This window comes from Salvelinus alpinus, chromosome 4 (assembly GCF_045679555.1).
Source record: "Salvelinus alpinus chromosome 4, SLU_Salpinus.1, whole genome shotgun sequence".
Lineage (NCBI taxonomy): Eukaryota > Metazoa > Chordata > Actinopteri > Salmoniformes > Salmonidae > Salvelinus > Salvelinus alpinus.
The window spans coordinates 63,918,517-63,990,605 of NC_092089.1; the positions used below are offsets into that span (position 1 = coordinate 63,918,517).

Genomic DNA, 72,089 nt, shown 5'->3' on the forward strand with positions numbered 1-72,089 from the left:
AGTGACCAATTGCTAAATTATGGTTTTCTCCTTTCTTCTCGTTTGCCAACGAGCCATACAGACCGCAACCACTTTTAAGGGGTAGTCTCCGTGGGGTGTGTGCATGCTTTTTGTGTTCCTGTCTGCACGTGTGTGTCCACACACACACGTTCAAAGACAAACTCACACACGCAAGACCACCGGGCAGGAAAGGAACAGACGTTTCAACCTGACACACACACACACAAGCAGCACACATGAGTGCGTTCACGCTTGCAGACAGACACACACACTCATGCCACAGCGTGGTACAGTAACCACAAGAGGAGGTCCACAGGCAGCACATCTCTGTATGGTGTGGTGTACAGTAGGCCAGAAATAGAGAGCGGATCAGTGAGTCCACCTCCCCCTTTAATAGTCCTGTCTGTTATTATCACAGCTATCCCTCTCTTTAACCAGGGAGGAGGAGAGAGGAAGTCAACCCTCCTTAACTCGTAAAAGAGGAGAGAGGGTGGTGAAATGAAACAGGGAGACAAACTGAGAGTTCTGAAATGTGAAATATAGGTACAAACTGTAAGGATACAAACAATACTGTAGATAGAATACAGTATATGTTCAGTATAGAAAAATATCTTACAAATAGCTATTTACCATGTAACTTTCTACATGTTGGGGTATAATTATATTGTTTTGGCACAGAAAGACTCATAGTTATCAGTGTGGTCCTTTGTTAACATGTGAGTGTGTTTGTGTACACGTGTGTTCCTGCCCGTGCATGCGTATGTGCACGTGTGTGTGTGTGCATGCGTGTGTGTGTGTACGGATATGTGTGCGTGCATGTGTGTGTGGGGTGTCTGGGGTTATGGGGCTCAGGTCTAATAACGGCCTTGATAGCCTCTTCACGGAGCCCTCTGAAGTTGCCTCCACTCCATCAATTCAGTGTGCTGTTGCTCAGCAACCAGGGGTCCGGTGTTCCCGAGCGACGCTGTTTGTTCCCGCCGAACAAGTCAGTGGAGAGGGGGAAGATGGGAGGAGAGAGAGGGAGAGAGTCAGGGAGCGAGGGGAAGACACAAATTGGTAAATGGAAGGCGTGGACCCAGGGGTCGTGGATCAATGCCTGAGCAAACAAGCTCTCTCACTCACCCCTCTGTCTGTCTCTCTCGCTCTGCCTCTATCCCTGTCTTGCTTTGTCTCTCACACAGTGTTTCTCTGTATTTCTCTGTCGCTCTCAATCTTCATTCTATTTCTCTTATTTTTGTTCCTCTATTTTTACTCTCCTTTCCCTCCCTTCTCTCGCTCTATTTTTTGTCCTCCTCGGTCTTTCAGCTCTCTTTTTCCCACATCCACCTCTTTCCTCTCTCTCTTTCTCCCTGTCCTGTGTCAATATGCATCAGTGGAAAGTGTTCCTCTCTAATTATATAACCCATTTCTCCTCTCCCATCATCTCTATTGACTGATGAACACGGGCTACAGGCACGAACCTCATTACATGGCAAACGAGATCAACTCAGGGCTTTCCTGTGCATGCATTATGCTTTCTGCTATTATATTACTCAGATCTTCTATTATGGTGTGTGTGTGTGTGTGTGTGTGTGTGTGTGTGTGCGTGCGTGCGTGCGTGCGTGCGTGCGTGCGTGCGTGCGTGCGTGCGTGTGCGTGTGAAGATGGCTCTCTGTTCAGTCAGGGCAGTCAGGTTGAGGCTCTGTAAATTTAACTCAATACAAATGACCTGTAATAATTGAGTTAGGGGTGCGGTGTTATCCAGATGACAGGCACATTAATATCTAGTTACAGCTGCATAAGATGAGGAAAGGGTGGTCAACAAACAAAACACATGAGACTGATATTCAACCAAGTTGATAGAAACATGTATTACGCACCAAGTAAACTTTTGGAGTCTGAACCACCAAGTAAACTTTTGAAGTAATACAAGATTGCAGAGACCATAAGATGTCAGGTTATTGTCCACTAGAGACAGAATGCTGGGTGTGGCCCTCTTGGTCACTAGTACCCACACTTATGTGGACTGTGACCCACATAAAGCCACTTACAATTCCCTTGTGACCTGCCGGACACACAAAACCAATGATTCTAACCACAACCTAGTCTTAGCCACTGTCCACAGTGTCCAGGAAAAACTATTTGGGGTCTGGATGTATCAGTGGCAGTCATAGTGGTTCAGCGACTGTGTCCACCATTACGGTTCTACCATCTGTGTCTGTGGCTTTTCAGTCTATAATAATCAAACAGACAGTGATAAAACGATTTTACAGGCACCAACGTTTGTCAATGTTGAAAGCAGAGTTTGGTTCTGGTGATGTCTTTCATAAGGGTGACTGAAATGACTGAATGTGGCAACCAGGGTCAATCTGATGGCAAGACTATGACAGTCTATGACAGGCTATGACAGGTTCTGACAACAACAACCAAAATAGAGTGAGGGAAAATCTGTCTGGGTTGGTTCTCAGAACTCAGGAACTTCTGAGTAGATTGTATTACCAGAGTAAGACGATTCCATTTCAATTCAACGCTGGTTCTTGTTTCTTTGTAATATAGCATTCCTGTTCAATACCACATCATTGCTTTGATACGTACATAAGAACATTGCCATTTCAAAATGTATTCTGACTCTTTTTACAGTTGATGATGTAAATGGAATTTGCGCACTTGTTACACCCAGAGGGTCAGCCTGAACTTAATTGACCAAAAGCATATTTTAATAACTTATAGTCCCCATAGAGCCTGAACAAAACAAACCCTAAACACACGTTCAAGCGTGAGAATGTCTGCTCGTCGGTCTGCCAAGTATACGGCTTGCATCACCACAGAGAAACCCAAGCAGGGGCCAGAGCACTGAGAACTCACGAGGACACAGTGTCCTGCACAGCAACACACCACCCTTCTCTTTCTCTCTCATATACATTCCTTCCTCCTTTCTTTCTTAACCTAATTATATCTCTCCTCATCCCTTTGTTCCCTCCTCCTCTTCGTGGCTTCTGGCTGTCTCTCTCCCACTAATGACATGGTGTGGTAGCTAGTGCTGTCTGTCTGTCTGTCTGTCTGTCTGTCTGTCTGTCTGTCTGTGTGTGTGCCACGGACACAAAGCCTGAGCCTGGATAACATATGGTCCATATCAGCTCCTGAGCACTTCCATATGTGTGGGAGTCCACGCCAAGCAACGACACAAACACACTTCATGGCTGGAGAGAGAGAGAGAGAGAGAGAGAGAGAGAGAGGGGGGGGAGAGAAAAAGAGAGATGGAGAGAGGGATAAAGAGAGAGAGTAACAGAGAGAAAGAGCTAGAGAGACATAAATAGAGGGAGAGACAGGGTGCAATGGAGAGAGAACGCCAAGCTTCCTCTGTCTGTTGACAAAAGCAGCCATAAGCAGTTATAAACAGTAAAGCTTCCAGAGTGTGTCTGTGTGAGCATGAGTCCATATACAGTAGGGTTCAGAATTATTGGATCCCTTGATAATGAAGAGCAAAAAAAGACTGTATAAAAGAAATAACATAAATACTGAGCTAAATTGTAAGCTAAAAACATTATTTTTTTTACATTATTATTTTATGCTAATACAATTGCTCAGAGAAAGAGATGTTGTTTAACAAGCAATAACAAACACATCTAAAAGAGGTAGGTGTCAAAATGATTGGATCCCCTGTTTCAATACTCTAGCATCCTCCCCTTACGAGGACAACAACACTGATCCTTTTTCTAAAATGTTTTATGAGATTGGAGAACATGGCCATAGCACCGGTTCCAATCCAAGTGCTAATGCCGTTTAGCAAACTCCAGGCTGTGCTATGGTCAGATGACAGGAAAATAGAGCTCTTTGGCCACGCACATCAATGATGGGTTTGGCTTTCGAAATGAACAAAGCATACCTCATCCCTCTGTAGAATATGGTTGTGGATCTTTGATGTTGTGGTGCTATTTCGCTTCCACTGGTCCTGGGGCCCTTCTTAAGGTCAAAGGCATCATGTACTTTACCAAGTACCAGGACATTTGAGCCCAAAACCTGGTTGCCTCTGCCAGCAAGACAATAACCCCAAGCCCACATCAAAATCCACAAAAAAATGGTTAATTGACCACAAAATCAACATTTTATTTATTTAATATATTTTTTTGCCCATTATCAAGTGATCTAATAATTGGCTCCTGAGTGGTGCAGCACTCTAAGGCACTGCATCTCAGTGCAAGAGGTGTCACTACAGTCCCTGGGTCGAATCCAGGCTGTATCACATCTGGCTGTGATTGGGAGTCCCATAGGGTGGTGCACAATTGGCCCAGCGTCGTCTGGGTTTGGCCCGGGGTAGGCCGTCATTGTAAATAATAATTTGTTCTTTACTGACTTGCCTAATTAAATAAAGGTTAAGTTAAAAAAAATATCCAGACCCCACTCTATATATGTCAGGGAGTGAGAGAGAGACAGACAGAGAAAAAGAGAGTGAACGAGGGAGGGAGAGAGAGAGAAAGAAAGGAAAGAGAGAGTGAGAACATGGTACTGTAGTTCACAGGCCAGTCTAGAACACTGGCATTTTGACAATGAATCCATGTTTGCACACAGTAGGGGAGGCATTAGACACGACACAGACAGACAGACATACACACACAGTAGACAGAGACACACAGGGACGTAATCACCTGCTTGTTATGACCACTGAGAAGCTGTGAGTAGACAGAGTGAAAAAATAACGACTAAAAAGAGGTGGGGAGAGGAGAGAGAAGACAAACAGGTCAGCGGTTTGCCGTGTAGATGTCTCTTTTTAAGTGTCTCAGACTGATTAAGTGTGTCTGAGAAGTAGAGAACACACCAATATTCGACGAATCACTATCACTAAATCAACACCTAGTCTGTGAACGATCAATTCCAACTAACGTTGAGGAGAAAACCTAACAAATCTCCCCATGACAGATAACGTGTTAAAAACATAAACAAATTAATTTAGTTGTTTTCCTTTCTGTTGATATTGTTTTTTTTTTCTGGGGGGAGGGGGCGGGGGGGGGGGGGGGGGGGGGCTGCCAAGGGGGACTTGGGAATTTGCTCCGTGTGGCTTCACTTAAGGTGTGGAATGTATGTTTTTTTAAATTATAAGAATAACTAATTTACAGCGAGTCTTTCTGACTGTGCTAAGGGACATGGAGGAGACTCCTACCCGACACGGGTACCAGACATATTGTGTATGAAGAGCTAAATCTCAGCTGCAGCCATGTTAAGCTTGTGGTTCACTTTTAATTGGTAGATGGGGTGTTTGGGTTTATGCACAGCACACTAACATTATGGCACATACTGTAAATACATCTTACCTGTATGGTGTGCTTCGGTTGCTGGTGGTGCACCAGGATAGGGAAAAGGTACAGGGTGTACACAATACGTGTCTTTACGTGTGAGTGTTCTTGAGGCAGCGACCTTCAGACTCAAGATTCATGTTCTAGATAAATCTTTCTCAAATGTTGACCATGCCGGTTACTTACAAATCTGTATCAGGTGTTTTGTAACACGAACGAGGTGATCTCATCACTACCGTTCCATATTGTTTCGCCATTTGAAAGTGTTGTCAACAATTCCTTCACCCTAGCTTTAGGACTCGCCACAACACCATCCAATATGCACTAACTGTTGTGAGTTGTTTGAGTTATTCTTAGTTATTATTCTTAGTTATTCTGAGTTGTTTGAGTTGTTGTGAGTTGTTTGAGTTATTCTTAGTTATTATTCTTAGTTATTCTTATTCTTGAGTTATTGTTCATACTTACGGTTGGAGTGAAGTCTGTCTTCGTCAGTCTGGCCTGTTAAACGACCTGATTGGATTATGTCTGTGTGTTTGTGTCACTGTCTGTGTCTGCAGCAAAACACGTGGCCAAAACACGCAGCACATATACCAGCAGACATGGACTGCACATGTCCCAGACACACAGACAAACAAATATGATCGATATGAGTACATGTGCGTTATATAAGCCTAAGATTAAAGGGGTAATCTGCAGTTGTTACATCCATTTTTGGATTTATAAATTAACGATATGTATTGTTTGTTTTTTTACCTTTATTTAACCAGGAAAAGCCCATTGAGACCCAGAGTCTCTTTTTCAAGGGAGACCTGGCCAAGAAGGCAGCAACAATCAATACATTACATAATTAAAACATACAACAATACAATACAACAACATGATCCAGCTTAAAAAAAACATTTACACTCCTCTGTAACAGTCTCCCACCAATATTTTAAATTTATTCAGTGGCACTAACATATCTAGATGAAGCACGGACTGTAGATTATTCCATGTGTCTGGTGCACAAGAAGAGAAGGCAGTCTTGCCTAATACTGTGAATGTCCTGGGGACTTTAAGTAGCAACCACCTAGCAGACCGGGTTTGGTAACTGCTGGTGGTGAAGGAGACCGGACTACAGAGGTAAAGAGGGAGTTTACCCAAAAGGGCTTGTAACCATTGATTCTTGAAGAATAGAACGTATAAATGTCTCATGAGCTTAGTTCAACTGTCGTACCCCATCAAAATCTAAATAAACACTGAGTGTACAAAACATTACACTTTCCATGACATAGACTGACCAGGTGAATCAAGGTGAAAGTTATGATCCCTTATTGATGTCACCTGTTAAATCCACTTCAATCAGTGTAGATGAAAGTTAGGACACAGGTTAAAGAAGGATTTTTAAGCCTTGAGACAAGGATTGTGTATATGTGCCATTCAAAGGGTGAATGGGCAAGAGAAAAGATTTAAGTGTCTTTGAACGGAGTATGGTAGTAGATGCCAGGCGCACCGGTTTGAATGTGTCAAGAACTGCAATGCTGCAGGGTTTTTCATGCTCAACAGCTTCCTGTGTGTATCAAGAATGGTCCACCATCCTAAGGACATCCAGCTAACTTAACACAACTGTGGGAAGCATTGGAGTCAACATGGGCAAGCATCCCTCTGAAATGCTTTTGACACCTTGTAGCGTCCATTCCCCAATGGATTTAGGCTGTTCTGAGGGTAAAAGGGGGTGCAACTCAATATTAGGAAGGTGTTCTTAATGTTTTGTGCACTCAGTGTATAAACTTGTTTTACTCCAATGTCTGAAAACAAAGTAAATGTAAACAAACACTTCATAGCCTCAAAACATTGTTAAAACTATAATGTTGATATCATGGATGGTCAGTCCTTGCATCCATAGCTCTGTCTATGAATTTGAGTGGTTACATTTCTCCAGCCCCATCCTTCAGCTTTTTACTGAAACAGTGACTGTGGACTGCCCCTTTTAAACCGCCAACCTTGATCTAGTACTGTGCAGTTCTTGAATAGTATGTGTGTGTTTCGTAAGATACATAGCTGATCCAAGGATCTCTCGTTTACAAACATACCTGTCCTTGAACAGTATCGTATGTTCACTTTCTGTATGCATGTTTCCATAGGAACTGGCGGGAAGCAGCAAAGCCATGTGTGTGTGTGTGTTGCAGGTCAGACAGTGCTAGCACCTTAAAGATCCTACATTTTAATGCCACATTCTCCCCAATTTTATTTGATCAGATTTATCGCCGCAGGTTCAATGTATTCACACAAATAAACGGTTAGCAAGGTCTGAGAAAACGTCAGGCTTTTGTTATTGACAAAGTCGTTACAGCACGACAAACCTAGCTACATTTTTAGGCAACATTGTTAAGTTAAGAATCCGGATGGTTCTCTCAAGGATAAAAAAATGTCTCTGTTCAGCCAGTAGAGGCTAGAATAACTCATATTCAAACCTCTTACCACGTCAGCACAGATTAACACGGCAGCTTTTTATAATTAAATATCCTGTGCAGACATTCTGTCCTATATTAAAATTAAATTTGACAACACTGTTGGCCTGGCCAGATACTTAACTAAGCTATACTCTCAGGAGAGTGCTACCAAACTTTTAGAAAACACGGAGCTGAGCTAGCTACAGCACTTCATCACTCTTCGGAGAGTGGAATTGGATGGAGATTTAGACTGGAAATACCAGCCTCTCTCTAAGGGATGATAACTTCCTTATGTTATGGAAGTGTACCCTAAAATGGAAAAAATGACTTGATAGCTTTGTAATTATTCCAAAGAGCCGTGGAACATGGCTCCAAGTGAGCAAAATGAGGTGATGTCATTCTACCAGGGTGCTCTAGTAAATTTCTGTAGGAGTTACTGATACAAAATGAAGGACTTTTATTAAAATATTAATTATATTGTAAAATATAAATATTTATGGGCAGTTTGCATGGTGTGTGTGTGTGTGTGTGTGTGTGTGTGTGTGTGTGTGTGTGTGTGTGTGTGTGTGTGTGTGTGTGTGTGCGTGTGCGTGTGTGTGCATTAGTGTGTGGAAAGAGACTTTTTCAGAGAATGTGGGGGAGATTATGTTTTTACTTTAGCACAGAAAATGATGTTCTACCTATTAAATGTCTGGGGAAACCAACAACACAATGGAAATTCTAAGGAATCAGAATAGTTTCCAGAAAAACATGTCACAACAACAAGTTTTCCAAAAGTCCAAAACATTGGTCGGAGGATGAGAGTAGATAAAAGAGCTAACATAAAAACATGACAATCTGAAACAGGTGTTTTTTTATTAAAGCATTATAAAGGGCTTATGAAGGTGATATGTACGTCTCCTGTAGTTGCGACTGTTACAGTGAGCTTGACTCTGTCCAGTGGGGCAAAATCATGATGATTATAATAATAAAGTACAGTGGCAAGAAAAAGTATATGAACCCTTTGGAATTACCTGGATTTCTGCATAAATTTGACATAACATTTGATCTGAACTTCATCTAAGTAAAAACACCACACAAACACAGTGTGCTTAAACTAATAACACACAAATTGTTGTATTTTTCTTGTCTATATTGAATACATAATTTAAACATTCACAGTGTAGGTTGGAAAAAGTATGTGAGCCCCTAGGCTAATGCCTTCTCCAAAAGCTAATTGGAGTCAGGAGTTAACTAACCTGGAGTCGAATCAATGAGACGAGGTTGGAGATTTTGGTTAGAGCTGCCCTGCCCCATTAAAAACACACAACATTTGAGTTTGCTATTCACAAGAAGCTTTGCCTGATGTGAACCATGCCTCGAACAAAAGAGATCTCAGAAAAGTCAGTTCACCGTAAGACAAATTGTCTATAAATGGAGAAATTTCAGCCCTGTTGCTACTCTCCCTAGGAGTGGCCGTCCTGCAAAGATGACTGCAAGAGCACAGCGCAGAATGCTCAATGAGGTTAAGAAGAATCCTAGAGTGTCAGCTAAAGACTTAGAGAAATCTCTGGAACATGCTAACAACTCTATTGACGAGTCTACAATACGTAAAACACTAACAAGAATGGTGTTCATGGGAGGACACCATGGAAGAAGCCACTGCTGTCCAAAAAAAAAACATTGCTGCACGTCTGAAGTTCACAAAAGAGCACCTGAATGTTCCACAGCGCTACTGGAAAAATATTCTGTGGACAGATAAAACTAAAGTTGTGTTGTTTGGAAGGAACACTATATGTGGAGAAAAAAAGGCACAGCACAACCAACATCAACACCTCATCCCAACTGTAAAGTGTGGTGGAAGGAGCATCATGGTTTGGGGCTGCTTGCCGCCTCAGAGCCTGGACAGCTTGCTATCATTGATGGAAAAATGTATTACCAGGCTTATCATTTTGCGGGAGAATGTAAGGCTATCTGCCAATTGAAGCTCAACAGAAGTTAGGTGATGCAACAGGACAACAACCCAAAAGACAGAAGTAAATCAACAACAGAATGACTTGAACAGAAGAAAATATGCCTTCTGTAGTGGCCCAGTCAGTCCTCACCTCAACCCTGGATTGCGATGCTGTGGCATGACCTCAAGAGAGTGCTTCCCGCCAGACATCCCAAGAATATCGTGGATCCGAACAGTGTGCAGGTCTGATCCGCAACTACAGAAAACATTTGGTTGAGGTTATTGCTGCCAAAGGAGGGTCAACCTGTTATTAAATCCAATGGTTCACATACTTTTTCCAACCTGCACTGTGAATGTTTACACGGTGTGTTCAATAAAGACATGAAAATTATAATTGTTTGTGTGTTATTAGTTTAAACAGACTGTGTTTGTCTATTGTTGTGACTTAGATGAAGATCAGATCAAAAATGTATGACCGATTTATGCAGAAATCCAGGTAATTCTAAAAGGTTGACATACTTTTCCTTCCCACTGTACTTCTCCAGTTGCTCAAATCAGTTGAAGGGGTTAAGTCATCTAATGAAGGCTTAAGTCACCACATGATGGGTTAAGTAACCTCATCCAGCATCGATGTGTTTCAAAAAACCCATTTAAACTCCATTAAACAGAACCATGTTACTGCTACATAGAGGTACCCAGGTGTCCACCAGCTACCCTCTTCCATTCACACTGGATTTATATTACAGGTGTAAAGCAGATCTCCTCCCAGGTGTAAAAGGTCTCCTCCCAAACCTTCAGGTCCGCGGCTCAACCCTGCACAGCACAGCGTCACGCGATCATTTATTTACAAAGTTGCTGTGGATTTTACGAGACAAGAGTACCAAGTTTCTAAACGCTCTCTCTATTCTGGACACAGAGTCTAACAGGCCTGAAATATATATCAAAGATCGTGGCCGGGGTATAGATCAAGAGTGGGTGGGGATGGAGAGACACATGCATACTTAGAGCCTTTTGTGTAAATGGAAGACTATAGGAGAGTATAGCTTTGTTTTTGTGTTTTAAATCCATACTATACTGTATAGACGGTTATTTTGCACCGAAAGCCAGTATGTAGAACCTGTGACTACAGAGAGTTAATGGCACAGGTGTGGAGATGGTGTTACGTGTATTCAGAGGAGTAGTTCAGTCATTCCGTAGTGCAGCATTATGGAGATATATGTTTACAATGATCATTATCAGAGCTGGGGAAATGAGACAGGCATGTCTGTCTGACAGAAGAACTTGACACAGCCGAGGTGAATTGTCAACCAGTAAATGTAACTCTCCTCTATTTCCCCCTTTCCCTCTCCCTCCCTCCCTCTCTCAGGGAAACCCACATCAGAACAGTACACTCGCTGCGTGATGGACACAGAGGCCACAAACATCAGTCAGACAGCTGATTGTAGCGCAGAAACACTATTAGGGCTGCTTTAAGCCATCCATCACCCGCTCCGCGCCGGGGCACTCGCTCCATGTCTCCCTTTCAACTTTTTGGAGGTCATAATATGAGAGGAGTGAGTGATTGCAATGCTCGCTGACATTTCTGCTGGGGGCCCGGTGGCCAGCGAGCCTAAGATTGGAAGGGGTGACACACTCGGGTCAAACCATTAGAATGGGTTCTAACAGCCAACGCTGCTCAGGTGTCAGCCGGTCTGGTTAGCGAGAGCCGTACAGGTGTAGCCCTTTCTCAGTTGTGTAACAGTGGGAGGCAGTTCAAAGATTGCTGGGTGGTTACGCAACCCACATTTACTGTCCTCTTTCATCAGTTGGAACATCATAGAGTACACTGTCCATAACATGGTTCTCTTTAGGAAGTGAGAAAGAATGCTGTATGAATTCCATAGTTTGCTTTGGTGCCTACGGTTTTCCTCTGTTACAGGTGGTCATTCACGTTACACACGTGTAAAAAGAGGTTTCACCAGAGCAGCGGTGTAGTCCCACTGATGATCTGTGTGTCTGTGTGTGCAGGGTTCACATTTGTCACACACAGACACATGGGTCTGAGGGCCACAACTGACGCCAAACTTACCACACTACAAAGACATGATCAGGCGGCAGACAGATGGATAGACAGACAGACGAACACACAGACACAGACAAACATATACACTGGCAAATAGACGGGCAGATAGCAGACAGACGGACAGACCAGGGTTGCCATAAGAAAATGGCCAAACAACGTGACCAGAAAGATTTTAATTTACTCGCTATTTGAGAAATACATCGGACAAATACACTACAATTTGGGGTGACTTAGAAATGCCCTTGTTTTTGAAAGAAAAGCAAATATTTTTGTCCATTAACAAAACCAGAAATACAGTTGATCAGAAATACAGTGCAGACATTGTTAATGTTGTAAATGACTATTGTATCTACATAGGCGTACAGAGGCCCATTATCAGCAACCATCACTCCTGTGTTCCAATGGCACGTTGTGTTAGCTAATCCAAGTTTATCATTTTAAAAGGCTAATTGATCATTATAAAACACTTTTGCAATTATGTAAGCACAGCTGAAAACTGTTGTTCTGATTAAAGAACTGGTCCCGTGTGGCTCAGTTGGTAGAGCATGGCGCTTGCAACGCCAGGGTTGTGGGTTCATTCCCCACGGGGGGACCAGGATGAATATGTATGAACTTTCCAATTTGTAAGTCGCTCTGGATAAGAGCGTCTGCTAAATGACTTAAATGTAAATGTAAATAAAACTGGCCTTCTTTAGACTAGTTGAGTATCTGGAGCATCAGCATTTGTGGGTTTGATTACAGGCTCAAAACGGCCAGAAACAAATAACTTTCTCCTGAAACTCGTCAATCTATTCTTGTTCAGAGAAATTAAGACTATTCCATGTGAGAAATTGCCAAGAAACTGAAAATCTCGTACAACGCTGTGTACTACTCCCTTCACAGAACAACGCAAACTGTCTCTAACCAGAATTGCAAGAGGAGTGCGAAGCCTCGGTGCACATCTGAGCAAGAGGACAAGTACATTAGAGTGTCTAGTTTGAGAAACAGATGCCTCACAAGTCCTCAACTGGCAGCTTCATTAAATAGTACCCGCAAAACACCAGTCTCAACGTCAACAGTGAAGAGGCGACTCCGGGATGCTGGCCTTCTGTCCAGTGTCTGTGTTCTTCTGCCCATCTTAATCTTTTATTTTATTTGGCAAGTCTGAGATCTGGCTTTTTCTTTGTAACTCTGCCTAGAAGGCCAGCATCCCGGAGGCCATCGAACCCACAAATGCTGATGCTCCAGATACTCAACTAGTCTAAAGAAGGCCAGTTTTATTGCTTCTTTAAATCAGAACAACAGTTTTCAGCTGTGCTAATTTAATTGGAAAAGGGTTTTCTAATGATCAATTTTAAAATGAGAAACTTAGATTAGCTAACACAACGTGCCATTGGAACACAGGAGTGATGGTTGCTGATAATGGGCCTCTGCACGCCTATGTAGATATTCCATAACAAATCTGCAGTTTCCAGCTACAATAGTCATTTACAACATTAACAATGTCGACACTGTATTTCCGATCAATTTCATGTTATTTTAATGGACAAAAAAATAGATTTTCTTTCTAACAAGGACATTTCTAAGTGACCCCAACATTTGGAACGGTAGTGTATATGCAATGGGTGTGTAAGCCATTAAGGCGTCCACCCACGGTGCTCAAAATAAAATAAATCACAATTTGATTATGGTAATTCAGCTTAACAAAACATGCAACTCCTGTAATGAAGCAGCCAATAATACATCATTTTCAAACATTTGCCAAAATGCAATTCGTGTGAAAAAGGGAGAACACTATTCTAAACTGTGCACCTGATTCGAGCGGGAGGCTTTATGACAGAGATGAAAATCTCTGTTAGAAACTTAGAAAGAGGGTGTATCTAAAGATGCAACAACTTGGATGGGTTGCTAATATGACTAGGATTGTGCATTTGGCTTCTGGAACAATGAAAGGAAGTCGATATGAAAACCAATAGAACAGGAGAGAAATGGCATATGAGGAAGTCTTATAAAGGCAGCGCTGCGCGTTTGGCAAAAGTCCTAGCTGATTATTGAGTTGCGGCTGTCAGTGAAAAGCATCTAAAATATGTGTGAAGATAATGTGTCTTAGGTATAACTTAAAATGTTGAGACAAGAAGGGGAGGTGTATGTGGCGAAGATAGCCTATAGTGGTGTGTGGCGAAGATAGCCTATAAGCAGCTTGTCTCTATCCAATTCTTGCTCATTCAATGCTTCATATTAATTGTTTGCACTTTGATTGTTTGTTCTGATCAATTCCCCGTTACATATGTCACCAGTAGTAAATGTACCGACAATCTTTTAATTGTCTTTTGTTTGGAGTGCTCCATGGGAGCAATGAGCATGGGTCTGGTTTCTCTGTCTTGTTAATGTTGAGGGAGTGCAAGAGCCTGAGCACGCATGGAAGTAGCCTACCTGGCCCGCTGCGCGGAAATGTAGTAAAGCCCACTTGGAGATGCTTGACTTCTGAGTGTCTTAGTCACCACATTCGCCACTAATAAGCTGAGCTTCGAGGTCCTTTTTTGTTCACTTCACACACACTAAGTCAACTAAGTCTGTTTTTCTTGCAAATGATAGCCTAATAATTCCTCACGGTAGGCCTGTTTGAAAAAGCTTTCCAACAATCACCCCCTCGATAGTCGCCAAGCCTCTGTGTGAAAGAGCAAAACATCATCATCTGACGATCCCATAAATCCAGTGGAAACATCATAAAAGACCTTTCCCTTGCGCAAAAACAGCTGTCTGTCCAGAGCTCACTGGTGCTGGAAACTCTGATGGCCTGGAAAAGGCTAGTTGATACAATATTGCAAGTTCGCTAGAGACAGCTTCCTGTATGATCCAGTTGATTGATTTGATACAATGTTGCACTGCACTAGCTATAGCTCAAGTCAAGACAGGCTGAGTAGAGAGATGTGATTGAAAGAACCAGAATTTATCAGTAGGTTATATTTTCTGCAGTTTTTGTTTGTTGGATTTATGTATTTTTACTATAGTTGGCAGTGGAAGTTATAGGCCAACGACTGCATTGGCCATCTCTGAATTCCATGAGCTTATTTAGGCTATTTAGCCACCAATGATCACAGTGTCCATCTGGCAGAGGCTGGTGCTCTAGCATAACTAGAATTTTTGCTTTTATATTTGTATCATTTTAATTCAGATTTGTATGATTTAACCACGTGACAATGACTTTGAGAAACAAAAAGGTTATTATTGATTGAAATGAAACCGTTCCACAAAAAAGCACATATGAAAATCATAACTGACACCCAAATCAGTAGAAATGGTAGGATAAATTGTATGCTTCCACAAACTTGGAAATAATTGCCTCCACCCTTCTATTGTCGGATTTTCAAGCAAGATAAGACATGCCTCATAATATGAAGTAAAACATTCAGGTTTCAAACAATTAAGTATGTTTTCAAAATGCATACTGCCTCCAGATCACATTCAGGTTTCAAACAATTAAGTATGTTTTCAAAATGCATACTGCCTCCAGATCACATTGCAAAGTGGTGGGTGACGCGCTGATAGCCTGCCTACCATTGTTTTTCTCCCGGTCAAATTGGCAGGCAACAAATTTATTTATCTGCTTTTAATTTTTGGGGGTGGGTCAAAAGCCGGCAATTACCGGCTAATGGAAACCCTGGGACAGACAGACAATGCACATGAGAGTGAAGAAGACAGAATCACCCTAATCGAAACAGTGTGAGCTTCTGTTACCAGAACGCATGACCTCGGTCGCCATGACAATAGAATATACGTGATCTCCACCTCGGGACACGAAAGCGCTTTCCCAGCATCCTTGCGGGCTCACATGCCAGCTGCATCATTATCTTTCTTCCTCAGCTATCTCTTTCTCGCTCGTTTCTCAATGCAATGTTGATGCATTCTTTAACCAACTATTTTGTCAGGGGATGCTTAACCAAAAAAGCGGAGCCCTTTAACTCTGAATGGAAGAATCAATGTGAATAAGATGATGGAATCTGCATGGCTGCCTATAACAACTTTCCATATTATCTTTGGTTGTTTTTGGTTGTCTTTATTTATGGTGATTGGTTCGGCTCTTTGTCACGCAAGGCCTTATCAATGTTGCCTTGTCGGTATTGTATGGGTCATAATGTTATTATGTCCTTATCGTCACCTACAGCGCCTTCTGAAAGTACTCAGGCCCTTTGACTTTTTACCCATTTTGTTACGTTACAACCTTATTCTAAAATGGCTACACACAAAACCCCATAATGACAAAACAAAAACAGGTTTTTGAATTTGTTGCAAATGTATAACAAAATATATAAAAATGAAATAACACTATCATACAATTCAACCTTTAAACTAAGTACTTTGCTGAAGCACCTTTGGCACCGTTGGCAGCGATTACAGCCTTGAGTCTTCTTGGGTAGGACGCTACAAGCTTGGCACACCTGTATTTGGGGAGTTTCTCCCATTCTTTTCTGCAGATCATTTCAAGCTCTGTCAGGTTGGATGGGGAGCGTCACTGCAACACTATTTTCAGGTCTCTCAAGAGATGTTTGATCGGGTTCAAGTCCGGGCTCTGGCTGGGCCACTCGAGGACATTCAGAGACTTGTCACCAAGCTACTCCTGCGTTGTCTTGGCTGTGTGCTCAGGGTCTTTGTCCTGTTGGAAGGTGAATCTTCGCCCCAAGTCTGAGGTCCTAAGTGCTCTGGAGCAGGTTTTCATCAAGGATCTCTCTGTACTTTGCTCCGTTCATCTTTCCCTCAATCCTGACTAGTCTCCCAGTCCTTGCCGATGAAAAACATCCTCACAGCATGATGCTGCCACCACCATGCTTCACCGTAGGGCTGGTGCCAGGTTTCCTCAAGACGTGACGCTTGGCATTCAGGCCATAGAGTCCAATCTTGGTTTCATCATACCAGAGAATCTTGTTTCTCATGGTCTGAGAATCCTTTAGGTGCCTTTTGGCAAACTCCAAACGGGCTGGCATGTGCCTTTTACTGAGGAGTGGCTTCTGTCTGGCCACTCTACCATAAAGGCCTGATTGTTGGAGTGCTGCAGAGATGGTTATCCTTCTGGAAGATTCTCCCATCTCCACAGAGGAACTCTGGAGCTCTGTCAGAGTGACCATTAGTTTCTTGGTCTCCTCCCTGGGTTCTTCTTCCCCGATTGCTCAGTTTGGCTGGGCAGCCAGCTCTAGGAAGAGTCTTGGTGGTTCCAAACTTCTTTCATTTAACTTCTACCGAGTCAGAAACCCGGATCCGGGAGCACCCCCCACCCCCCACCAGTAAAAAAGCTGAATAGCATAGCTAGCATAGCGTCACAAGTAAATAGTAGCATCTAAATATCATTCAATCACAAGTCCAAGATACCAGATGAAAGATCCACTTCTTGTGAATCCAGCAATCATTTCTGATTTTTAAAATGTTTTACAGGGAAGACACAATATGTAAATCTATTAGCTAACCACGTTAGCAAAAGACACAATTTTTCTTTGTCCACCATTTTTTCTCTCCACCAGTAGCTATCACCAATTCGGCCAAATAAAGATATTGATAGCCACTAACCAAGAAAAAACCTCATCAGATGACAGTCTGATAACATATTTATTGTATAGGATAGTTTTTGTTAGAAAAATGTGCATATTTCAGGTAGAAATCGTAGTTTACAATTGCACCCACCATCACAACTCGACTAGAATAAATACAGAGAGCAACGTGTATTACCAATTTACTCATCATAAAACATTTCATAAAAATAGACAAAGCATAGCAATGGAAAGACACAGATCTTGTGAATTCAGACAATATTTCAGATTTTCTAAGCGTTTTACAGCGAAAACACAATAAATCGTTATATTAGCATACCACATGTGCAAACGTTACCCCAGCATGAATCCAAGGCAACGGGAGCGATAACGTTATGATCACCAAAATATATTAATTTTTTCACTAACCTTCTCAGAATTCTTCCGATGACACTCCTGTAACATCATATTACAACATACATATAGAGTTTGTTCGAAAATGTGCATATTTAGCCACAAAAAAACGTGGTTATACAATGAGTATAGTAGCAAAACTGGCCTGAAAATGTCGGGCGCTATCTTTGAGAGTGATCTAGTCTAATCGATAGCTAATCATAAACTTGACAAAAAAATACAGGGTTGACAGGAATCGAAAGACAAATTAGTTCTTAATGCAATCGCTGACTTACATTTCAAAAATTATCCTTACTGTGCAATACCGGGTCCGCCAAAGCGAAGCTACACATAACAAAATGGCGATATATGCGTTTAAAAATTTTCAACAAAACAGCGATTTATCATCATAAATAGTTCTTACTGTGAGCTGTTCTTCCATCAGAATCTTGGGCAATGTATCCTTTCTCCGGTCTAATCGTCTTTTGGTCGAAAGATGTCCTCTTGTCCCGTCGAAATGGCCAATAACATTCGGTATGTACAGGAAACGTGCCCAGATCATGGAAGAGCGTCACAAATAAATGCCTCAAAATCGCACTAAACGGATATAAATTGCTATAAAACGGTTTAAATTAACTACCTTATGATGTTTTTAACACCTATAACAAGTAAAAACATGACCGGCGATATATTACTGGCTAAACCAAGGCTTGGAAAGGGGTCGGTCCGACGCCCTTCATGCGTCCAGCGCAGGATCCAAAAGAAAGCTACTTCCGGTCTTTTCTGTTTTATACAGGCCCTGATTGCACAATCGACTCCATTCAAATTGTCACCACTTACTGACATCTAGAGGAAGGTGTAGGCAGTGTTTGTATCCTCATAGCATTCACAGGGACATTAAAACTGACCTGGGACCAGAGGCCAAGATTTCTGAAATCTCACTCCCTGTCAGGAAAAGTGCTGTAGATAGAGTTCTGTTCCACTCAGAGACATAATTCAAACGGTTATAGAAACTAGAGAGTGTTTTCTATCCAATAATAACAATAATATGCATATTGTACGAGCAAGAATTTACTACTAGGCAGTTTAATTTGGCAATGTCAAAAAAATAAAAGTGCTAACAGCACCCCCTATTGACAAAAGGTTAAAAAAATAAGTGCTAACAGCACCCCCTATTGACAAAAGGTTAAGAGGCCACTGTGTTCTCAGGGACCTTCAATGCTGCAGACATTTTTTGGTACCCTTCCCCAGATCTGTGCCTTGACACAATCCTGTCTCAGAGCTCTACGGACAATTCTTTCGACCTCATGGCTCATGGAATTTACCATAGGTGGATTACAATCAAGTTGTAGAAACATCTCAAGGATGATCAATGGAAACAGGATGCACCTGAGCTCCATTTCGAGTCTCATAGCAAAGGGTCTGAATACTTACGTAAATATATATATATATATTTTTAATATATGTATTTTTTAAATTCCAAACCTGTTTTTGCTTTGCCATTATGTGGTTCTGTGTGTAGATTGATGAGGATACATTTGTATTATTTCATCAATTTTAGAATAAGGCTGTAACCAAACAAAATGTGGAAAAGGTCAAGGGGTAGGTGACGATAATAACATAATACCCATACAATACCGACAAGGCAACATTGATAAGGCCTTGCGTGACAAAGAGCCTAATAAAGACAATGAAAGACAAACAAAGATAATATGGAAAGTTATTATAGGCAGCCATGCAGATTCCATAATCTTATTCACGTTGATTCTTCCATTCAGGGTTAAAGGGCCCAGCCTTTTTGTTTAGCATCCCCTAATAAAATAGTTAGTTGTTGAGAACCACACATGTCTTGTCAGTCACAAAACTGGCAGCGATGCCCAGGATTGTCAACTGGCCTTAAATAACCTCTGTCAATCAACGAGAAAGGATGTAAGCTCTTTGCTTTCAGCTCACGCTCGTTGTGAAGAGACTTGGGGAAAACAACAGAGGGATGTGATGGTGTTGTGAGTTTCATTTGACCCCAACCAGGTGTGTCAGCGTCTGTGTGACGCACACAGAACACGCATGAGTGCACATGAGTGCACATATGCACCTCAACAAGTTTCCCCTTCCACACACACACATTCAGATACAAACAACGAGGAGTCTGTACAGCCATCTGCCCTTTCACACACTTGCCTTGATATATTGGAGTTATAGTAATGAGAATTGAATGGAATGTAAAGGCAAAAAAATTAATTATGAACTGGGTGGTTTGAGCCCTGAATGCTGATTGGCTGACAGCCGTGGTATATCAGACCATATACCATGGGTAGGACAAAAGTTATTTTTACTGCTCTAATTACGTTGGTAAGTTTATAAGTTTATAATATCAATAAAGCACCCCAGGAGCCATATACCAAGTCTCCTCGGGTATTACTGCTTAATTATAAAAATGGTTGTTTGGATCCTGGATGCTGATTGGACGAGCAGCGTTCCAAGCCATACTGTTTTGGCACCCACAGACACACCTATGCCTGCTAACAGTTCCATCTGAAAATTTGAATTTTCATAAGAATCCATAAGAACTTCATGTTTATGTTGCTGTCTGAATCTCTTGCATTTATCGCACATTATTTCCCCTTGCTTCCAGCCATTTCGTTTGGTACAGCGGGGGTTAATATAAGTCTCGCTGTCTGCCTGTCCGAATATTTCGGTGGCCCTTTGCTAATTCCGTCGGGCCGAACAACGCCATTTACCTGTGACTGTATTCATTATACAGCACTGTCTCTTGTGCCTTATTGCTTAAATAAGTGAGCACAGAAGCAGCTGTCAGTAACCCTGTTTCCAGTCTCAGCCCATTACTGGTCGATACCCTCAGAGACAGACAGACACCCCCTCACTCTCAGACACTCGCACACACATTATACAACACAGACCGTCAAACACACACACACACACACACACACACACACACACACACACACACACACACACTTACTCAAACCCACCTCATTCCCCTCCAAAAGCTCTTTACTTCCCGTCAAAACTGTTATGTTCTGAGGAGAACATGCCGCCTGCCTCTGCATGGCTTCAGTGAATTCCAGCCTATGACTGATTGTTTAAACTGGAAAAACATCCTCCTATCCATCCACTGCAGACTAACACAGAGGAACATCTCAGTATCGTCACTTCTAGTGTTGTTATTCTACTGTCAGAGTCCCCACTGACCCACACGCTACCCCATCCCCAGCCCCAATAACCCCAGAATGAAGTCAGGACATGGTGTTCTGATAATGTGTCTTCACGCGTTACTACGAAGGTATGCTGATAACATCCGCCATGCACATATGGTGTCGTCCCTCCCTCCATCTTCACCTCCTCTGTCCATCCTGACGAAGGATCTGTAGTGAGTTAGTGCTGCAGCTGATTGACTCGAGTGTTCTGTGTTCCTGCTCGAGGCCAGATTGGGAATACACTGTTGTTTACACGTGATCACAGACGCTCACTCCCACGCAAGCACACAATTCACATCGTGGTGTGTGTTCATGCACAACCAACGGAAGACAGACGCAACTAGACCAATGTTCAAAAAGTTCATTACCACACACTATTAACCAAATCACGACCCTACTAGTTTCACTGACACATTGATGTGTCGCCTACGGTTGTACAGAGAGACAGAAGAGCAGCCAGGAATCTAACTTACAGTGGCGCATTAGACACTTTCAAATCACATTTTATTGGTCACATACCCATATTTAGCCGATGTAGCGAAATGCTTATGTTCCTAGCTCCAACAGTGCAGTAATATCTAACACTTCACAACAATACACACACCTCCAAGAGTAAAATAATGGAATGAAGAAATATGTAAATATTAAGACGATCAATGTCGGAGTGGCACAGGAGGAAGAGGACAAGGTAATACGTTCAGGACAGGTGGCCTTAATACAACCCAAAGGACACCCCTATTGCCTATACTGTATAGTCCACTACTTTTGATCAGGGTCTATAGGGCTCTGGGCAAAAGTAGCGCACTATAAGGGTAATAGGGTGCCATTTGGGTTATATGATACTGTCTGAGCGTCAGGCTGAACTTGTGAACCTCACAGAAGGATAAACAACTGACCTGGGAGCAGCTCTGACTGGATCCATAATTAAGGCAGATTATTGGGTTGTGTCACTGAATGAAGTAGAGTGCGTGGGGTCACGGAGGCCTTGGCAGACACGAGTAAGGTTTCAATGCGATTTGTGGTCCTTAAATCATGGTAATAGTAATAGGAGCTGCTGTCGCTCCAAATATACACGTAAACAAATGCACACAGTATGTACTACACACGCGCAAAAACACAGTGTGGGTGCACACAAACACACACCAAGGTGGCAGCAGAACGCCCCTCCGCTCAGTGTGGTGTATCCTAGCAGAGCGAGAGGAGAAACATCTCTGAATGCTTTAGAAACCCAAACAGGCCATACGTGAACTTTGGCTTAGACCATTGGTCTAGAAAGGCTAGATGCTTAGCTTTTCTCATAGGCCAACCTGTCCAAATTATTCACGATGCTGAGGACGGCCAGCTGAAATAACGAATCAACCTATCAGAGACCTTAAACAGTAGAGCCACCATCCAATCGCATTTGTTCAACAGTTTGGCCACCAGAGGCAGATTGTTAAACCATCCAACTGCTTGGTTTAATTTGATACCCATGGTCTAAGTGGAGTGTGCCAATATAGTTTTGCATGATGCTTCCTTGGCTAGGCTACTGACGTCATACACAATTCATAAGGGTTTTTGCTCATCTATTTAACACATATCCATGTACTTTCACTGAAAAAAGCAGGAGGATTATATAACATAACATGTAACTTTGTACTCAGACATTGTAAAAGTCAAAGGCGATGACTTCCGTGGCGTTATCAAGTAGCAGTAATTGACCCACTACTGCTAGCCCGGAGTGGTTGTGTGATCCACTAAAGTGATCTACTCCACAGTGTGGGCATATGGTGGCTGTGAGTTCAAATCCCAATCCCATTTGCAATAGGTTATAGCAAGGAGGACACTATCTGGTGTTAAAGCAAGGAGGACACTATCTGGTGTTAAAGCAAGGAGGACACTATCTGGTGTTAAAGCAAGGAGTACACTATCTGGTGTTATAGCAAGGAGGACACTATCTGGTGTTATAGCAAGGAGGACACTATCTGGTGTTATAGCAAGGAGGACACTATCTGGTGTTAAAGCAAGGAGGACACTATCTGGTGTTAAAGCAAGGAGGACACTATCTGGTGTTAAAGCAAGGAGGACACTATCTGGTGTTAAAGCAAGGAGGACACTATCTGGTGTTAAAGCAAGGAGGACACTATCTGGTGTTATAGCAAGGAGGACACTATCTGGTGTTATAGCAAGGAGGACACTATCTGGTGTTATAGCAAGGAGGACACTATCTGGTGTTATAGCAAGGAGGACACTATCTGGTGTTAAAGCAAGGAGGACACTATCTGGTGTTATAGCAAGGAGGACACTATCTGGTGTTATAGCAAGGAGGACACTATCTGGTGTTAAAGCAAGGAGGACACTATCTGGTGCAAATGCGTGCAACGTTCAACCTATCGTAGGCATGCCTATATCAACACCATTTTTTGGACACGATAGCCTAACAGCTAATAACATGTCCATGACAATACCTCTATTGTTGATCTGAATGTCTTACAAAATTGCCAGGAAAGCACGATCCGATTAAGTGTCTTCTACTGCATCGGCTTCATAAATTGTGAAGCCAGGATGAGGCTCGGCTGCACCTCAGTGGATTCCTGGAGTAGCTGCGCCCTCTACTGGACACTTGGTGAACCTAGCCAGACCAGTCAATTTACACTTTGTTACACGTGTGACAAGGTAGGCTAAGATAATGATTATAAAAACGCATGTAAAACGTTGTAGGCATAACTACATATTGGCAAGTGTACACGTTCACGCAGCCTCATATTCTGAACCATTATTAGGCCATAGCAGGGTGTTCTCGAAGATGGCTGAAGAAAGTCATAGGCCTAGTACCTTATTATCCTTGTTAAATTCATTCTTAATCTTCATTTTTAAGGCGATGACTGCACTTTCATTCTCAACACAATACAACAACGAGGTCCACGTGTCAAAGGGAAAATGATGACCCCATTTGTCCTTTGAGTATCAATGTGCCAGTGGACTTCTGGGTAAGGTTTCTTTAGCGAAAAAGTGTTGGATCACCTCCATCTACATGCACAATTTTATTTGGCTGAGACTGCTCAGCTGACCGTCTTCAACATTGTGGCTTATTGTGCCAGGTTGGCCTATGGGGGGAAAAAAGCTAGCAACTAGCCATTTTAGACCAATCGTTTAAACCACGGTTTAAGCAAAAGTAGGACCCCAACCAATTACTACAGCAATCTCCATGGCTGCTGTATAATACATCTGCCTTAGACTGCTTCATACCTTTATAAATACTACAGAATAAAAACAGGCGTAAACAAAGGCTCACCCCAGCCAACAGCCTATTGAACTGAAGTGAGTGGAGTGTAGCCTAACCCGCTCCCATACTTACCACATAGCTAGCTCCCAGAACAACAACCTAGGCCAGAGAGAGTGGCCACAGTTTTACCTCTCTCTCTCTCTCTCTCCCAGTCATATGGCTGTATGGTAGAGTCAAAAAGAGTCTCTGGTGGGAAGATTGGGAGCAGGGCCCAGGAGGTAAAGTATGTTGTGTTGTGTTGTGTTGTGTGTGTGTGTGTGTGAGAGAGAAACCAACAGCTTAACATGTGGCCAAAGGGCTTTCTCTTCTGAATCTTCCAGTCACTCTCTACCATTTCCCCTAAACTCTAGGTCTCTGTGTCTCTCTCCCTCTCCGTTTTGGCTCTATCCGTCTACCCTCACACTCATTAGTGTGTGAGGAATGTAGGACCTGTCATCCGCCCGCCCAGGCGACTCTGGAGCCTGTGACCCACGGACACGCCGCCCGGCCGTCCGCTCCCAGACCCAACTACAATTAGCACGGCCATCGCTTAGATAGAAGAGAGAGAGGGACTATCACTTGGCTGTCATGGTGAGGCGCAGTGAGGCGACAGCTCCCTGAGGAGAGACGAGGGCTGTGAACCCAGTCGTCTCGGTAGCGTTAGGTTACCCCTCCAAATGCAACCCTCCGCTCCTACTCTCCTCTCCTCTTGTAGTTCAGGGGAAATCTAGACAGCTAAGCCCGCACTTCATGTCTAATTTCACGTTTTCTGTGAAGAGCGATTATTCTCTCCTCCCCGTTGACAACGAGTAATCCCTGTGCGTCCATGCCTAGGTGCGTGCGTATGTCTGGCTGTGCGCATGTGTTTGTGTGTACGTGTGTGTGTGTGCTTGCACATAAATGTGCATGTACAGTATGTTTACGTGTGTGTGTGGCTGTAGGTAGAGGATTAGGCTGGTACAGTATGAGGTGAGCAGTGTGGCTGATGATGACTTATCATTTAATACACAGACCTTTAGATCAGCCTGACACTCATTAGTTCCTCTGATAAATAGAGAAGGATGCCCTCTGAGACCTGCTCCATTACCTAACAGAAAATATATAGATACAGACACACGTCCGTCCGTCCGTCCGTCCGTCCGTCCGTTAAACAGTGGACCTGATGCGAGTGGTTCTGTACGTGACAGAGATGAAAATCTCTGTTAGAAACTTAGAAAGACGGGGAATCTAAAGATGCAACAACTAGGATGGGTTGCTAACATGACTAGGATTGTGCATTTGGCTTCTGGACAACGAAAGGAAGTTGATATGAAGTCCAATAGAACAGGAAAGAAATGCTGATTTCAATGGCATATGAGGAAGTCTTTATAAAATAATTGCCTTCACGTTTCTATAGTCAGATTTTGCAGAGGATACTTTGAAGAAAAGTACGATGTTTCATAACATGAAGTAAAATGTTCAAGTTTCAAACAAATAAGTATATGTTTTCAAAATGCATAATGTAAATGAACTTATAGACCGTCAAATGTATTTACATCGACTGATATTTCCAACAATGAATGAAAAGCCTTATTTTGAAATTTGATATTTTTTTCTCCCGGTCAATTTGGCCGGCAGCAATTTTATTAATCGGCTTTAAATTATTTCTTTATTTGCCAAAAGCTGGCAATTAGCGGCTACTGGAAACCCTGGTATGTGTGTACATGTGTGATTTTATCACGGCTCTACTTAATTTTATGTGTTTCATGTGGAAATATGGAGTTTGGATTATGTGCCTTGCGCACGGCACACACACTCACAAAAATATGTGCGCATGTGTGTTCACACCCACAGGCATGCACACACACACAAACACACGTAAACAGAATCAGACTTCAGGGTTAGAACCTGGGTGGTTCGAGTCCTGAATGGTGATTGGCTGACACCCGTAGTATATCAGACTGTATACCACGGGTATGACAAAACATAATTTTTTATGTTTCTAATTATTTTAGTAAGCAGTTTAAAATAGCAATAAGGCAACTCGGGGGGTTGTGGTATATGGCCAATAAACCAAGCTACGGGTTGTATCAAATCAAAACAAATTGTAATTGTCACATGCGCCGAATATAATTTGTAGTGTAGGCCAAATAATTGTACTAATATCATATACTAACTATGTTCTGGCCCGTCTGACTATTAGCTCAAAAAAATGTTTGTCCCGAGGCCAAACCTAGTTGACGAATCCTGAACTAGGGTGTAAACATGTTTTGATTCAACTCCTGTATTATGGTGAATCTAGGCCTGTTCTCAAATCAAATCAAATGTTATTTGTCACATGCGCCAAATACAACAGGTGTTGACCTTACAGTGAAATGCTTACTTACAAGCCCTTAACCAACAATGCAGTTTTAAGAAGATACCTAAAAAAAGTAAGAGATAAGAATAACAAATGATTAAAGAGCAGCAGTAAATAACAATAGCAGGGCTATATACAAGGGGTACCGGTACAGAGTCAATGTGCGGGGTAATTGTCGAGGTAATATGTACATGTAGGTAGTCTGCGTAGCCATTTGATTAGCTGTTTAGGAGTCTTATGGCTTGGGGGTAGAAGCTATTTAGGAGCCTCTAGGACCTAGACTTGGCGCTTCGGTACCGCAGAGAGAATAGTCTATGACTAGGGCAGCTGGAGTCTTTGACAATTTTTAGGGCCTTCCTCTGACACCGCCTGGAATAGAGGTCCTGGATGGACTTGGCCCCGGTGATGTACTGGGCCGCACGCACTACCGTCAGTTGCCATACCAGGCAGTGATGCTCTCGATTGTGCAGCTGTAAAACCTTCTGAGGATCTGAGGACCCATACCAAATCTTTTCAGTCTCCTGAGGGGGAATAGGTTTTGTCATGCCCTCTTCACGACTGTCTTGTTGTGCTTGGACCATGTTAGTTTTTTGGTGATGTGGACGCCAAGGAACTTGAAGCTCTCAACCTGCTCCACTACAGCCCCGTCAATGAGAATGGGCGCATGCTCGGTCCTCCTTTTCCTGTAGTCGACAATCATCTCCTTTGTCTTGATCACGTTCAGGGAGAGGTTGTTGTCCTTGCACCACATGGTCAGGTCTCTGACCTCCTCCATATAGGCTGTCTCATCAGGCCTACTTCTGTTGTGTCATCAACAAACTTTATGGTGGTGTTGGAGTCATGCCTGGCCGTGCAGTCATGAGTGAACAGGAGTACAGGAGGGCACCGAGCACACACCCCTAAGGGGCCTCCATGTTGAGGATCTGTCTGGCCCTGCTGCCTTGTGAATGTTGACCTTATTGCTTAAGTATTGCTTGAATGTGCCTTATTGCTTCAGTAAGCTAGCTAGCTAGCTAGCTAGCATACAGACATTTGCTTACATACATTGCTTTGGATTACACAGTACCACAAGCTGCCAGAAGCAGTCTGTCTCTCAAAATAGACCAAAAAGTACATTTTCTAGACAAATAATTTCCATACTTACATACGAAATGTCTTCCCACATCACTTGAATTGGTGCTGGCTGCATATGCCGCGCATCGTGGCATTGTTGACAAGAGATGGCCGCCTCGCTTCGCGTTCCTTGGAAAATATGCAGTATTTTGTTTTTTTATGTGTTATTTCTTACATCGGTACCCCAGGTAATCTTAGGTTTCATTACATACAGTCGGGAGGAACTACTGAATATACGATTAACGTCAACTCATCATCGTTCCTACCAGGAATATGACTTTCCCGAAACGGATCCAGTGTTTTGCCTTCCACCCAATACAATGGATCTGATCCCAGCCGGCGACCCTGTGCGACGCCGTAAAAGGGGCAAACGAGGCGGTCTCGTGGTCAGGCTTCGGAGACGGGCACATCGCGCTCCACTCCCTAGCATACTACTCGCCAATGTCCAGTCTCTTGACAATAAGGTTGATGAAATCCGAGCACGGGTAGCATTCCAGAGAGACATCAGGGATTGCAACGTGCTCTGCTTCACGGAAACATGGCTAACTCAAGAGACGCTAACGGAGTCGGTGCAGCCAGCTGGTTTCTTCATGCATCGCGCCGACAGAAACAAACATCTTTCTGGTAAGAAGAGGGGCGGGGGGGTATGCCTTATGATTAACGAGACGTGGTGTGATCATCATAACAACACACAGGAACTCAAGTCATTCTGTTCACCTGATCTAGAACTCCTCACAATCAAATGTCGACCGCATTATCTACCAAGGGAATTCTCTTCAATCATAATCACAGCCGTATATATTCCCCCCCAAGCAGACACATCGATGGCCCTGAACGAACTTTATCTGAATCTTTGTAAACTGGAAACCACACACCCTGAGGCTGCATTCATCGTAGCTGGGGATTTTAACAAGGCTAATCTAAAAACAAAACTCCCTAAATTCTATCAGCATATCGATTGTGCTACCAGGGCTGGAAAAACCCTAGATCATTGTTATACTAATTTCCGTGACGCATATAAGGCCCTCCCCCGCCCCCCTTTCGGAAAAGCTGACCACGGCTCCATTTTGTTGATTCCAGCCTACAAACAGAAACTAAAACAACAAGCTCCCGCGCTCAGGTCTGTTCAACGCTGGTCCGACCAATCTGAATCCACGCTTCAAGACTGCTTCGATCACGCGGATTGGAATATGTTCCGCATTGCGTCCAACAACAATATTGACGAATATGCTGATTCGGTGAGCGAGTTCATTAGGAAGTGCATTGACGATGTCGTACCCACAGCAACGATTAAAACATTCCCAAACCAGAAACCGTGGATTGACGGCAGCATTCGCGTGAAACTGAAAGCGCGAACCACTGCTTTTAACCAGGGCAAGGTGACCGGAAGCATGACCGAATACAAACAGTGTAGCTATTCTCTCCGCAAGGCAATCAAACAGGCTAAGTCCCAGTACAGAGACAAAATCGAGTCGCAATTCAACAGCTCAGACACAAGAGGTATGTGGCAGGGTCTACAGTCAATCACGGATTACAAAAAGAAAACCAGCCCCGTCGCGGACCAGGATGTCTTGCTCCCAGACAGGCTAAACAACTTTTTTGCCCGCTTTGAGGACAATACAGTGCCACTGACACGGCCCCCTACCAAAACCAGCGGGCTCTCCTTCACTGCAGCCGAGGTGAGTAAAACATTTAAACGTGTTAACCCTCGCAAGGCTGCAGGCCCAGACGGCATTCCCAGCCGCGTCCTCAGAGCATGCGCAGACCAGCTGGCTGGTGTGTTTACGGACATATTCAATCAATCCTTATCCCAGTCTGCTGTTCCCACATGCTTCAAGAGGGCCACCATTGTTCCTGTTCCCAAGAAAGCTAAGGTAACTGAGCTAAACGACTACCGCCCCGTAGCACTCACTTCCGTCATCATGAAGTGCTTTGAGAGACTAGTCAAGGACCATATCACCTCCACCCTACCGGACACCCTAGACCCACTCCAATTTGCTTACCGACCCAATAGGTCCACAGACGACGCAATCGCAACCACACTGCACACTGCCCTAACCCATCTGGACAAGAGGAATACCCATGTGAGAATGCTGTTCATCGATTACAGCTCAGCATTTAACACCATAGTACCCTCCAAACTCGTCATCAAGCTCGAGACCCTGGGTCTCGACCCCGCCCTGTGCAACTGGGTCCTGGACTTCCTGACGGGCCGCCCCCAGGTGGTGAGGGTAGGTAACAACATCTCCACCCCGCTGATCCTCAACACTGGGGCCCCACAAGGGTGCGTTCTGAGCCCTCTCCTGTACTCCCTGTTCACCCACGACTGCGTGGCCATGCACGCCTCCAACTCAATCATCAAGTTTGCGGATGACACTACAGTGGTAGGCTTGATTACCAACAACGACGAGACGGCCTACAGGGAGGAGGTGAGGGCCCTCGGAGTGTGGTGTCAGGAAAATAACCTCACACTCAACGTCAACAAAACAAAGGAGATGATTGTGGACTTCAGGAAACAGCAGAGGGAGCACCCCCCTATCCACATCGACGGGTCAGTAGTGGAGAAGGTGGAAAGTTTTAAGTTCCTCGGTGTACACATCACGGACAAACTGAATTGGTCCACCCACACAGACAGCGTTGTGAAGAAGGCGCAGCAGCGCCTCTTCAACCTCAGGAGGCTGAAGAAATTCGGCTTGTCACCAAAAGCACTCACAAACTTCTACAGATGCACAATCGAGAGCATCCTGTCGGGCTGTATCACCGCCTGGTACGGCAACTGCTCCGCCCACAACCGTAAGGCTCTCCAGAGGGTAGTGAGGTCTGCAGAACGCACCACCGGGGGCAAACTACCTGCCCTCCAGGACACCTACACCACCCGATGTCACAGGAAGGCCATAAAGATCATCAAGGACAACAACCACCCAAGCCACTGCCTGTTCACCCCGCTATCATCCAGAAGGCGAGGTCAGTACAGGTGCATCAAAGCAGGGACCGAGAGACTGAAAAACAGCTTCTATCTCAAGGCCATCAGACTGTTAAACAGCCACCACTAACATTTAGCGGCCGCTGCCAACATACTGACTCAACTCCAGCCACTTTAAAAATGGGAATTGATGGAAATTATGTAAAAATGTACCACTAGCCACTTTAAACAATGCCACTTAATACAATGTTTACATACCCTACATTACCCATCTCATATGTATATACTGTACTCTATATCATCTACTGCATCTTGCCATCTTTATGTAATACATGTACCACTAGCCACTTTAAACTATGCCACTTTATGTTTACATACCCTACAGTACTCATCTCATATGTATATACCGTACTCTATACCATCTACTGCATCTTGCCATGCCGTTCTGTACCACCACTCATTCATATATCTTTATGTACATATTCTTTATCCCTTTACACTTGTGTGTGTGTATAAGGTAGTAGTTGTGGAATTGTTAGGTTAGATTACTTGTTGGTTATTACTGCATTGTCGGAACTAGAAGCACAAGCATTTCGCTACACTCGCATTAACATCTGCTAACCATGTGTATGTGACTAATAAAATTTGATTTGAAGTTGGCTATTCTAATGTAGGAATATCGTTTTATCTCTGATTCACTTCCATTACTCAAAGCCCCGAAGGAGGTGTATGATAATGGAGGCCTAGTGGCTTCAAGGCTCTTATTGGCCAAGACATAGTGTCAACTATGTAGGGTTTATATACGTCGTTGGTCATAACTCATGCGTCTCACCTTTCTCTGTAATAAATGGTATAACAGGTGTTGACACACCACACGTTTGATAGTTCACAGGCCTACAAAGGTGCAGGTGTCACTCCTTCTACATACCTCTTTAAAACACGTGCAAAAGCCGTTGTAAAGTTAGAATTTGGCGACAGCAAGTCGAAACATTACACAGCAGTTATGCTAACTTCTGAGGTCAGAAATCTACTCATCAACAATGGGCTCATATTTCTTCTGTGAATTCCACATTACTACATGGGAAGTTGGGAACTATGATTCCATACGCACACAGGCACTTAGTCAGGCTTCCTCTCCTCTCCTCTGTGTAGAGACGCTACATTAGGACCCAAACATATACAAGCACGCACATGCAAGAACACACACACATGCAAGAATGAACACACTCCCTACAGGGAGGAGGCGAGGGCCCTCGGAGTGTGGTGTCAGGAAAATAACCTCACACTCAACGTCAACAAAACAAAGGAGATGATTGTGGACTTCAGGAAACAGCTGAGGGAGCACCCCCGTATCCACATCGACGGGACAGTAGTGGAGGGTAGTAAGTTTTAAGTTCCTCGGCGTACACATCACGGACAAACTGAATCGGTCCACCCACACAGACGGCGTTGTGAAGAAGGCGCAGCAGCGCCTCTTCAACCTCAGGAGGCTGAAGAAATTCGGCTTGTCGCCGAAAGCACTCACAAACTTCTACAGATGCACAATCGAGAGCATCCCGTCGGGCTGTATCACCGCCCTGGTACGGCAACTGCTCCGCCCACAACCGTAAGGCTCTCCAAAGGGTAGTGAGGTCTGCACAACGCATCACTGGGGGCAAACTACACTCGCATTAACATCTGCTAACCATGTGTATGTGACAAATAAAATTTGATTTGATTTGACATGCAGCCAAGAACACACACATGCAAGCAAGAACACGTACGCACACAGTGAAATGGCACAAAAAAACAGAATGCACGAGGCAGGCATGTTTACTGATCCCCCATGTGAACTGTCGGTCATGTAGAGTTTATTTTGTAAAGAGGGGAAAAAGGGAGGTGGAGGAGTAGAGAAGCGACATCTGCAAGCGCTTTACAGGCTTCTGGACTGCCACGTCAACACAACACTGACAGACAGCCAGCACTGGAGTCAACCGGGGAGGATCACATACACACAGATACAAACACACACACAGGCAGCCAGACACACACACACTCCCACCCATCCCCTCACACACACACACACACATCCAACATCAAATTTCACATGAACGAAAAAAGGTTCATGACCTAAAACAAGAAAAAAATGCTTTTTTGATATCCTGACCCAACCCTCTCAACAGCCTCATTTTCAACACATTAACTCCATTGAATCAGAAAACATGAGAACGAGAGCAGTCTAACACAAGTGAAAAAGGTGTTCTTTCACAGGTAATTTGAGCAGAATAATTGACGAAGTCTTGCTGCTACACTCAAAGTGAGAATAACCTCACAGCTATGTAAGCTGGAGCTTAGTAAATACACCAGAACTCAATAAACTGCTCAAATATAAGAATGACTCAGTGTGATCCAGCTTGAGAGGAGTTACCATTTTTACCAGATGTGTGGTACTGAGTAACAAACTATATATTGTACCTGTGATGTCGCTGAATGTATTTCCATCCTAATGTCCACTGTGTTTTAACACCTTCTTATGGTGCCATGCAGGTAGGCTCTTTGGCTGAAAGAGCAGTGTGTTTCAAAAACTTAAAATCCCGAGGGCCATAGTTTGTGTGTGTGTTGCTCAAAATGCCTTTTGAAAGTCCAGTGTTTCCAGATTCCTATGAAATATTGTATATAATCAATTACAATATGAGTGAAATACTGCAGTTTTCCTTAAAATGTTTTTTTCTTTTTTAAATTATGTTAAAAATAGCTTTTCTGTGTTTGAATGGTCAAAATCAATCAAATCCATTTATTTGTCACATGCTTCGTAAACAACAGGTGCAGACCAACAGTAAAACGCTTACTCATGGGTCCTTTTCCAACAATATAGAGATAGAGAAAACAATTGTGACACGAGGAATACATACACAGCGAATAATGAATAACGAGTAACAATAACATGGCTATATACAGGGAGTACCAGTACCGAGTCCAAGTGCAGTGACAAGAGGAAATTAGCTATGTACATATAGGTAAGAGCAAAATGACTAGGCAACAGGATAGATAATAGAAACTAGCAGTGGCGTTTGTGATGAGTGTGAAATGGTGTGGGTGGGTGTGTGGTGTCAGTATGCATGTGTGTATGTTGTGTGTGTATACCACCTGGTATAGAGGCCCTGGATGGCAGGGATGTACTGTGCCATACTAACCTCCCTCTATAGCCCCTTGCAGCCGGGTGCCTTGCAGTTGTCGTATCAAGCGGTGATGCAGCTAGTCAAGATGCTCTCAATGGTGCAGCTGTATAACTTTGAGGATCTGAGGGCTCATACCAAATCTTTTCAGCCGCCTGAGGGGGAAGAGGCGCTGTCGTGCCCTCTTCACAACTGTGTTGGGGTGTGTGGACCATGTTAATTCCTTAGTGATGTGGACACTGAGGAACTTGAAGCTCTCGACCCGCTCCACTACAGTCCCATTTATGTAGTGGAGCACACCCCTGAGGGGCCACCGTGTTGGTCTGCGTGGCTGATGTGTTGTTGCCTACCCTCACGGCCTGGGGGACGGCCTGTCAGGAAGTCAAGGATCCAGTTGCAGGGGGAGGTGTTTAGTCACAGGATCCCGACCTTGGTGAAGAGCTATGGTGTTGAATGCTGAGCTGTAGTCACTGAACACCATTCTTACATAGGTATTCCTTTTGTCCAGGTGGGTGAGGGCAGTGTGGAGTGCAATCGAGATTGTGTCATCTGTGGATCTGTTGGGGTGGTATGTGAATTGGAGTGGGTCCAGGGTGTCTGGGATGATGGTGTTGATGTTAGGCATGACCAGCCTTTCAAAACATTTCATGGCTATAGATGTGAGTACTACGGGGCGCTAGTCATATAGGCGGTTACCTTGTTAACCTGTTTTCCTCACATTTTCCTCACATTGGCTTCGGAGATCGAGATCACGCAAAAAAATGATAAAAGAGGTAAAAAAACATTTCAGTTTCCCTGCATTAAAATCACAGGCCACGAAAAACACTGCCTCTGAATACGCATGATCTTTTTTTCCTTTTTTATGCCCTATACAGCTCGTTGAGTGCGGTCTTACTGCCAGCATCGGTTTGTGGTGGTAAATAGACAGCTATGAAAAATATAGATAAACTCTCTTGGTAAATAGTATGGTCTGCAGCTTATCATGAGGTATTCTAACTCGGGTGAGCAAAAACTTGGGATCTCTCACCAGATGTTGTTAACAAAGAGACACCCCTCTGGGGTGAAATTACGTTGATCCAACGTGGAATAAATGTTGAATTGACGTCTGTGCCCAGTGGTACACACCTCTTCCCTTCTTCTTAACCGAGTCTGCTGTCCGGTCTTGATGATGCAAAGAAAAATCTGCGAGATGTTTATTAATATACATGTCCTTGTTCAGCCACGACTCTGAGAAACAGGTCCTGTTGATAAAATAGTCCTGAATGGAGCTCATCCGGTTTGTTATCCAGTGACTGCACCTTCGTCAGAGAACAGAGGGCAATGACACCCTATTTGCTTGCCGATGTAGTTTCATCAGGATGCCACCTCGCATGCCTCTCTTTCGCCGCAGCTTCCTCTTTCGTGTCTCGGGATCAGGGCCTGGTCCGGAGTAAGCAGAACATCCAGAGCTGCCAACTCATTGAAGTAGATATTTTCGTCCAAATCGAGGTTAGTGATCGCTGTTCATATGTTCAGACGCGTTTTTTTGGTCATAGGAAATGATGGCAGAGACATTAAAAAGTTAAGATCAGCATAAAACAACACAAAATAGCAGAATTGGTCAGGAGCCCCTTAGACGGCTGCTATCCACTGCAGCAACATCTTATATGTGGGTATACCCCAACAACAGAATGGTGTGGGCGTATACCAGTCAATAAAAATATTAATGACAAGTAAACAGCTGATTGGCTAGCTCAGCCAGTATAGGACGGGTCAACAACAATATTTGGGTATGAGTCAACAGATAAGCATTTAAAAGTGAGAATTTCACTGGACAGTTGCTCCTCTCTGGGTTCAGTGTGTCCCCCGCGGGACGGTTGAGCTAAAGTAGGCTAATGTGATTAGCATTAGGTTGTAAGTAACCAAAACATTTCCCAGGACATAGACATATCTGATATGGGCAGAAATCTTAACTTCTTGTTAATCTAACTGCACTGGCTAATTTACAGTAGCTATTACACTGAAATAATACTATGCTATTGTTTGAGGAGAGTGCACAATTATGAACTTGAAAATATATTAATAAACCAATTAGGCTCATTTGGGCAGTCTTGATACAACATTCTGAACAGATATGCAATGGTTCATTGGATCAGTCTAAAACTTTGCACATACACTGCTGCCATCTAGTGGGCAAACTCAAAATTGTGCCTGGGCTGGAATAATACATTATGGCCTTTCTCTTGCATTTCAAAGATGGTACAAAATAAATATATATTTGTATTATCTTTTACCAGATATGTGTTATTTTCTCCTACATTCATTTCACATTTCCACAAACTTCAAAGTGTTTCCTTTCAAATGGTATCAAGAATACGCACATCCTTGCTTCAGGTCCTGAGCTGCAGGCGGTTATGTTTGGGTATGTCATTTTAAGCGAAAATCCTTAAGAGGTTTTTAAGCACCTCATCAATAATCACCACATCAATAACCACCTCTTCAGGGTTTTTTCTGGATGTGAGGCGAGCTCTACTCACCGTCGTTTTGTGATTCTAAGGACTTAGCTTGTCGTTTGACCCTAACCAAGTCTAATTTAATAAGCACACACCTGCCCTACCTCAGCCATAAATGTCCCTTTTTCACCCAGCAGACACCCTGTGACTTAGTAATCTGCTCAACACCCTCAGAATGTTTGATTTTAACGCAGTACAAATGTTATACACTGAGTGTACAGTACATTAGGAACACCTTTCTAATATTAAGTTGCACGCCCTCAGAACAGCCTCAATTTGTCAGGGCATGGACTACAAGGTGTTGAAAGCGTTCCATAGGGAAGCTGGCCCATGCTTCTCACAGTTGTGTCAAGTTGGCTGGATGTCCTTTGGGTGGTGGACCATTCTTGATCCACACGAGGAAACTGTTGAGCGTGAAAAACTCAGCAGTGTTGCAGTTCTTGACACACTCAAACCAGTGTGCCTGGTACCTACTACCATACCCGTTCAAAGGCACTTAAATCTTTTGTCTTGCCCATTCACCCTATGAACGGCACACATACACAATCCATGTCTCAAGGCTTAAAAATCCTTCTTAAACATGTCTCCTCCCCTTAATCTCGACTGACTGAAGTGGATTTAACAGGTGACATCAATAAGTGATCAAAGCTTTCACCTGGATTCAACTGGTCAGTCTAGGTCACGTGTCAAACTCAACCCACGGAGGGCTGAGTTCACACTCCACCCTTGTACTCAATAGATGAATTAAATCACGAATTAGTAAGGAACTCCCCTCACCTGGTTGTCTAGGTCTTAATTGAAAGGAAAAAACAAAAACCCGCACACACTCAGCCCTCCGTCAAATGAGTGACACCCCTGGTTTAGTTCATGGAAAGAGCAGGTGTTCCTAATGTTTTGTACAGTTTCTATGTTCAATGAAAACCCCTATAACATGTAAATGTACAACAACAGGTGTCAGACAGTGGTCAAAAAACACAGGACACTTACTTGCTAAGCACAACTGTGTTTTGATCTTATAGTGCCACCTTGTGGTCATAAAAATTATAATACTTACCTACTTAGTGGTCTTCAATTCATGTTGGGACATCAGGCTGCAATAATCAGTCTGTCTTCTACCTGTTAAATAATAAATACATAACTAATAAAATACAGGTAGATAAATATATCTGGATAACCGCTCTAATCTCACCGATTACTTCCAATGTACCTCAGCTTTGCAAGGCTAGATTTTGTATTTATTTAAATAAATATGTTTGCGATTACATTAAACATACTCCAAATACTGTGAAAAAGGAGGCAGGACACAGTGAACACATATAGCATGTATTGACAACCATATTATGCAAGTTCCACTGCAAAGAATCAGAGGAGACCGATTGAAACAGATATAGAATTTATTTTCAACCAGAAGTAGGAAAATAGATAGGTAGGACTAAAGAAAACAAGCCAAAGGTGTTATAAACAGAAAACTAGTCCAAAGACAGTCAAACCACGAAGACGGCTTAAGAAGAAAACTGAAAAAAGCCTTGTTTACCATTCAGTTTCTTAACAGTTTGTATAATTTTAAAAACAGCTGCCTTGATTTTCTTCTCTGTTGATGAACATTCTTTGAATGTTGTGCAAGTGTTTTTGCTGGTATTCCGTGAATGGTAAACAAGTCGTTGGTCCTGTGTATGTACAATACAGTGACACATCAATATAGTATGTACTCAGCTGGCTACAGATAGTTTATTGATGATCAGGATTGTCTATTGTCTATCACTATCAGCAGGGAGGAGGGTGAGGCCTATACAAGATGGAGACATGGAGGCAGGAGAGAGAGATGCGTGAATGGGGTGATTGTTAGTGAGGTGGAATCTGCTGTAATTGCACTTGGTCTTACGGGAAAAGCAGTGGAAAAAAATGGGTGACTGAAAAAAAGTAGTGGATATGTTAGCTTCCCCCAAAAAATATTTTCAAAAACATTTACTTAATGACTTTGAGGGTAATACTGCCAAGTTTCTGGGGGATGGAAATGACCGGTCTGAAATAAGATGCACTGTTGCAAGCCAAAATCTTTGACAAATTACTGTTATGGTTGTACAAAAAAAAAATGTATAAAAGGCTGTTGGAAAAGGCAAAGAGACAAGTCATGACAGTGGTCTATGGATGGGAAGTGTATGTACTGTATAGAACAGGGGCGTCAAATCATTCCACGAAGGGCCTAGTGTCTGCTGGTTTTTCCCTTTCCATTAAGACCTAGACAACCAGGTGAGGAGAGTTCCTTGCCAATTAGTGACCTTTATTCAATCAATTACAAGGGAAGAGCAAAAACCAGCAGTCAGAATGAGTTTGACACGCGTTAAGGTTAGAGGGTGCTCTACACTTGGACACAGAAAGCAGATTCAGTGTGCACCTTGCCAGGGAACGCAGTCAGAGCAAGTCCTATACAACGGAGAAAACAGAAGCACAATGAAAAAGTCAACCGAGTTCAACAGTGATCACTAACTAACTGAAGCGAATGGTGACACGTCAAGCAGTGTGATTCTCCCTCCTTGATCCAATCATAGAAACAAATGTTTGGGGGGTGCGGGGGCGTTCACAAAGTGAGGGTTAGGAGGGGACCAGAGTAACTACTCCGTTTAGCCACTATGAAGCACAAGAACAGTGGCAAGGACCAAATAGTACTCAAATCACCACAGGACCAGACTACAAAGCAGAATTAATGAGTTAGCCAGCTAACTTTGATTAACATCCAGAAATAACCATACATTTTCTGGTTCGTTTAAGAATTAACTTGTGTTTTTGGTTGTTGAGTCAACTAGGTCCTTCTCATTTCAAGCTCATCTTTTGTAGTATACCTCTGAGCATCAATTGAGTTAGCCAGCTAACTAATTTTTTCAACCGATAGGCTTGAAATGGGCATGGACTCATTGGCTCAACCAAAAACAAATAAGTTTAGTCTCCTTAAGAGGCACGCCAGGATCTTAAGCACAAATTCATAACATAGTATGAATTGGTTTCGTTACATACCAGACGAACTGCAACATATGAAATGGATGACTTAGTACACAAAACAGGGGCCACTTTTGGATCGTGAGCACCACTCAAAACTACTAGCTGAAATTACACAAAAGTTTGATTGCATCTTTAAAAGGAACCAGAAAATGTAGTTATTTCTGGTTGTTATTCAAAAGTTAGCCGGCTAACTCATTGATCCTGCTTTGTAGTAGAACCCTCAGTCTAGCTACCAGCAGGAAGTTTTTTGCTTCGTTTTACATTCATGTTGGTTTCACACCAGTCAACAATAGTGCTGTCTAGAACTGAATCGGCTAATAAGACAATGCTATCCTGGTCTAAGACAATAGTATAAATCTGCTAGCCTAAGCGACATCCCAAATACAGCAGCGGAGAAAAAGTTGAAATATTCACGTTTGGAGTTAAACTACTCCGCTTAGGAATCTTCATTCGATAAGCATTCTGCGTCCATTTTTACAGCGACCCAAAGTTGACCAAGTTAATGTTTTAATGATAAAAAAATGGCTATCATTTCTACCAAAAAAGAGAATCATTTGGTTGATGGAAAGGTGGGGTAAGGTATGGAAAAGCAATGAGTAAAAATTAAAAATGTAGCAATCATAGGATATACACAACTCAAAGTTTTAGGAAGGAAACATGATACATATTTTATTCACACTTTACAAAAAAAGCTAAGTCTTTAAATCTACTACAATACTACCAGCAATTCAGGGGTATCAAACTGGACATTTGTTTCTGTTCAAAACAAATAAAATATATCAAGGGGGGAAAGTAAGGTCAGAAAAAAAGCTTTTGAACAAGGACTCAATTTATATTCCCCATTTCAACCTTTCCCCTCTGTAAAAATTCATAAAATTCTAACTTTAGCACAGTGGCGAAAGCATCATATTTACTTTAAAAAGGGGATTTTAATTTATTCAATAATAAATGTGGGAAAGGAGGTGGGGGCGGGGGGAGCGTGATCATTCCATTTCCTGTTTAAAAATGTGACGGTTGCAATATATAGTCAGTCACCGCGGACATATTTCAGTCCCGATGGTAACAGAACAGAGATGGATAACGTCTGTCTGGGCCACCTGACAGACGGGGAGACGGGTCAGTTCCACAGACGGTACCGCACAGAGGCTTCAGTAGCGGGGTTAAAAGGACTAAAGTAATACACTTGACTGTTAAGTGTCTAGAGGGTTGGACATAGGGCTAGGTATAGGGGGAACATGCTTCTCTAGATTCAGAATTCAGTGGTGGAGGGGCAAGACAGGCTAGGTGACTATGGTGATAAGGGACTATCAACGGGGTTCTAGGAGCTGATCTAAAGTACACGGAGGGTGCAAAACATTCTGGAAGTAAGGGGGTTCAGAAGAGAAGAGGTCTTCACTTTGCCCCCAATGGGAAAAAAACTAAAGCTTGACAAATATTCCATACCGGATTACTAGATCGCTCAACAAGGAGTATATACACATAATTGTCACAGCTCATACAAAAAAAAGGAAGAAAATACAAAACGATAACAAAAACCCCAAAGGACATCAAATGTGTGGACAGTATTTAAAAAATAAATGGAGAAGAGGTTGTTCCGGAGTTCGCCGACTGTAAATAGTGCAAGACAACAAAACGGCTACGGCGAGGCACAATGTTCATGTTGTACAACACTAATTGTGGGATACTGGATGTGCGTGATGCAAAAATCACTCTTGGGATCAATCTGAAATGACAACCTATTTCCTATTTAGTGCACTTTTGAACAGAGCCACATGGGACTGGACAAAATTAGTGCACTATAGTAAATAGGGTGTTATTGGAGACCCAACCTTACTTTAGTCTGAACTGTGAGTGGATGAATGGGTCGGTTGGTGGCAGGCTGGCAGCAGTATGGACCAATGGCTTGTAAATAGAATGGATTTGAAGATGCATCATATTTAGTCAGTAGGTCTATTTACAATCTGAGAAACATGTTCTCAAATCATAACGGGAAAACAAGCAATACTGATACATAAAAACAGTTAACCTAGGGCGGGAGTGCAAAGTAGTGGCAGCGAACGCCTGGAACAACCCCTTACGTCTTTTGTACAAGCTGGTCATTTCAATTTCATCTTAACATTTACTGGATAAAAAAAAAAATTGCCATAGTTTACAATACAATCCTGTCTTTTTCTTTCTTCAAATTGGATCATAATTTACTCATAGTACAAAAAAACCCTGCCAGAAAACAGGTCTTTTGTGACTCATATACAATCGTGTAAAGACAATCTAGATTTATATTCTGTACAAACACTTGTGAAAAAACCCACTGCTGTAGCGTACGGAATTTATGGCTGAGGGAAAAATGACTACTGGCCTCAAGAGACAGTGCTACAAGATCTGTGTATGTCCACGTGTGTGACAGTGAGAGGATTGCTGGTTTAAACTCCTGTACATCAGCTATTGCCCTCCCTCTTTAAAAAGTAACAAATCTGAAAAATGTTTCGTTGAGAATTTCCTCCGTTGCCTTGCCCCTCAGCCAAAATCCCCTACCCCATTACAAAAGGTGGTATATGGTCCAAATCAGGAATGGGCAACGCCAGTCCTCGGGGGGGCCTGATTGCAGTCACAATTTTGCCCCAGCTAACACACCCAACTCCTATAAATCAACTAATCATGATAGTTTAAAACCCAATTAGTTTAAAAATCAGCTGTGTTGGCTAGAGAAGGTGAAAAAGTGTGACACCACTCCGGCCCCCAGGGACTGGAGTTGCACATCCCTGGTCCAAATGAAGTCCTATTAACAAGACTAAGTCAATGACTCTGTCACGTACGCATGCAGAGGAAAAACAGTGTGCAAAAGGGGATGGTCGCTGGCCACTAATTACATGTTATTCAACTACTTAAAATCATTCAAATCTGTTCCAATCCAGAGGAAACAGATACATTTTTTTAGCACTATGCCTGACCGGCATGCCAACAAGCCTCCGCTAACTAGAGCTTACTTGCTTCCATACAACAGGTCCAGACAAGTGTATTTGGTGGTTGCCGTCATCCTTTCCTAAAAGGATAATAATCAACATCTAAAAACTCCTCAAGGCAATTCCACAGGAACAGAGATCCCGATTTTTCACTTTAAAAAACGTATGTCAAACAAACCCTCTCTACGCACAAGGCCTACTTTCGACAATTCCCACAGAAGATTGAACAAAAAACGTTTACTTGATGAACAGCGCAGATGAAAAGTTGGTAACAGAACGACGGCACAAACCGTCATTCTGTTACCAAACTTTGCACCGGCACTGTTCCAATTAAATGCATTTCTTTCAAAATTCCGTGGAAATTGTTAAAAAGTAGTCCTTGTGCATAGAGTTGTATGTTTGTTTAACTTTGCAATCATTGGTTTTTGTTTGACATACATTTGAAAGTTACAAATCGGAGTCAGTGTCACGGTTACCGTGGAATTGCCCCTCAGCAGTGACATCAGTCTACATGCACCAGTGGGGTTAGTTCCTATTGCACCACTTGTCTCCCTCTCCAACTGACTAGGTTCTATTAGTCAATAGTAGTGGACTGGTAGCACCAGGTGAGCACCACCATTTTGGACCCACAGAGAGATTGGCCCTATAGCACAGAAAGGAGGAGCAGCACACCATATTATGGTAGATAGATATACCATCACATTGATCTCAGTGGGGAGAGAAAAGACAAGGCCCACTCTTAGCCTTGGCTGAGACATTAGACATGTCTGTTGCTGCCATTTTTGCTGGTTTGAGATTGGTATAGGACAGACTATCAGCTGTAAGCTTTAGAAGTGGCGTCCTTTCTCTCCTTGCCTTGTGAAGGGTGTGCACAGCTCTCGAGTGATGAAAAGGTATTTCTCGTGCCATTGTTCAAGACTGCACAGGTCATGTCAAAGACAACAAGAGTCAGGTGATATTGCTAAAGATCTAAATATCTATACGGGAGCCAGAGGGGATGTGGTGATATTCGAAGCTAGCATCCCTTCTATCTGTTAAAGAGTTACAAAAGCATTATGTGTAAGAATGACCGAGGGGGGGGGGGGGGGGGGGGTAGGAATCCAAAACACAACACAGGATTGACATTTTCTAAATGGAAACAAATGGAAAACGACAATGAGGAAAATAAAAAATATATAATTGAAATCCCTGTTGGCCAGACCTCACTGTGCGGCTGATTCTTATTTTACAGGTTGGTTGTGTATTCCGTCTCGTCTTCTTTCCTCCAAGTGACAACGAGAGAAGAGCTGGAGAGCAAGAGGCTGCACACTGCTATAGCATACAGCACCCCTGGAGTGGGGCTGTCTCACCACTACCTGCGTCCTCCAGGCAGGTGGATGCCGTTGACCTGGTTGTTGGCCTGGCCCTGAGGCAGAGTGCTGGGCAGTAGCAGCTCCAGCTGGGCGAACAGGGAGAAGTGGTCAGAGGGGATGTGGGGGTGCGGGCAGCCGCTGATATTGTTCTCATGGAGCCAGTTGGAGTCCAGGGGACCCAGGATGCCGAGCACATTGATCTGAGGCTTGGAGTAGAAGATGTAGTCAATCACACCCTGAGGAGAAAGAGAGCACGAGAGAGAGAAGAGGGGGATGAGTGAAAGGGTTTACAAAACAGATTTTAATTAGGAGGACAAACCGGCCATCAAATAAAAAACGGTTTGAATGGTGTTACGTGCAGGATATTGCTATTTAAGGAACGCCCAGTGCCGACTGCCGAATTGACTGCAACGATTAAGCTAAACAAGCAGGAATGATACCCTACAAAGTGAGCGTTGGCTCCTTGCACAATGCACATCTTCCTTTGTCATGTGGTTGGCAATATCCTCCATTTTAGTGTCAATGTCTTTTTTCACTTGTCTGCGATCCATTCCTTGGTACAATAGCGATGTAGCTGTGCAAATGTAGCTTTGCAAATGTTTTAGCATTTCTAAGCCAACTACTCAACCACCTTGGTGGACCTGCATGACATTTCTGTAAATTAGCAAAATATTGCTCAATAACTGATACTTGTGGGCCGGTATTAGTTGATACAATACTACAAGTCTGCAGACAGGAAGAGTAGAGCGATGATGCGCTTGAAAGACAAACAACCTGAACCAACTTCCATGCATTGCTAAATGTAATTTAGAGATATTTATTTTAAAATCAGTACAAAAGTACATTTCCGGCTAACGGAAAAGCTGATGACTGAGGCAGAGAACATCATGCCTAACAATTAGACACAGTGGACAAAATGTCAGAGTACATGAAACCGTCGCAAAGCAGTTGTAATGCTGCGGAAAAATCCATGGGTCAATTTCAATGTCGTAAAAATAGTATTTCCTGATTAATCAGGACAAGGACAAACAGCAATCTGTAGCCCTGTCAGAAGGCGGTGTCAGAGACATTGCTTCAGGTCTGCCTACATTTGTGTGGCTCCCTCACCTTGAAGTCAAAGGTGTAGTTGGTGTAAGGCATCAGGCTGTCCTCGTAGGCGCTCTTCAGCTTGAAGCCGTGGGTGATCCTGGAGTTGGACGTGGAGTTGCCGTTCTTGCCATTGCAGTTGAAGTTGGTGAGGCTGTCAAGGTAGCGAAGATCCTTGAAGTCCTTGTGGGTGCAGTCCACTCCACCCTGACTCAGGTACTCCACCACACCTGGAGAGAGGGACGGTAGGGGTTTACATAAGTCCTGTTCAGTATAGGGGAATGTGCTACCTAAACTTGTCCAATGACGACAGATGTTCCTTTTCCATTGCAAAACGTTTTCCCTACCGAACACAACCCATAAGTGTCTGTTAATTCCTTCATTCAAAGTAAAAATCACCAAGCAAGCAGCTAGTGGGCCCATCACTATATTTATCGCTTATACCTTTACCTTTGATGGCTTCTGAGTACTAAGTCCTAAACTTGGGATAGTGTTAATTATCAGGTATCCTATTGAAATAGAGTGCTTAGGTTTAGAGGGTATACAACAGAAGTTAATATTTATCTGTAGGAGGAAGGTATACGGTGTGTGCAATTAAGCTTGAAAATGTGCTGAGTGCAGGTAAAACAATCACGTGGCAGCATTGATGGGGGGAGAGAGCCACGGATTAGTGATGAAGAGGGTCGAAGTCAGGTCAGGTTAAGGGAGAAAAGTTTATTGCCCGTATCACTTAGTTTCCTGCCTAGCAATAAAGACACGATGTTTAGAGAGGAGGAGACTCCACTTAAAGTTCCTATAAATCACAACTATTGTAAACATGTCTTTGTCTAATGCAGCTGTATTGACCCAATGGGACAAATAACCTTGGTTTGAGCTTTCATAGTGTCCAGCGACTTTTTACTCAGAATTAGAACCTAACACCTAACCCAGCCACTCACCAGAGTCTGGTAGAGAGTTGAGGTCAGCACAGAGAACAAGAGGGATGCCGTTGGTCTCCCCAGAGACAGAGGAGAGTTTGAGGCTGCGAGTGGCCTTGTCCACAATGTTCTTCACCTCAGACAGGAACATCATGGTCTGGACCAGCTTGACGTCGGAGTACTCCGGGTCCCAGTGCATGTGGGCGTTAGCCACCAGGAGGAGCTGTTTCTCCATGCCATGCAGAGACTTCCCCGCTGGAGAAAAGGGAGAGAAAAATGTGTTGTGGTTACTTTAAATGGTCAATAAGCAGTAGAAACAAAAAAGTCACCACCACTGTTTTGGAAAAAAGCTGGAAAAATGGAACATGTCTTTAAAATCATAAAACAGAGCCATGGATGCAAGTATTGCCATCCATGATATCAATATTATAGTTTAACCATGTTGAGGCCATAGTTCTCCTGATAATATTTACAATACACTGAACAAAAATATAAATGCAACATGCAGTGCGACATCTTTGCATCGAGTTGATCAGGCTGTTGATTGTGGCCTGTGGAATGTTTTCCCATTTCTCTTGAATGGATGTGCAAAGTTGCTGGATATTGGTGGAAACTGGAATATGCTGTTGTACACGTCGACCCAGAGCATCCCAAACATGCTCAATATGTGATACGTCTGGTGAGTATGCAGGCCATGGAAGAACTGGGACATTTTCAGCTTCCAGAAATTGTGTACAGATCCTTGCGACATGGGGCCGTGCATTATTATGGTGAAACATGAGGTGATGACAGTGGATGAACGGCACAACAATGGGCCACAGGATCTCGTCACGGTATCTCTGTGCATTTCAAATTGCCATCGACAAAATGCAAGTGTGTTCATTGTCCGTAGCCTATGCCTGCCCATACCATAACCCCACCACCACTGGGCACTATGTTCCCAACTTTGATATCAGAAAACCGCTCGCCCACACGACGCCATACACATGGTCGGCGGTTGTGAGGCCGGTTGGACATGCTGCCAAAATCTAAAACAAAGTTTGGTACGGCTTGTGGTAGAGAAATGAACATTACATTTTCTGACAACAGCTCTGGTAGACAATACTGCAGTCAGCATGCCAATTGCATGCTCCCTCCAATCTTCAGACATATGTGGCATTGTGTTGTGTGACCAAACTGCACCTTATAGAGTGGCCTTTTATTGTTCCCAGTACAATGTGCACCTGTGTAATGATCATGCTGTTTAATCAGATTCTATGCCACATCTGTCAGGTGGATGGATTATCTTGGCAAAGGAGAAATCCTCACTAACAGGGATGTAAACAGATGTGTGCACAACATTTGAGAAATACGCTTTGAGAGTACGGAACATTTCTGGGATTTTTTATTTCAGCTCACTAAACATGGGACCAACACTTCACATGGTGTTTTTATTTTGGCTTCTGATGGGGTACAACAGTTGAACTAAGCTCATGTACCCATTGATTCTTGAGGAATATAAGTCCAAAAATGGATGTAGCAACTGCTGATTGCCTTTAAAAAAAGGCAGAGCACAGCCATGGGACACAAGCCAGAAAAGTGCAGCAACAGCCGCTCCCCTATTGAAGTTCTAGGTTTAAAGTGAGATGAAGATAAGCTGCTGTGGTACACCCTTGAAAACCGACTGGGAGAGACCATTTCTAAGCCATGTCGATATCCACCAAATAATTCAACTTTTCAGGGAAGTCAGGAACCAATATACACAGTCAGTTAGGAAAGCTACGGCTAGCTTTATCAAACAAACAGAAATTTGCTTCCTGTAGCACTAACTCCAAAAAGGTTTTGAACACTAAAGTCCATGGAGAAAAAGAGCACCTCCTCCCAGCTGCCCACTGCACTGAGGACAGGTAACACTCACCACCGATAAATCTACAATAATCAATCATTTCAATAAGCATTTTTCCACAGCTGGCCATGCTTTCCACCTGGCTACCCCTACCCTGGCCAACATCTCAGCACCCCCTGCAGCAACTTGCCCGATTCTGTCAATCACCACATTCTTATCGGCAGACGCAACAGTCTTGGTTTCTCTAATGACTGCCTCGCCTGCTTCACTAACTACTTCTCAGACAGAGTTCAGTGTGTCAAATCGGAGGGCCTGTTGTCCGGACCTCTGGCAGTCTATGGACACAGGGTTCAATTCTCCGGCCGACTCTTTTCTCTTTATGTATGTACGTACGTACGTATCAATGATGTCTCTCTTGCTGCAGGTGATTCTCTGATCCACCTCTACGCAGACGACACCATTCTGTATACATCTGGCCCTTCTTTGGACGATGTGCTAACAAACCTCCAAACGAGCTTCAACGCCATACAACACTCCTTCTGTGGCCTCCAACTGCTTTTAAATGCTAGTAAAACTAAATGCATGCTCTTCAACCGATTGCTGCCTGCACCCTCCCGCCCAACTAGCATCACTACTCTGGACGCATCTGACCAAGAATATGTGGACAACTACAAATACCTAGGTGTCTGGTTAGACTGTAAACTCTTCTTCCAGACTCACATTAAGCATCTCCAATCCAAAATTAAATATAGAATCGCCTCTTCACTGTTGCCGTTGAGACTGGTGGTTTGCTGGTAATATTTAATGAAGCTGCCAGTTGAGGACTTGAGAGGCGTCTGTTTCTCAAACTAGACACTCCAATGTACTTTCCTCTTGCTCAGTTGTGCACCGGGGCCTCCCACTCCTCTTTCTATTCTGGTTAGGGCCAGTTTGCGCTGTTCTGTGAAGGGAGTAGTGCACAGCGTTGCACGAGATCTTCAGTTTCTTGGTAATTTCGCACATGGAATAGCCTTGATTTCCCAGAAAAATAATAGACTGACGAGTTTCAGAAAAGGTCTTTGTTTCTGGCCATTTTTAGCCTGTAATCGAACCCACAAATGCTAATGCTCCAGATACTTAACTAGTCTAAAGAAAGCCAGTTTTATTGCTTCTTTAATTAGCACAAGTTTCCACCTGTCCTTACAATTTCTTTCAAAAACAAGGACATATCTAAGTGACCCCAAACTTTTGAACGGATGAGTATGTATTTAAACTCTGGATTGCTGATGCTATACATTGGCCAATGAGATGCTTTGAAGCCACAAAATTACATGTAAGTATTTCTTGATGTAGTGGGGACCGTAACATAAAAAATGTGACTTTATAAAAATGTTGGAAGCATGAGTTTTTACTCAAAGACTTAGCTATAGGTAACCAGATCGTGACTACAACTAACTACACAGTTATGTTTTAGCATTTATACATATTTATTAACTTATGTTAGGAACTACACACAAGGCACTATTTATCAACGTCATATGGAGAACCAGTGCTACCTATGTAGTTCCAGCTGGCTAACATTAGCATGGCTAGCAGCTAACATGCAATTACACTCCAAACCAAGTATTGGCACTGGTGAGCTACTATGTACATCAACAAAGTAAAAAACATAAATTCATGCAAAAAACTGCATCTCCTCGTTTCCTGTGTTTGGAAGTGGTAGTCGAGCGGGTAAGCGTTGTAGTGGTTTTCTGCCGTTCGTTGCTAGTACACTAAAACCCAGAAGGATGGGGTTACTACTCATTTGAAGTGGGACCGGTTTGTCTGGTTGAAGCAAGCAGATTGGAGTATGGGAACCGTGCGCACATCTACTGTATGACTTTGATGGCTTAGTATAACCAGTGGAAGGTAGAATTCGGAATGAGACTGACAAACCAGGTACTGTGCTGAGCGTGACTGAAGCATTCAACCTCCATTTTCTACCAACCTACAGGTACATCGCAAATATCAGCAGCAATGGCGATAAACTGGGTAAATTCAATGTGGATTTACCTCACTATAGGAAAAGCGGACTCCCTCGGCCAGTGAATCGACCTCTCCCGCTGAAGGCCTCTCCTTGGCCCTTGACTTGGTGGCCAACTCAGCCGTCAATCGGTAAGTCTCTGCTCTCTCTACTTTATATCTGCTGGCTTTTTGTTGGGTTCTGTGGGTTCCTGCCAGTGCTAGACTAGTTGTTCTCTAGCTTACTACTTAGATATGTCGACTGTGGTGGTTGGCTAGCAAGCAGGCTAAAATAAACTTTAGCTGGCTGGCAAAGAACTGATTATACCGGTAACATTATTTGATAACTGGGTAGATGGCGTTATGCATTTCCAAAACGTGTTTACTTTAACGTAGATACCTAGATATTTAGTGTGTATGTATCGATATGTAAGCTGTGTGCTCTGTTTTTTAAATGTATGTAGCTCTGTCCGTGAGCTGTTCTTGTTTATTTTTGTTATGCATCATGTCATGTTTTATGTTGACCCCAGGAAGTGTAACTGCTGCTTTCGCAATAGCTAATTAGGATCCTAAAAAAATATATGTTGAGCCCTGAATGGGATAGTGTCATAGCAAGGTCTAGGATTTACGGCAGCGATGGGCAACCCCCCTTTGTAGGCCCATGTATTTAAAAAATAAAAACTTGTGAAGTGTTGGTCCCATGTTTCATGGGATAAAATAAAAGACCGCAGAAATGTTCCATATGCACAAAAAGCTTTTTCTCTCAAATAGTTTTGAAGAAATCTGTTTACATTCCTGTTAGTGAGCAGTTCTCCTTTACCAAGATAAACCAGCCACCTGACAGGTGTGGTATGTCAAGAAGCAGAGTAATCAGCATGATCATTACACAGGTGCACCTTGTGCTGGGGACAATAAAAAGCCACTAAAACATATGTGGCGTTGTAACAAAACTGTCTCAAGTTGAGGGAGCGTGGAATTGGCATGCTGACTGCAGGAATGTCCACTAGAGCTTTTGGCAGAGAATTTAATGTTATTTTCTCTACCATAAGCCACCTCCAATGTAATTTTTGAGAATTTGGCAGTACGTCCAACCGGCACAACCGCAGACCACGTGTAACCATTCCAGCCCAGGACCTCCACATCTGGCTTCTTCACCTGCGGGATCGTCTGAAGGGGAAGGGGTGCTCAATAGTATTTCTGTATGTATTAAAGCCCTTCCGTGGGGAAAAACATGCTGATTAGCTGGGCCTGGCTCCCTAGTGGGCGGGCCTGGCTTCCAAGTGGGTGGGTCTATGCCTTCCCAGGACCCCCCCATGCTTGCACCCCTGCCCAGCAGAATATGTGAGTCAAGTTCAGCAGTTGGCCGCTCATTGCTCAAGCGCTCCATGTCCTTTCCTACGCTCTGCTAAAAACCGCTCCAGGCCTACAGAAAAAAAATATCCTGCTCCCAAATTCACACCATTCATTAAAATAATAATTTAACCAAAACCATTTATTTCTGTGACTACCTGGACCTACCAATTGTTTTATGTATTGAAACTATACCACCAAAGATAGGAATGAAAAGTAAGAATAAACATTTAACGGTGAACGTAAGACACTAACAATTTCAAAAAGGCTACATGTCATTAAACAGCATATAAACATTAAATAGGTCAGGAGCCAGAACGGGAGCCTAAGGAGGAATGAAAATTAATTTAGGCTCTATCATTTCAATTATGGTAGGGACATAAACCACACAGCATTAAAACATTTTGTTGTATGAAGTCCTAAGTCCGTAAATCGCACATAGGCTGTGACTTACTTAGAATTAAATACAAATTCAATGAAATTACTTATTAGTGCCTTTGAATTCAATTTTAGAATCACGAGCGTGGCCAGCCTGTGGCTTTAGGCTCATGCGTGAGCCGGCCAGCAGCGGAGAATATCCCCTCCACACTTGCAGAGCCACTGGGGATGCTAAACACCCTTTTGGCCACTCTTGCTAGGCTGGGCAGAGTTTTTGTATTTTTCTATTAGGTAGACCTAAAAGGTTTTTAGGCAAAATAACTCAATCAAAACAGAAAGCTCCTTGAACGTGGGAATATGCCAGGCCTATTGGGCAAAAATCAAATTATGGCCCATTGTATTGATAATATCAAAAAGTTTGAGATCTGATTTTTTTATTATAAATACAATGACATTTATCTACCCACCTCATTCCTTTATTTTAGCATGTGCACATAGTAAGTACACCATCAAACTTTTGGGATAAGTGTCTTTTCATATTCCACAATGATTCTTTAGTTGTGGATGTTTCATGTAGCCAGTGTGTAACTACTTCCATACCCTGCGTGTAGAACAATGGCATCCGGTCTGCAACTTAACAGTTTAGTACCATACCAGCAGGTGTCATCCAAGCCTTACACATAACAGTGGACACTACATCACAGCTCTCCCTCCTCACCTTTGTTAGTAACCTTGATTTAGCGTTTTGTCAGTTTCTTTATGAAAATATTTAGCGAACTCCATGACAGTAGCTAAAGCAATGGGCTATTAGGAGCACAAGTAGACTACAAATGCATGCTGTGGCAGGCATGCCTCTTGCTCATGAAGTGAGCGTTACTGGAACGGGCAAGAAGGCCGACGCTCCAGCCTTCGGAAATCTCACTCCCCACTCCAGTCAAAAAAATCGGGCACGCTCCGCTCCTCGCTCACATACTCTGCTGCCCAGTCATGTGAAATCCATAGATTAGGGCCTAATTTATTTATTTCAGTTGAATGATTTCCTTATATGAACTTTAACTTATCAAAATGGTTGTGTTTATATTACACACACCTACTCATTCAAGGGTTTTTTATTTTTACTATTTGACCTGACCTTCACCCGACCTCAACCCAATTGAATTGGTTTGTGATGAGTTGGACTGCAGAGTCAAGGAAAAGCAGCCAACAAGTGCTCAGCATATGCGGGAATTCCTTCAAGTCTGTTGGAAAAGCATTCCTCGTGAAGCTGGTTGAGAGAAAGCTTTGCACACTGTTGGCAGTCATCAAGGCAAAGGGTGGCTACTTCGAATTACATCAAATGTAAAATATATTTTTTATTTGTTTAACACTTTTTTGGTTACTACATGATTCCATGTGTTATTTCAAAGTGTTGTCTTCACTATTATTCTACAATGTAGAAAATAGTAAAAATAAAAACCCTTGAATGAGTAGGTTTCCAAACTTTTAACTGGTACTGTATGTATGTATATATCTCAATTGTTTGGAACTCAGTCGGGGTCTCAACCTAATGTTGGGAGTTAGAATAGTAGAAAACAAGTTGTAATTTTGAAATTTGCTTGTGCAGCAGCAGTTCCTCTTGTTATGACAGTCACTGACAGTCAGTCAATTAGCCCATGTCAGCAAAAAATATATATATATATTTAGATTGGTAAATTAGTTTAGGCAGCCATCTAAACTTGTAGTAATCGTGGTCAAATTACTGACCAGGGGGCCCACATTGATTTAGTCACTCATATCACTGCAAACATTTCTCTCCACCCCATGACAAAATGTGTAGAACTGCTGGAAATGAACTGCAAAACGTTTGTTCTTCTCTGTCAGGACGGTGGCCGCTAAAATGTTTTGCTAGCAAGGTGGGTGCCCCCCCCAACAACAAAAGTTAACTTAGGGGCCCCAAAAGGCTAGGGCTGGCTCTGACTGCATGTGTGGGTATGACGTGGGTACAAAGTCCCGCTTGCCACTGCGGCCCCTCGTGATGACTTCAGATTTATTTGTGGCCCACACCCCCATCAAAAGTTGCCCATCACTGGTCTAGGGTGAGAAAAGGGAGAGGGCCATAATTAGGTGTAGGGTCTATGGTTTGAAAAGGGACATAAAACTCACAGGATTCCTCCATCATCTCCTTGCGGACCTCCAGCAGTACGGCCACTCCGATGTTGTCCTTGGTCATAACCCTGTTGAGCATGGCCTCAGAGCCTTCAGAGTTAGCCATGGCCAGCTGGTTAAACTCTACCGTGTGTTTCTGCACCACACCGAACCTGAGGGTAGGCGGCAAGGGGGAAAGAGAGACGGGCAGAGAAACAGATGTGATAAGCAAGATGTGATAAGTAACCAGGTTTCCATCCAACCATTTCATGTGGATGAATAACCTGACGCATAAAAAAAAAGTTCACAACAGGGCTGATGGAAACAGGAAACGTTGGTACAATTTTAGAATTGTCAACTGACAATTTGTTCGTTTGACATGGTGGGATCTTTGTGTTATTAAAATTCATTATGTGAGATATGGTGGCGGAAACACCTACCACCACAACGTGGAAAAGCATTAGGTTTATTAGGCAGATGAAATCAATGATGAACTTCACATGGCGGTTAAGTGCACGGTGATCATGCAAATCTCCAATAGGCTAAATATCTAGGGTAGGCTATTTGAACGCGGGTGACATGATCTGTAATCGGCTGCCAATTATCAAATAAAATGATCTTTCTCATCCACATAAGCTATCCACTTTATCAGCAAACTGTTGTCGAGAGCATGCGCCAAAACCAGATTGGTCAAGTTTACTTTATATCACCACAACAGTTTGATACAAAACCACCAGTAGAGTTAAATTTAACTTCTATTGTTTTTTGTTTTTTTCGGTACGTGGGAACTTAACTGCAAAAGTGTTTTTTATGTCATCATGTACAGCCTTTTATTAGCAACAAGTCAGTTGATGGAAACACTCTGGTGGGAAAATGTGCATATTGTTTTTATGCACATTTTAGAATTTTTACTTGAAAATCTGTCACCATTTGGATGGAAACTTAGCGAGTGTCTGTCAATGAGCATTGTATGGAGAGAAAAAAAAGAAAATACAGCATTGACAGTGCTCCTCCGGTGCACTCACTTTTCTGTCCTGTAGAAAACTGCACACCCGTCCACATGTTTGCGGTCTGACTCGTGCATGGTTCTGGCTCGAGACTTTGGGCTGAAGAAGCCCTCGTAGCCGTGCTCCTTCAGCTCTGGCAGGAAATACTGGTAGTACTGCTCCGTCTCCACTTCCTGTAGAAAATAAATCAAAATCCATACATTAAAGTGGACAGACGACTTAATGTACCCAAAACATGTAGCAGGGAAATCAGGTTCATTGATTAATGACTTGCCAGAGAGAAACCAAAATGACTGCGACAGGAGTTGTTTAACACTGGGTCGAGGTTTACCCACATACCTGTAGGTTGATGATATCAGCGTTGCAGTTCATGATCTCCTGCATGATGGACTTCTTCCTGTACTCCCAATTGAGGGCCCAGGAAGGGCAGTAGCCATAGAGCTGGCGCGTGGCGTACTTATCACACAGCACATTGTAGCACATCACTGAGAACAACGCTGAGAGGGAGGACACGGAGGGAGAGACGTAGGATATAGAACCTTATTCAGTGTATTCTTATTTTAGGGCCGGGAATTTAACAGTATCGCGATACTCATTAGTATTGTGGCAAGGAAACAAAACACTAAGCGGATTTAACTTCTTTAGGAAAACAGCCTGTGTGTGTGTGTGTGCACGTGTACAGGGACTGTCTGCTGGTCTCTCACCAGAAGGTCTCGTCTGGTCCGGCTCCTGGAGTGCGATCCACGACCGTGACGGGGGCTGCTCTGTGGGGGCTGGGGACAGGAGGAGTTGTCCATGTTAGCCATTAGTAATTTTTGCTAAAACGTTATGTGAGAAACAGAGGGTGACTTACTGCATTTGATTGAACCTGCCAGATTGTCCAACAGGTAGTTCAACAGTTTCCTCGTGCCATCATGCTCCTGGTAAAGGCTCATGATTTCTTGTGCAAGTGGATTTCCTGATAGGAGCAGGAATGAAGACAACGTTGAATTAAATTTTTTTTTTTTATGCAACGGGATCTACAATGGAGTCCCCAGAACGGAAGGATTACCAAGACAATAAGCCACACTCACCTTTCAACCCCAGTGTTTGTAACTGAAACAGTTTCCCCAATTCGAATGGCAGAACCCGCAACTGGTTGTTATTTAAAAGCAGCTCCCTGTTGAGGACAGACATTGGGAAACACAAGCGTCAGAGACAAGCCCCTGTGACAATACAGCCCCTTCCTCAACTTTCCCATAAACCATAAACACATTGACCAGTGATCTATACAGACAAAAGTAAATGCTCTGTGAGCCCAACAGGCAACGGTTATTCTCAGGCACCAACTAGTGACACGTTTAGAACAAAGTGAATACTGGGAAGTGCGGTTCCCAGCAGCTCACCTGAGAGACACCATGTGGCCGAGCTCTGCCGGCAGGCTCCTGATCTTATTGGACGACAGATCCAGGTACAACAGGTTGTGTAGTTTGGCAATGTCGGGTGGGATGCGTGACAGACAGTTGTCAGCGATATGTAGGGCAGTGAGGTGGGTCAGAGTCCACAGAGATGGGCTCAGGCTCCTGACATTACCTGGAGAGAGATATGTGGAGGGGTAGATAACCACACAGTTGAGTCATGTCTCTGTGGTGGCTTTTCATGCAAAGCAGATACAGGTTTGTTTCTATCTAATACACGAGTAAACAATCATGCTGGACTTGCAAGTCAAACCAATATACAGGCTTATAAAACAGAGGACCTTATCCTCTAAGCACGAGAATGCTGGTCACTGAACAAAAATGGTTGATAAACTGGCCTAGACTAGAGCATCCTCACTTGCTGAGTCCTAATATGAGAACAGCACCCCTCCACAGCCTCTGGGCCACCCCCCTGCAATGCTCACCTGTGATTTCCAGCTCAGCCCAGTAAGACTTCTTTCCATTGGCTGCCTCCTCAGTTGACATGATAGTGTACATCCGCCTGGGGTCTGGCGGTTCATATTTTTCCTTGGGCATTCCTGCTGTAACACTGGGGGAAAGTTTTTTAAGTAACTGAACATTATATATCTATCCACTGATAACATGCATGTCAAACGCAATTAGATATCCATTGCACAAAACTGACATTTTGAAAGTGACTGTTCACTAGCAGCTTTCTAGGTACTTTACAAACATGCAAAGAGGAACCTAACTTTTCAAGAGGGCTTCGCTTGATTCTGACAACTTCTGGAAATGAGGCTCAAAGATGTGGCCATATTATTGGCTGGCTGCTGATACTAATTGCAGTAATAAATCCGGTTCAATGAGAATGCGTTGCTTTACAACTTAGCAGCGAAGGAAATCAATAAAGTTGAACTTATAATACTCATTGCAATAGCTCGGTTACCTAGTTAGCCAGCCAACTAACGTTCGTTCTACACAACAGGCCGCACAGAGCAATAACCACCACTAAATAGTTAGAGAACACAAACTGGTCGGCTAGTTAGACAATTGGGTGGCGCGTTGAGGCCGGCATCGGGTCAGGAAAAAATGGACTTAGCTAGATAGCCCCTAACAGTAGCTAAAATTCTAAGCTAACTAGCAAATTAGCCAACGAACGGCCGTCCGCTACAACATAACTTCGTGAGAATTATAGTTAGCTGATATAGTTACCTAACCAATGAATTGAGAAGATATTAACGGCTGCATATTATTCTAGATGTATCTGACCATAACACGCTAGGCTGACAGAGTAGCAACTAACTAGCTCACTTATGGCTAACTAGCTAGCGTAACTATGCTGGCTATTCCTAATGGAAATCACCGCTGAAAGCTAATGTTGGCTAGCTAAGCTAGGTATCTACATTTTTCGAACCTGTCCGACTTCATATATGCATAAGTAGCACTTTATGAAACACCTATGCAGCAATAATTGAAAACAATTGAGTTGTGGATCTGTTTCACCCGAAGCAACTCGTCGCTTGTGTTGATTTTACCTGCAAACGCATACCAATCTGTATCGCGAGGACGAGTGTGTGCTCTCTTTTGTTTCTACTTTCTCGTTTCCGCTGCTGTATCACAAGGAACAAACAAGCATCATGGCGACTGTCAGGTTTTTTTCTCTCTGTGTGATAACAACGCTTGATGCTATTGGTTAGCTCTTGGATGGACCGCACCATCTGCGGTTGAACCAGGACGGCTTTGGCGCAGAAGGACCAATGTGACAGAAATTTCACCGGATATATAAATGTGAAGCCTCCGCTTGGCGTTTCCACACACTACCAAATTTGGTAGTGAGAGGAAGCCCAGTGGTCAGCAGTGGTAGAAGATGGAAAGAGATGGATTTTGGCCGACATTCTGCAAATTTTCTCATCGATGAAACATTTGATCTCAATATAGTTTTGTGTTCGCAACACTACAATCTGTTTTGAACAGAGTGGAATAGGTTTTGTAGACTTTTCCCTTTGTCAAAGTGTTTTAAAAGTGCGTTGTTTACAAGGAGTGCAAAGGCGAATTGAGTTAATGCAGACGCGCACTTCACAGAGTAGGCGTTCCCTAACGGAAATATGCAGATATTTGCTAGAACAGGCAAATAGGACCTCGCTGGGTCGTGCTTGGCTCTTCCCACCTCCTTGCCTGTTCTGCCCACTATGACTAATTTGTTGCCATTGGAAACGACAGGGTGTGGTCTATCTTGGTTTAGTTATACACATATTTTGCTTTGGTTTAATGTTTATGTGAAACTTTAGGGGTGTGTTCAAGAGTCAACAGCTGTCAATCAAACTGATATGACGTCACAGGATTCATGTCTCAACTTTAAATACTCTTGGCTGTACCATTCATTGTTCTTTATAATGAGCAAATCATGAACACTCTAATCCTACTCATAATGAGGGGGTGGGCTGAACAATACAGCAGATGGCTATGTTCTTCATACTCTAGGTTCTTTGCTTGATTTGAGACCATACAACCTATCAGCATATTGGGCTTGAATTACTGGTTTACTTCCTGTATTGATATTGATGGGATTGAATCGGGTGAGCGTTGATTACATTCTATTTGGAACCGGGCTGCCTCCCAGGCCTGAGCCTGGTGCCTGGTTTTGGCAAAAAGTCATCTCAAAACAGAAGTGACGTAGGTTAAACATGTGGAGTAATAAGTAGGAGTCTGTGTTTTCACATGATTGCTTTTGATAAAAACACTTTATCTGCCTTCCAAAAGAAAACAAGTTAAAACATATACTGTATTTTATGGAAGAGTTGTACAGTGCCTTCAGAAAGTATTCATACCCCTTGACTTATTTCACATTTTGTTGCGGTACAGCCTGAATTCAAAATGGATTAAATAGATAATTTTCCTCGGTCATCTACACACAATACCCCATAATGGCAAAGTGCAAGGCGGGCCTTAGGGGGCCTGGCCCGCCCTACCATACCTCCTTGCCCGTCCATATAAAATAAAGAAATATTGATACTGTATTTGACCAAGACGCGTGCTGACAGAAAGATGCATCAATCTCAGATACAGCATCTGATCAAGCGAAACAGCGCCCCACTGTGTCAGTATGTGTAGACAATGTATCCCATGCTGTCTGGACAAAAACAGTATGGCATGTCATACTACAATGAACAAATATATAAACGCAACATGTAAAGTGTTGGTCAAATGTTTCATGAGCTGAATTAAAAGTTCCCCAAAATGTTCCATACATAAGGTTAAGGTTCCATATTTGTTTACATTTCTGTTAGTGAGCATTTCTCCTATGACAAGATAATCCATCCACCTGACAGGTGTGGCATATCAAGAAGCTGATTAAACAGCATGATCATTACACAGGTGCAACTTGTGCTGGGGACAATAAAAGGTCACTCTAAAATGTGCAGTTTTGTCACAACACAATGACACAGATGTCTCAAGTTGAGAGAGCATGCTTTATTGTATAACATCTGCTAAACATGTGTATGTGACCAATAAAATGTGATTTGGAGAGAAGTGGGACAACATTCCACAGGCCACAATCAACAGCCTGATCAACTCGATGCGAAGGAGATGTGTCATGCTGCAAATGGTGGTCACACCAGATACTGACTGGTTTTCTGTTAAAGGTGTCTGTAGCCAACAGATGCATATTTGTATTCCCTGCCATGTGAAATGTATAGATTTGGGCCTAATTACTTTATTTGCATTGATTGATTTCCTAATATGAACTGTAACACAGTAAAATCACAGAAATTGTTGCATGTTGCGTATAAAAATGTTTTCTGTGTTTTTCTGGCCAGACAGGATCAGATACATTGTACTACATATAGTAAGACAGATGGGCGCTGTTTGGCTATCTCGTATGGAGAGTGATTCTTGCCAAAATTAAGCCTAGTGAAGCTACTGATACCTCTCACCAAGTCACCTAACGTCTTCCTAGCGCCATAGGATACTGCTATAAATTAACATTGACTGTCAATTCAGCCAAGTTTTTTGTAAGGCATCAAAACCGCCGACGCGTTCACGTCACATGACACGTACACGTCATGTAGACGTAGGTGAGGAGGGGGATTTATTTAAGATGCTCTTTGAAGAGGTAGGGTTTCAGGTGCTTTCGGAAGTTGGGCAGGGACTCTGCTCTTCTAGCTTCAGGGGGAAGCTGGTTCCACCATTGGGCTACCAGGACAGAGAAGTGCTTGGACTGGGCTGAGCGGGAGCTACCTCCTACAGGGGTGGGAGGGCCAAGAGACCAGAGGTGGCAGAACAGATTGCTCGGGTTGGTTTGTAGGGTTTGAGCATAGCTTGAAGGTAGGGAGGGGCAGTTCCTCTTGCTGATTCGTAGGCAAACACCATGGTATTTTATGGATGCGAGCTTCGACTGGAAGCTAGTGAAGTGTGCGGAGGAGCGGGGTGACATAGGTGAACTTGGGAAGGTTGAAAACCAGGCGGGCTGCAGCGTTCTTGATAAGTTGCAGGAGTTTGATGGTACAAGCGGTGAGCCCAGCCAACAGAGAGATGCAGTAGTCCAGATGGGAGATGACAAGTACCAGGATTAGAACTTTCACCTCTTCCTGTGTGATGTAGGGTTGTACCCTACGGATGTTGTAGAGCATGAATCTGTAGGAGTGAGTCATTGCTTTGATGTTTGCAGAGAACGACAGGGTGTTGTCCAGTGTCACGCCAAGGTTCTTTGCACTCTGGGAAGGCGAAACTGTGGCGTTGTCAACCGTGATGAGAGTTGATGAAAGGTCTTTGAGCAGCAGGCGGAAGGAGGAAGAGCAGTTCCATTTTTTCGAGGTTGACCTTGAGGTGGTGGGCCGACATCCAAGCTGAGATATACAGTTGAAGTCAGAAGTTTATATACACCAAATATATTTAAACTCAGTTTTTCACAATTCCTGACATTTAATCCAAGTTAAAATTCCCTGTTTTAGGTCAGTTAGTGATTACCATTTTATTTTAAGAATAATAGTAAAGAGAATAATTTATTTCAGCTTTTATTTCTTTCATCACATTCCCAGTGGGTCAGAAGTTTACATACACTCAATAAGTATTTTGTAGCATTGCCTTTAAATTGTTTAACTTGGGTCAAACGTTTCGGATAGCCTTCCACAAGCTTCCCACAATAAGTTGGGTGAATTTTGGCCCATTCCTCCTGACAGAGCTGGTGTAACTGAGTCAGGTTTGCAGGCCTCCTTGCTCGCACACGCTTTTTCAGTTCTGCCCACAAATTCTCTTGAGGATTGAGGTCAGGGCTTTGTGATGGCCACTCTAATACCTTGACTTTGTTATCCTTAAGCCATTTTGCCACAACTTTGGAAGAAATCGAGAATATCAATAAGCATTTCTCTACGGCTGGCCATGCTTTACACCTGGCTACCCCAACCCCGGCACACAGCTCTACACCCCCCGAAGCAACTGGCCCAAGCCCCCCTCCCCCGCTTCTCCTTCACCCAAATCCAGACAGCTGATGTTCTGAAAGAGCTGCAAAATCTGGATCCCTAAAAATCAGCTGGGCTAGACGATCTGGAACCTCTCTTCCTAAAATTAGCCGCCGCCATTGTTGCAACCACTATTACTTGTCTGTTCAACCTCTCTTTCGTATCGTCTGAGATTACTAATGATTGGAAAGCGGACACGGTCATCCCCCCTTGAAAGGGGGAGACACTCTAGATCCAAACTGTTACATACCTAAATCCATCCTGCCCTGCCTTTCTAAAGTCTTCGAAAGCCAAGTGAACAAACAGATCACTGACCATTTCGAATCCCACCGTACCTTCTCCACTGTGCAATCTGTTTTTCGAGCTGGTCAAGGGTGCACCTCAATGACTGGAATGAATTGCAAAAAAGTTGGAGACTGATATCTCCCTCACTAACTTTTAGAGTCAGCTGTCAGAGCAGCTTACCGATCGCTGCAGCCCATCTGTAAAAAGCCCATCCAACCAACTACCTACCTCATCCCCATATTTGTTTTTGTTTTTCTGCTCTTTTGCACACCAGTATTTCTACTTGCACATCCTCATCTGCACATATACAGTGGGGAGAACAAGTATTTAATACACTGCCGATTTTGCAGGTTTTCCTACTTACAAAGCATGTAGAGGTCTGTAATTTTTATCAAAGGTACACTTCAACTGAGAGAGATGGAATCAAAAATCGAGAAAATCGCATTGTATGATTTTTAAGTAATTAATTTGCATTTTATTCCATGACATAAGCTACCCGGGAACATATCCCAATCCACGTGATCAAAACAATCTTGAAGCGTGGATTCCGATTCATCAGACCAGTGTTGAATAGTCCTTAGCACGGGTACTTCCTATTTGAGTTTCTGCCTATAGGAACGGAGTCGTGGTCAGATTTGCCGAAAGGAGGGCGGGGGAGGGCCTTGTATGCATCCCGGAAGTTGGAGTAGCATTGGTTGAGTGTTTTAGCAGCGAGAGTGCTACAGTCAATGTGTTGATAGAACTTCCATCAGCCTTTTTCTCAAATTTGCTTTGTTAAAATCCTCAACTACAATAAATGCGGCCTCAGGGTATGTGGTTACTTTGAAGTTCTTTGAGGGCCGTTGTGGCATTGGCTTGAGGGGGGATATACACGGATGTGACTGTAACAGAAGAGAATTGTAATGTTCAAAGAGTGAATGGGTGTGGAGTCAGGCGCAGAGAGAAAAGGATACGGGGAAAAACACGCTTTAATGTCCAACCAAAAAAGGTACAAAAGGTAACGCCAAACATAGGTGTAATAAACTCCACTTAAGTACACACTTGTAACGGCTGTCGCTCTCCTCATCCTCGGACGAGGTGAGGAGAGAAGGATCTTCAGACCAAAATGCAGCTTGAGGGAAATAAGCCATCTTTATTACAAAATAGACGTCGACTAAACAAAACAAAAACACTTTCAAAAACTTACAAAATAACAAAACGTAACGAACGGAACCTGAACATAAACTTACATAGACAAACGTAAACTCACGAACAGGAACGTTACATCAAAACACACGAACAGCCAAACAGCTCCGAAAGTGAATAACATCGACAACGACGAAGATATCACAGGAGACAATCACCCACAAACAAACAGTGAGAATGCCCTACCTAAATATGACTCTTGATTAGAGGAAAACGCAAACCACCTGCCTCTAATCAAGAGCCATACCAGGCAAACCAAAACCAACATAGAAACGAATAACATAGACTGCCCACCCAAAACACATGCCCTGACCAAAAACACATAAAAACAACATAAAACAGGTCAGGACTGTTACAGTACCCCCCCCTCAAGATGCGCACGCCGGGCGCACAAGCACAAAGTCCAGGGGAGGGTCCGGGTGGGCAGTTGACCACGGTGGTGGTTCCGGCTCAGGACGCTGTCCCCATACCACCATAGTCACTCCCCTCTTCTGTCTACCCCTTCTAATGACCACCTTAACACTACCTTCCCCTAAATAAACAGCTAGCACCGGGACAAGGGGCAGCACCGGGACAAGGGGTAGCACCGGGACAAGGGGCAGCACCAGAACAAGGGGCAGCACCAGGATAAGGACCAGCACCGGAATAAGGGGCAGCACCGGGACAAGGGGCAGCACCGGGACAAGGGGCAGCACCGGGACAAGGGGCAGCACCGGGACAAGGGGCAGATCCCGGCTGAAGGACTCTGGCAGGTCCTGTTTGGACGGCTCTGGCAGGTCCATGCAGGCTGACGGCTCTCGACGCTCATGGCAGACTGACGGCTCTCTACGCTCATGGCAGGCTGAAGGCTCTCGACGCTCATGGCAGGCTGACGGCTCTCGACGCTCATGGCAGGCTGACGGCTCTCGACGCTCATGGCAGGCTGACGGCTCTCGACGCTCATGGCAGGCTGACGGCTCTCGACGCTCATGGCGCTCTGACGGCTCTGGCTGCTCATGGCTCTCTAACGGCTCTGGCTGCTCATGGCTCACTGACGGCTCTGGCTGCTCATGGCTCACTGACGGCTCTGGCTGCTCATGGCTCTCTGACGGCTCTGGCTGCTCATGGCTCGCTGGCGGCTCTGGCAGATCCTGTCTGATTGGCGGCTCTGGCAGATCCTGTCTGGTTGGCGGCTCTGGCAGATCCTGTCTGGTTGGCGGCTCTGGCAGATCCTGTCTGGTTGGCGGCTCTGGCAGATCCTGTCTGGTTGGCGGCTCTGGCAGATCCTGTCTGGCGGGCGGCTCTAGCGGCTCCTGTCTGGCTGACGGCTCTAGCGGCTCCTGTCTGGCGGATGGCTCTGTAGGCTCATGGCAGACGGGCGGCTTTGCAGGCTCATGGCAGACGGGCGGCTTTGCAGGCTCCTGGCAGACGGATGGCTCAGATGGCGCTGGGGAGACGGATGGCTCAGATGGCGCTGGGGAGACGGATGGCTCAGATGGCGCTGGGGAGACGGATGGCTCAGATGGCGCTGGGGAGACGGATGGCTCAGATGGCGCTGGGGAGACGGATGGCTCTGGCCGGATACGGCGCACTGTAGACCTGGTGCGTGGTGCCGGAACTGGAGGCACCGGGCTAATGATAAGCACCTTCCTACTAGTGCGTGGAGCAGGGACAGGGCACACTGAACTCTCAAAGCGTACTCTATACCTGGTGCGTGGTACCGGCACTGGTGGCACCTGGCTGAGGGCACGCACCTCAGGACTAGTACGGGGAGAAGTGACAGTGTGTACAGGACTTAGGAGACGCACAGGTGGCTTAGTGCGTGGGGCCGGAACTGGAGGCACTGAACTGGATACACGCACTATAGGGAGAGTGCGTGGAGGAGGAACAGGGCTCTGGAAATGCACTGGTAGCCTAGTGCGTAATGTAGGCACTGTAGGTACTAGGCTGGGGCGGGGAGGTGGCGCTGGAAATACCGGACCGTGCAGGCGTACTGGCTCTCTTGAGCATTGAGCTTGCCCAACCTTACCTGGTTGAATACTCCCGGTTGCCCGACCAGTGCGGGGAGGTGGAATAACCCGCACCGGGCTATGTAGGCGAACCGGGGAAACCATGCGTAAGGCAGGTGCCATGTATGCCGGCCCGAGGAGACGCACTGGAGACCAGACGCGTTGAGCCGGCCTCATGACACCTGGCTCAATACTCAATCTAGCCCTACCAGTGCGGGGAGGTGGAATAACCCGCACTGGGCTATGCACTCGTACAGGAGACACCGTGCGCTCTACTGCGTAACACGGCGCCTGCCCGTACTCCCGCTCTCCACGGTAAGCCTGGGAAGTGGGCGCAGGTCTCCTACCTGCCCTTGGCCCACTACCCTTTAGCCCCCCCCCAAGAAATTTTTGGGAGTTACTCACGGGCTTTTCGGGCTTCCGTGCAAGACGTGTCCCCTCATAATTCCGGTTACGAGCTTGAATCTCCGGCTTCCATCCACGTCTCCTAGCTGCCTCCTTAAACCACCGCTCCTGGGCTGTGGCTGCCTCACTCTTCTCACGAGAGCAGCGATATTCTCCAGTTTGCGCCCAGGGTCCTCTACCAGACAGGATCTCCTCCCAAGTCCAAAAGTCCTTGTTGCTCCGTCGAGCATTCCCATACCGCTTGGTCACATTTTGTTGGTGGGTGATTCTGTAACGGCTGTCGCTCTCCTCATCCTCGGACGAGGTGAGGAGAGAAGGATCTTCAGACCAAAATGCAGCTTGAGGGAAATAAGCCATCTTTATTACAAAATAGACGTCGACTAAACAAAACAAAAACACTTTCAAAAACTTACAAAATAACAAAACGTAACGAACGGAACCTGAACATAAACTTACATAGACAAACGTAAACTCACGAACAGGAACGTTACATCAAAACACACGAACAGCCAAACAGCTCCGAAAGTGAATAACATCGACAACGACGAAGATATCACAGGAGACAATCACCCACAAACAAACAGTGAGAATGCCCTACCTAAATATGACTCTTGATTAGAGGAAAACGCAAACCACCTGCCTCTAATCAAGAGCCATACCAGGCAAACCAAAACCAACATAGAAACGAATAACATAGACTGCCCACCCAAAACACATGCCCTGACCAAAAACACATAAAAACAACATAAAACAGGTCAGGACTGTTACAACACTGGTAAATAATCAGGACAGCGAAAAACCCAACTAACACGAACACCTCTTAACCATACAGAAAACAAGCCCGCACAAACATAAAGGGGCTAAACAAACTTAAATAACACCACCCTAACAACCCAACAATGAACAGGTGAAAACAATTAGACAAAACCAAATGAAAAAGGAAAAAAGGATCGGACGACGACCGCCGAGCGCCACCCGAACGGGAAGGGGGGCCACCTTCGGTAATATTCGTGACAAGAATTCTCTTGGGAGATAATACGGTCAGCATTTTATTGTTAGGTATTCTAGGTCGGTGAACAAAAGGACTTGAGTTCCTGTATGTTATCACAATCACACCATGAATCGTTAATCATGAAACATACACCCCCACCCTTCTTCTTTCTGGAGAGATATTTATTCCTGCCTGCGCGATGAACTGAGAACCCAACTGGCTGGATGGACTCAGACTGTATATCCCAAGAGAGCCAAGTTTCCGTGAAACAGAGGATGTTACAATCCCTGATGTCTCTCTGAAAAGTTAACAAGTCCTGAGCTTGTCAACTTTATTATCCAGAGACTGAACATTAGCGAGTAATATACTCGGAAGCGGTGGGTGGTGTGCGCTCCTCCTAAGTCGGACTAGAAGACCACTCTGAGTACCTCTCCTCCACCGGCGGTGTTCTGGGTTGGCCTCTGGAATCAGTTAAATTGCCCTGGGGGGTGTGAACGAAGGATCCGATTCGCGAAAGTCATATTCCTGGTCGTAATGCTGGTAGTGCTGGTGAGTTCTGATATCCAGTAGTTCTTCCTGGCTGTATGTAATAACACAAAACATTTTCTGGGCTAATAACATAATAAATAATACATAAAAAAACTAAATACTGCAGTTTCCTGAGAGCTAGAAGCATGGCAGCCCCCTCTATCAACGCCATTTTCATACCAGCAAGGCACGCAGAGATGCGTGTCACCACCTGGGTGTCAGAAGGGGGGAAGGAGAAAAGTAGTTGAGTGTCATCCGCATAATAGGAGAGACCATGTGAGGATATGACGGAGCCAAGTGACATGGCGTATAGAGAGAAGAGGAGAGGGCCTAGAACCGAGCACTTTGTTTGTTAATGTTGTAAAGATTAGGCTATGTGTATTGAGTATAATTTCAAAAAAAATCTGACAAGAAGGAGGGAATGGGTGTGTGGCGAAGACGCAATAAAGGCATGTTTCTGTCTCCTGACAAATCGTGCGCATTTATTGTGTCATTGTGAGAATTGTTTAGGCTACCCGTTTGTTAATGTTATATACAGTACCAGTCAAAATGTGTACTATTTCCTACATTGTAGAATAATCGTGAAGACATCAATACTATGAAATAACACATATGGAATCATGTAGTAACCAAAAAAGTGTTAAACAAATCAAAGTATATTTTATATTTGAGATTCTTCAAAGTAGCCACCCTTTGCCTTGATGACAGCTTTGCACACTCTTGGCTCTGCCCCACCTGCCCTGAATGACGGGTCGCCACTGGACTACACGAATGGTGAGCTAACGTTTACTAGCTGGCAAGGCAGCTCACAAAGGACTTGTGAGCTCAATATTTTCCCCATACAAAACACAATCGGTTTTGCTCCAAGAGTGCATCTGTCACGCCCTTTTTATGTCTCTATTTTGGTTTGGTCAGGGTGTGATTTGGGTGGGCATTCTATGTTCATTTTCTATGTTTTGTATTTCTTTGTATTTGGCCGGGTGTGGTTCTCAATCAGAGGCAGCTGTCTATTGTTGTCTCTGATTGAGAACCATACTTAGGTAGCTTTTTCCCACATGGTTTTTGTGGGTAGTTGTTTTCTGTGTTGTGTTTCTGCACCTGACAGGACTGTTTCGGTTTCGTTCATTCTCTTTGTTATTCTGTTATTTTACTGTTCAGTTTAATAAAAAGCATGAACACTTACCACGCTGCGCTTTGGTCCGATTCCTGTTCTACATTCGACGACCGTTACAGAACTACCCACCACCAAAGTACCAAGCAGCGTGGTATGGAGGAGCAGAGGGTTCAGGACTCCTGGACATGGGAGGAGATATTGGACGGTAAGGGACCCTGGAGACAGGCTGGGGAATATCGCCGCCCGAAAAAAGAGCTGGAGGCAGCTAAAGCGGAGAGGCGGCGATATGAGGCAAGGCAGCGCAGCAGGCACGAGAGGCAGCCCCCCCAAAAATGTTTGGGGGGGGCACACGGGGAGATTGGCGGAGTCAGGCGATAGACCTGAGCCAACTCCCCGTGCTTACTGGAAGCAGCGTGGTACTGGTCAGGCACCGTGTTATGCGATAAAGCGCACAGTGTCTCCATTGCGCGCTCATAGCCCGGAGCGCTATATGCCAGCCCCCCGCAAGTGCCATGCGAAAGTGGGCATCCAGCCAGGGCGGATTGTGCCAGCTCAGCGCGTTTGGTCTCCGGTGCGTCGTTTCGGCCCAGGGTATCCTGCGCCGGCTCTGCGTACTGTGTCTCCGGGGCGCTGGGAGAGTTCAGATCGGCCTATGCCTGCGCTCCGCCTGTGCCGGGCGAAAGTGGGCATTGAGCCTAATGGAGAGGTGCGAGTGTTAAGCACCAGATCTCCAGTGCTCCCCCACAGCCCGGTTCGACCTGTGCCTGCACTCTGGAGGGGCCGGGCTAAAGTGGGCATTCAGCCTGGAGGAGTGGTGCCAAGGCTGCGCACCAGAGCTCCAGTGCTCCCCCACAGCCCGGTTCATCCGGTGCCTCCTCTACGCACCAGGCCTCCTGTAGGTCTCCCCAGCCTGGTGGGCCCTGTGGCAGCCCCACACACCAGGCTGTCTCTGCGTCTCCTCCCTGCAGAATCGCCCTCCAGTCCGGACCCTCCAGAGTCGCCCTCCAGTCCGGAGCCTCCAGTGTCGCCCTCCAGTCCGGAGCCTCCAGTGTCGCCCTCCAGTCTGGAACCTCCAGAGGCGCCCTTCAGTCCATAGCTTCCAGCGACGCTCTCCAGTCCGGAGCCTGTAAAGGAAAACTCATAGGTTGTAATATGGCTTCAGACAGACACAAAAAAAAGAAGCCATATTACAACCTATGAGTTTTCCTTTTAATTCAAATGCCTTGCAACCTTGATATACTGTATAGGCCTAAAGGCAGAGACAATAAGAAGACAGCGGCAGAATAAATTCAAACACACCTTTGTTTTATCACAAAACCGCATAGCAATCTCTGTCCAGTGAAGTTCACAAAGCATATTGCATTTAATAGACAGTTACATGACCTACAGCATGGTCAAGCAAGTTAATGTTTCCGACATTTTCGGACTACTAAACAACTATTGTTTTAGAACCATAGAGAGTTAACACAAGTCGCAAAGAAAACAGGAGTTGTCTCCACTATTCCAGCACTATTTCAACATCACTAAATCACCCCTGCTTAGTGACAACTAAAAGATACCAAAAACTATTTAGTCCAATCAACGTAAGATAAATATGATGTAGCTGTCCATGGTTCTGATTTCTGTGTGTGCGTGCGTGTGTGTGTGTGTGTGCGTGCGTGCGTGTGTGTGTACGTGCTCGTTTGTGCAAGTAGAAAAACATGTTGATTCACCCTACTTGAAGAGAAAATGCCAATGCCATCCTCTCTTTCATGTGGACGAAACGGTCTATCACTCTGGAACACTACACACTTTTATTTTTTGTTGTCTTAGGCTACCTGGCTAAAATGCTTGCTCGCTAGCCTAACTTCCATTCAAGGGCAACCTTAGCTAGTTAACATTAGCCTTCTACATCTAGCTACATATTGAATGTCCATCCTCTCAGGCCAGGGGCACAACAATGTATGAATTAATGGTTGGATCAGAATTGCCGTTATAATCATTGGCCAGTACGGAGAATTAAGTAAAACCACAAGTCCAAATCCCTATCTCCATCCATGGCTAATTTAGGAAAGGGGCAATTTTAGCTAGCTAGCTAGCCACCGGAGGACAACAACACAAAGAAATGCAACAATTCAAGTTTTCTGTCAGTGACGCATGCTCTCACTGGGATTTGATAGGAGTGACGCCAAAATCCAAGCTGGCTTCCCTTGACAGTTTTTTTGGGGTGTGCCAGGACCATTCACAGTTGAGCTCGCTCAGTTTAGCTCAACGCTGATTGGCAAATTGTTTATACTTTCTTTTATCAAGGCAGGCCAAATGCTCGCTGGCTTCCCTTACCTTCAATTCTACGGGCAACAATGTCATACTCGTTTGGACCAGACAGATGGCCTACAAGTAGAGCGACAGAGGGGCGCTGTTTTGCTCACTCTAATGCTTTCTCCTGTGTGATATATTCAGCCTCTTGCGAATTGAAAGAAAATGATGAAGCACAGAGAGACGAAAGATTCATATTTTTGGGTGAAGTCTGGCTTCCCTTGGCATCCATGAATACATGCCACTGCCATTTTGGATACGCTGACCTAGATTAACCTAACTCGGTCCTGGGGACCCAAGGGGTACACGTTTTGGGTTTTGCCCTAGCACTACACAGCTGATTAAAATAATCAAAGCTTGATAATCAGTTAACTATTTGAATCAGCCTTGTAGTGCTAGGGAAAAATCCAAAACCTGCACCCCTTGGGGTCCCGAGGACCAAGTTTGGGAAACACTGATCTAGGTTGTTAACAGGTATGCCTGTCCATTGTTGTTCACATTGTGTATTTGTCTATAGAGAGTGAAAAGCCAGGACCAGGCCGTGCAACACAGTCTCCATCTGTAGCGCCTTGCGGTCGGTTGCCGAGCAGTTGCCATACCAAGCAGTGATGCAACCAGTCAGGATGCTCTCGAAGATGCAGCTCTATAACTTTTTGAGGATCTGAGAACCCATGCCAAGTCTTTTCAGTCTCCTGAGGGGGAATAGGCATGGTTGTGCCCTCTTCGTGACTGTCTTGGTGTGTTTGGATCATGATAGTTTGTTAGTGATGTGGACAACAAGGAACTTGAAGCTCTTAACCCGCTCCACTACAGACCCGTCAATGTGAACGGTGTGCTCGGCGTGCTCGGCCCTCCTTTTCCTGTAGTACACAAGCAGCTCCTTTGTCTTGCTCATGATGTGGGAGAGGTTGTTGTCCTGGCACCACACTGCTAAGTCTCTGACCTCCTCCCTATATGCTGTCTCATTGTTGTCGGTGATCAGGCCTACCACCGTTGTGTCGTCAACAAACTTAATGATGGTGTTGGAGTTGTGTGTGGCCACGCAGCCGTGGATGAACAGGGAGTATACAGGAGGGGACTAAGCATGCACCCCTGAGGGGCCCCCAGTGTTGAGTATCAGTGTGGCAAATGTGTTTTTGCCTACCCTTACCACCTGGTGGTGGCCTGTGTGATAGAAAAATGATGTATTTACCTGATTTGTTTGATATTAATAGTTAATGATTATATACTTAACAAATAGTAAGACATTTCTGTTTTTTAAATGTTGTGTTTCTGTAAAGAGATGGTTTCCACTCTAGCTTATTGCAGTTAGTCTGGGCATATGGTCAAGTAAATGGGTTCTGCTAGAGATAGCTTGAACTGACAATGACTTGTGATAAAAACATAAAGCCGGCATTCCATAGACAAGATGTGGTGTGTGTGACCCGAGATAGAGATATCCTGGAAGAGTTTAGAAAAATCCCTCATTGTCTCATCTTCCTGGCATCTGGGAAACTAAGCCAGGTTGGGGTTAAAACAGCATCCCGTGCAGATAACCAGGAGATGGACCAAGGTGGCTTATGGGAGGGGTGGAACCAGCCCTGCCTAAGCATTTTTAGGTCCTATATAAGATCTCAGTTTTTTTTATTATCAGTTAAGCTCTCGGCAACACACACTTCGGACTGTTGGGTCAATGGTTTCATTATTGCAATAATGAATCAATTTTGAATAAAGATGATTGTTTGAAGAAATGACGAAGTCTCTCTCAATTGATTAGAATATTCCACGACACCCATCAGGAAATCTAGGATCCAGTTGCAGAGGGATGTGTTTAGTCCCAGGGTACTTAGCTTAATGATGAGCTTTGAGGGCACTATGGTGTTGAATGCTGAGCTATAGCCAACGAACAACATTCTCACGTAGATGTTTGTTTTGTCCAGGTGGGAAAGGGCAGTGTGGAGTGCCATAGAGATCATCTGTGGATATGTTGGTGCGGTATGTGAATTGTAGTGGGTATAGGGTTTCTGGGATGATGGTGTTGATGTGAGCCATGCCTTTCAAAGCACCTCAGGCTACATACGTGAGTGCTACAGGGCGTAGTCATTTAGGCAGGTTACCTTGGCGTTCTTGGACTATGGTGGTCTGCTTGAAACATGTAGGTATTACAGACTTGGTCAGGGAAAGGTTGAAAATGCCAGTGAAGGCACTTGCCAGTTGGTCAGCGCATGCTCTGAGTATGCATCCTGGTAATTGATCTGGCCTTGGGAATGTTGACCTATTTAAAGATCTTTCTCACATCGGCTATGGAAAGCATGATTACACAGCCGGTGCTCTCATGCATGGTTCAGTGTTGCTTGTCTCGATGCAGGCATAGAAGGCATTTAGCTCATCTGGTAGG

The 72,089-nt window shown here is 44.0% G+C and overlaps 1 protein-coding gene across 1 annotated transcript; it reads right to left on the minus strand.

The window, feature by feature from the left end:
* Nucleotides 1-37,444: 37,444 nt before the first annotated feature.
* LOC139574114 (CCR4-NOT transcription complex subunit 6-like) lies at nt 37,445-57,215 on the minus strand. Its single transcript, XM_071398300.1, has 12 exons — nt 56,998-57,215; nt 55,927-56,051; nt 55,430-55,616; nt 55,118-55,203; nt 54,898-55,002; nt 54,749-54,817; nt 54,384-54,541; nt 54,063-54,217; nt 53,056-53,210; nt 45,402-45,635; nt 44,485-44,693; nt 37,445-43,613 (listed from the first exon to the last, which is right to left on the minus strand). The coding sequence occupies exons 2-12, from the start codon at nt 56,036-56,038 to the stop codon at nt 43,377-43,379; spliced, it is 1,707 nt and encodes a 568-aa protein (XP_071254401.1). The 5' UTR covers nt 56,039-56,051; nt 56,998-57,215; the 3' UTR covers nt 37,445-43,376.
* Between the last annotated feature and the right edge of the window lie 14,874 nt (nt 57,216-72,089).

Excerpts from the sequence above, each read along its gene's own strand:
- LOC139574114 (XM_071398300.1), bottom strand. The coding sequence starts at position 56,038 with ATGCCCAAGGAAAAATATGAACCGCCAGACCCCAGGCGGATGTACACT. Across the intron at positions 55,204-55,429 it reads GGCCACATGGTGTCTCTCAG|GGAGCTGCTTTTAAATAACA; the intron begins GTGAGCTGCTGG and ends TGTCCTCAACAG. Across the intron at positions 44,694-45,401 it reads CAACTCTCTACCAGACTCTG|GTGTGGTGGAGTACCTGAGT; the intron begins GTGAGTGGCTGG and ends CCCTCTCTCCAG.